Source organism: Capricornis sumatraensis, chromosome 12 (assembly GCF_032405125.1).
Source record: "Capricornis sumatraensis isolate serow.1 chromosome 12, serow.2, whole genome shotgun sequence".
NCBI classification, from domain to species: Eukaryota; Metazoa; Chordata; class Mammalia; order Artiodactyla; family Bovidae; genus Capricornis; species Capricornis sumatraensis.
Window position 1 is genome coordinate 18,641,415 of NC_091080.1, and position 72,089 is coordinate 18,713,503.

Genomic DNA, 72,089 nt, shown 5'->3' on the forward strand with positions numbered 1-72,089 from the left:
GCGTTTGGGGATTGGAGGATAGTCAGTTTTACCCAAGAGCGGATTCAAAGTTTCTGAACATCATGTTGTCCATGAAGATTTTTAAAATTTTGTGCCCATGGTAGTGATCAAATGGAAATTTAATTTACGCTTGTTAAAATTCAGAAAATCAAAGTGAGCCCTAAGCACTGAAACTCTGATAAAGCTGATGTTGTTAATGGGAATGTACTTTTAAATGATCTGCAAGTGTGTATTCTATCAAGTCTGTATTTTTATCATATTCCCCAATCACTTGAACCTTATGAAAACAAATCAGTTTTTCGTGTATCTCTGTCTCTTTTGAGAACTTCTCTATAGCCCTAATGCATTTCTTCTGCTTACCTCATTGGCCTTTTAATTGTGCCATGGGAGTAGAAGATAAGCAACAGCAAACTAAGGGAAAAAAAGAAGAGAGGGTTGATTTTCAAAAAAAGCCCTATTCCAAAAGGCAATATTAAGGCAAAGTGAAATTAGATGAAGTAAAACACGCAAATATTCTTGCACGCACTAAGAGAAAGGAGCATTTGGAGTACGCATTTCAAATTATTCTTTTCTTGTTCCTTTAGGAAATCTTGATAATGTTGATATGACATAACACTCTAAGTGTTTGGTGACGTTTTATCTTAGTCAAGAAATAACTTTATGTTAAAACTAACTTTCAACATAACTCAGTTAGGTTTACTCAGCATTTGGAAAATTGGAGTAAAACCACAAATCTATCAATCCTCATGTCAGTTTCTATTTTTCTTCTTCTAATGCCTCCAGCTACAATCACAGCAATAAGTTACAATGATCCCCATAGCCAGAACTGAAAATATTTCCAATTTTCCAAAAGAAAGCATTTTAAGTAATTAATTTTCATTTGTTTGGGGGATGATGTTCATACTTTATAACTAATAAAGAGAGACTCAAAAATGCTTCCTATGCCCCTATTGTGTGTTTTTCACTGGGAATCAAAAGCTGAACAAACTATCCATTCTCAAAAGAATTAGAATTCTATTCGCTATAAATCAAATAATGTGAATACAAATTAAATTTAGACAAACATTTATGTACATAATTTAAGTAGATGTTAATCATATGTTGCATGACTTATTGTAAAATGATGGGGTGAACAACTTTCTAAAAGGGGACGGCAGCAGGGAACAAGAAACACGATTCTGTTGGAGAGTTTAACCAAGGAAAACAACCTCGTCTGGAGAATTGAGAAGGTATCCAAAACAAATCAGACTTCAATTGCTATCTGAAGCAAAAGAAGGAGGTAAGTAATCACATGAGTGCAGTAGAATAAACTGACTCAAGGAAGGATCTGGCGTGTGCAAAATCTCCACGGTGATAAAAACAAGGGCATGTGCCAGAAGCTGTAGGAAAGCCAGTGGGTGAGAGAACAAGCATGCCTAGAAGATAAAGGAGAAGTCAGAGGATCATACCCTGTAGGGTCTTTGGAATTCAGTTTAAGGACTTTGTTCTTTATCTACAATCCAGGGAAAAGCTGAGGAATGTGTAAGAGTGTCAGAGAATGTAAACTGAATTTAAAGAAACATGCCTGGGTGTAAGAGAGACTCCTTGACGACATGAGTAGCAGTGGCCAGTGGAAATGAGTGCCAGACAGAGGTGAAGCTGTTGGAGATATTTGAGATCAGAGAAAAGTAGAGGTAAGAGTGTGTAAACCACATTGACATAATACTTTAAATAACAGAACGTAATTCTCAGTGAAGACTCTGCTAGAGCTTTTTTGGATAAGTTTCTGTGAAACTAGAAGTCTTATTATTATTATTAATATCAATATAGTACATTGAATTGTGAATGGGAGATAAAACAACTGTAGAAGTGTTATTAATATAAGAGAATCATAGACATTTAGGAAGAAGGCATATGTTAAAAGGAAAATTCAATGCTCCGTATTCTGACTCTTTTCTTTTAACTTTCTATTGGATTCAGTGTTCTCCTGTCAAATACCTACCATGTGACTATTTGTGTGCTTGTGTATTTGAAACATTTTTCTTACAGTTTCATTAAGATATATTCCAAGGAATTAAAGTAAAATAAAACATTTATGAAAAATGTTTTCCAAACAAAAAAATCAGAACTGGCACTGTATTACTTTTAAAAAGAAATGTTTCTAATGTCTCCTTTGATTGTACACAGCTGGGTTCCTATATCAGCTTCTGTATGTAATCTGTTGTGAAATGCCATTTCAGGTTTTGTAATTGAAGATAATCAGGGATCACACAGACATGTAAATCACAAAAAGGATTTCAGGGACCATATGAAGCGTCTTTAGGGGATGTCCATAAACACTTTGAGAAGCACTGAAATAAAACATCAAATAAACTTCACACATTAAATAGGACAGCATGTTGAACTTATAAAAGTTGTAGATATGGATTATGTCTGTGATAAGAAAAAAAACCCAGTCCAAAGTTCATTTTTTCTTCAATCTTCTAGGAGAAAATATTTCCCACAACATTTCCAGTAAAACATGAAATATTAGTTTGGTTTAACTGTCTGTCTTTCAGAAGTCATGCCTTCCTTTTATTGTTTTCCCAATAGCCAACCACAATGTGTTGCACATATTGTAATTTTGGTAGCTTTAAATAAACATTGACTATTGATATCTCTTACATTATATTTGACATCAAATTATTATTATCAGACTGTGGTTACATACTGCAAGCTATTTTATCATAGTAAAATTTTTGTAATTATTTTTTCCTCTTGAAAATAAAAAAGAAATAAGCATGAAGCATTTTAACAATCAGTTCAGTTCAGTTGCTCAGTCGGGTCCAACTCCTGCAACCCCATGTTCTGCAGCACGCCAGTTTTCCCTGTCCATCACCAGCTCCCTGAGTTTACTCAAACTCATGTCCAACGCGCTGGTGAAGCCATCAAACCATCTCATCCTCTGTCGTCTACTTCTTCTCCTGTCTTCAGTCTTTCCCAAAATCAAGGTCTTTTTCAGTGAGTTGGTTCTTCACATCATGTGGCCAAAGTATTGGAGTTTCAGCTACAACATCAGCCCTTCCAATGAATACTCAGGACTGATTTCCTTTAAGGTGGACTGGTTTGATCTCCTTGTAGTCCAAGGGGCTTTCAAGAGTCTTCTCCAACATCACAGTTCAAAGGCACCAATTCTTCCATGATCTGCTTTCTTTATAGTCCAACTCTTACATCCATACATGACTACTGGAAAAAACATAGCTTTGACTAGATGGATATTTGTTGGCAAAGTAATGTCTCTCTTTTTTAATATGCTGTCTAGGTTGGTCATAACTTTTCTTCCAAGGAGCAAGGGTCTTTTAATTTCATGGCTGCAGTCATCATCTGCAATGATTTTGGAGCCCCGCAAAATAATGTCTCTCACTGTTTCCATTGTTTCCATGAAGTGATGGAATGGATGCCATGATCTTTGTTTTCTGAATGTTAAGCTTTAAGGCACCCATTTCACTCTCCTTTCACTTTCATCAAGAGGCTCTTTAGTTCCTCTTTGCTTTCTGCCATAAGGGTGATGCCATGTGCTTATCTGAGGTTATTGATATTTCTCCCGGCAATCTTAATTCCAACTTGTGCTTCATCCAGACTGGCATTTCTCATGTACTCTGCATATAAGTTAAATAAGCAGGGTGACAATACACAGCCTTGACCTACTTCTTTCCCTATTTGGAACCAATCTGTTGTTCCATGTCTGGTTCTAACTGTTGCTTCTCGACCTGCATACAGATTTCTTAGGAAGCAGATCAAGTAGGCTGGTATTCCCATCTCTTTAAGAATTTTTCACAGTTTGTTGTGATCCACACAGTCACAGGCTTTGGCATAGTCAATAAAGCAAAAATAGATGTTTTTTTAGAACTTTCTTGCTTTTCAATGACCAAGCCGATGTTGGCAATTTGATCTCTAGTTCCTCTGGCTTTTCTAAATCCAGCTTGAACATCTGGAAGTTCATGGTTCACATACTGTTGAAGCTTTGCTTGAAGAATTTTGAGCATTACTTTGCTAGTGTGTGAGATGAGTGCAATTGTGTAGTAGTTTGAACATTCTTTGGCATTGCCTTTCTTTGGGATTGGAGTGAAAGCTGACCTTTTTCAGTCCTGTGGCCACTGCTGAGTTTTCCAGATTTGCTTATATATTGAGTGTAGCAGTTTCAAAGCATCATCTTTTACGATTTGAAGTCACTCAACTGTAATTCCTTCACCTTCACTTGCTTTGTTTTTTAGTGATGCTTCCTTAGGCCTATTTGACTTCCCATTCCAAGATGTCTGGCTCTAGGTGAGTGATCACACCATTATGTTTATTGGATCATGAATATCTTTTTTGTATAGTTCTTATAGTTCTTGCCACCTCTTCTTAATATCTTCATCTTCTGTTAGTCCATACCATTTCTGTCCTTTATTGTGCCCATCTTTACATGAAATATAGAGAAGACTCTACACATGGACATCACCAGATGGTCAATACCTAAATCAGACTGATTATATTCTTTGCAGCCAAAAGTGGAGAAGCTGTATACAGTCAGCAAACACAAGACTGGGAGCTGACTGTGGCTCAGATCATGAACTTCTTATTGCCAAATTCAGACTTAAATTGAAAAATGTAGGGAAAACCACTAGACCATTCTGCTGCTGCTGCTGCTGCTGCTAAGTCACTTCAGTCATGTCCGACTCTGTGCGACACCATAGACGGCAGCCCACCAGGCTTCTCCGTCCCTCAGATTTTCCAGGCAAGAGTACTGGAGTGGGGTGACTAGACCATTCAGGTATGACCTAAATCAAATCGCTTATGATCTAACAGTGGAAGTGACAAATAGATTCAAGGAATTAGATCTGGTAGACAGAATGCCTGAAGAACTATGGATGAAGGTTTGTGAAAGTGTTCAGGAGGCAGTGTTCAAGACCATTCCCAAGAAAAAGAAATGCAAAAAGGCAAAATGGTTGTCTGACAAGGGCTTAAAAACAGCTGAGAAAAGAAGAGAAACTAAAGGAAAGGAAAGATATATCCATTTGAATGCAGAGTTCCAAAGAATAGCAAGGAGAGATAAGATAGCCTTCCTCAGTGATCAATACAAAGAAATAGAGGAAAACAATAGAATGGCAAAGACTAGAAATCTCTTCAAGAAATTTAGAGATACCAATGGAACAATTTATTCAAAGTTTTTAACAATAACTGTATATAAAATGTGTGTTGATCCGTGATACATTATGCCTCTATTTCTAATAAGGCTTTATGTAAGCAATGATTTCTGAATTTATTGCTTAAATGTGTTGTAATTATCAGCCATTAATGATAACCTGATTTTCTTCATGTTAATTATATGTCACTGCTTTATGTACGTGACATTGCATGAATTGGTTTTATTGATATTTTCATTTAACTAAATAATTTAACACAAAACAGTGCCCTGAGTTAGTGCCTTTTGAAGACAATTCTGTCTTGGAAAAACTGTCCTTCCCTCCAGAGGTTCTATCACAGTTTGCTGAGATTATAAGTATTTATGGAAAGGATGATAATGCCCTTGTCAGTGCTGTCCACTAGAGCTAGAATGTGAACCACATATATCAGTGTAGATATTTTAGAAGCCACTGTATATAGAGGCCACTATACAGTCCATGGAGTTCATCCAGGCCAGAATACAGGAGTGGGTAGCATTTTCCATCTCCAGGGGATCTTCCCAACCCAGGGATCGAACCCAGGTCTCCCGCATTGCAGGCGGATTCTTTACCAGCTGAGCCACAAGAGAGGCCCATCCTAGGAGCCACATTACACAAATAAAGAAATCAGAGGAAATTAATTTTGATAATTCATTGTATTTAACACTATATATATATAATATCATTTTATTGTATAAGTAATATAAAAATCTATCAAATAACTTTTATCATTGCAAGTGTATATTTTACATTTGTAATATTCAATTTGGACAGGAACATTTTGTTAAAAATACTAGACCTAGACTTAGATTTAATAAAATGTACAATGGGAAAGGTGGATTCATTGCTGAAGCTTTTATGAGGTATGTACAAGTTTTCCATCAATCAAACTAAATGGAAAATCAATTTTAAAACTTAAGTAAAAATGTTTGGATGCAATCTGAGAAGTTAGTATCCAAATTGTATAGTGTACTCTTACAACAAACAAGTGGCAAAAAAAAAAAAAAAAGATAAAAAGAGACAAATACTGCATGGTGTCAGTTTATGTGGAATCTATAAAGCCAAACTCATAGAAAAGTTACTGAGCAAAAATTTAGTTTCACTAACCCACATTTATTTTCTTAGACTCCGAGATCACTGCAGACGGTGAATGTAGCCATGACATTATAAGACACATGTTCCTTGAAAAAAAAGCTATGACCAACCTAGACAGTATATTAAAAAGGAAAGACATTACTTTGCCAACAAAGTTCTGTCTAGTCAAAGCTATGGATTTTCCAGTAGTCAAGTATGGATTTGAGAGTTGGAAAATAAAGAAGGCTGAGTGTCGAAGAATTGATGCTTTTAACTGTAGTGTTGGAGAAGACTCTTGAGAGTCCCTTGGACTGGAAGGAGATCCAACCAGTCAATCCTAAAGGAAATCAATTCTGAATATTCATTGGAGGGACTGATGCTGAAGCTGAAACTCCAATACTTTGGCCGCTTGATGCGAAGAACTGATTCATTGGAGAAAGTCCTGATGCTGGGAAAGATTGAAGGCAGGAGGAGAAGGGGACAACAGAGGATGAGATGGTTGAATGTCATCATTGACTCAGTGAACATGCATTTGAGCAAGCTCCAGTAGATGGTGAAGGATAGGGAAGCCTGACATGCTGCAGTCCATGGGGCTGCAAAGAGTCAGACATGACTGAGCAACTGAACAATTGAACACTGAACAACTGAACAACAACCCACATACAGTAAAGCCAATCTACTGATACCAAGTTGCAGTGAGGGAGAGTGCAGAGTTTAGTGTAGGACCCCATACGAGGAATTTCAGATAGCTAATTCTCAAAAAGCTTGAAATCCCTATTGGATTTCAACAAAACATTTTTAAAGGCAACATGTGGGACAGGAATCCCCGGTTGTGTGAGCAGTCTGTGTGCAATTTTCTGATTAGTTGACGATGAGATAAAGGGGCCCTGTCATACAGTATCAGTCCTTAAACTCTTATGTCTGGGGGCAATGTGCTCATGGTCATCAAGTAGTTAATTTCTTTCATTTGGTGGAGATTTTAGTATCTGTAAATTAGCTCAGGAAATGGGCATCAGATACTATTATTTATGTACTTCAGAGAGGAGGTGAAGCAAAGGACATAGAGGAGGGGTCTGCCCCAAGAAGTCCCAGAGAAACCTCGATTACAGAAAGAAAGAGAGTAGAATGGACATCACCAGAAGTAGAAGGGGCTGGGAAAAATGGACAGGTACTGGTCAAAGGGTATAAGCTTCCAGTTATAAGATAAATAAGTTCTGAGAGCTTAGTGTACATCATGGTGACCACAGTTAAAAACATTGTATCACATGCTTGAAAGTTGTGCATACTGGAGATCTTACATGTTCTCACCACACACTCTAACACAGGCGCACACACACACACACAATGGTAATCATGCAATCATTTCTTAATATAGACAAGCATGAAATTATCAAATCATACAGCTAAACGGCCAAATACAAATTGATACGTCTAGGGAAAAGTTTCACATTCAAGTTACTTAAGATAAAATTTAAAAATCAGTTCTCATTCTCAGTTCTGTTCAGTTCAGTCGCTCAGTTGTGTCTGACTCTTTGGGACTCCATGGATGGCAGCACACCAGTCTACCTTGTCCATAATCAACTCCAGATCTTGCTCAAACTCATGTCCATTGAGTTGGTGATGCCATCCAACCATCTCGTCCTCTATTGTTTACTTCTCCCTCTTTCAATATTTCCCAGCATCAGGGGCTTTTCCAAGGAGTCAGTTCTTTGTATCAGGTGACCAAAGTATTGGAGTTTCAGCTTTAGCATCAATCCTTCCAATGAATATTCACTACTTATTTCCTTTAGGATGGACTGGTTTAATCTCCTTGCTATCCAAGGAACTCTCAGGAATCTTTTCCAACACCACAGTTCAAAAGCATCAATTATTGGGTGCTCGGCTTTCTTTATAGTCCAAATCTCACATCTATACATGACTACTGGAAAAACCATACCTTTCACTGTACGGACCTTTATTGGCAAAGCAATGTCTCTGCTTTTTAATATTTCCTAATCACTAATGCCAAAAAAGCTGAGGTTGAACAGTTCTATGAAGACTTACAAGACCTTTTCTAACACCAAAACCCAAAAAAAGTGGTGTAGTAAGGGTCTGCAATTATCAATCTGATTATCCTATAACCTTCATTATGTCCTATTATCTTAATATTTAACACATTAATGGGTTACCATTTGTTATTGTTTGTTAATCACTAAGTTTTCTCTGACTCTTTTGTGACCCCATTGACTGTCAGGCTCCTCTGTCCACAGGATTTCTCAGACAAGAACACTGGAGTGGGTTGCCATTTCCTTCTCCAGGGGATCTTCCTGACCTGGGGATCGGACCTGCATCTCCTGTATTGCAGGCAGATTCTTTACCACTGAGCCACCAGGGAAGCCCTAATAGAAAAAATACACTTGGAAAATTTAGAATTTGTAGTGTTATTTATAAATCTTCTTTCAGAAAATAGCTTCTTAATGTTACTTTTATTGCTTGCATTTTACATACCATAGTATAGATAGATAGTGGGTCAGGAAGATCCTCTGGAGGAGGGCATGGCAACCCACTCCAGTATTCTTGTCCAGAGAAGCCCACGGACAGGAGGCTGTAGGGCTGTGGTTCATAGGGTCACTAAGAATCACAGACAACTGAAGCTACTTAGCACATAGATAGATAGATGATAGGTACTTGGATAAACTGGTTGTTACTGCTACTCCATAATTATACACAGTAGAATTCTCTAGGGTTACATAATCCAATATGGTAGCTACTGCTCTCTGCTCTGCTAAGTCGCTTCAGTTGTGTCCGATTCTGTGGGACCCCATAGATGGCAGCCCACCAGGCTCCCTGATCCCTGGGATTCTCCAGGCAAGAACACTGGAGTGGGTTGCCATTTCTTTCTCCAATGCATGAAAGTGAAAAGTGAAAGTGAAGCTGCTCAGTCATGTCTGAATCTTATAGACCCCATGGACTACAGCCTACCAGGCTCCTCCCATGGGATTTTCCAGGCAAGAGTACTGGAGTGGGTTGCCATTGCCTTTTCCATGGTAGCTACTAGACACATTAATATCAAGCATTCTAGTGTGGCTTGCCTGAATTTTTATGTAGTGTAGGGATAAAGTATACACTGGAGTTCAATGAGTTAGTGTATAAAAAAAGAATATATCATATATCATTAATAATTTTAATTGAATGCACATTTCACTGATGTATTATTTCACCTAATTCTTTTGACTTTTGAAAATGAAGATAATAGAAAATTATTTACAGCTGCCATTATATTTCTATTGTATAGTCTTGCTCTAAAGTTTTAAAATATCCTTTAAAATTTATTGAGCACAACTTATTTTGAAAATAGTATAGCAGTACTTATTATGTACATGGGCTTAGCAGATGGCAAGTGATAAAGAATTCATCTGTCAGTGCAGAAGATACAGGAGACTTGGGTTTGTTCCTTGGGTCAAGAAAATCCCTTGGAGAGGGAAATGGCAACCCACTCATGTATTTTTGTCTGGAAAATTCCATAGACAGAGGAGCCTGGTGGGCTACTGTCCATGGGGTCACAAAGAGTTGTGCACAGTTGAGCAAGTAAGCACATATTACATACACAGATAGACATGTATGTAACATGCTGCTGCTACTGCTGCTAAGGTGCTTCAGTCATATCCGACTCTGTGCGACCCCACAGATGGCAGCCCACCAGGCTCCTCTGTCCCTGGGATTCTTCAGGCAAGAACACTGCAGTGGGTTGCCATTTCCTTCTCCAATGCATGCTAGGTCACTTCAGTCGTATCCAACTCTGTGCTGCCCCCTGGACAGCAGCCCACTAGTCTCCTCTGTCCACAGGATTCTCCAGGCAAGAATACTGGAGTGGGTTGCCATTCCTCCTTCTGTATGTAATATACTTAAATATTTTAAAGTATACATTGTTTAAAAAGCACAGTGATGTTATTTATATAATGCCTTTGAGAGAATACACTTCCTATTTTATCTGGAAGAATCTTCTATACACAATAAAATTTAAATACTTCATATCAGTCACAGACATGCCTCTAAGTTAAGATTTGTGTCTTTATGCCAAATGTAACACATGAAACATAAACATATCCAGTAAATAAGAAGCAAGCACTCACATTTTATAACAATTAGAGTAATTTCCCTAGTCTGTTTCTGAATACTGCAGGGCATTTTGTTTTCCTTTGATAATACAGAAAACAATGACATGTATATCATTCATATGTATGGAATTAGCTTCAGATATCAGCAATGTTTAGGTAATAAAATACATGTTATTTGAATCTGTGACAGAAATGAAGCTAAAAGTTTTTAATTGTGCCCCCTTCTTCTTAAATCTTTTTAGTGAGTTTTTTCATATTTTTCATTATAATTAGCCATGTTGCAAGAACGTGTATTTTAGCTATGATTACATTAAAAAAAAAGAAGAAAAGAAACCAAAAGAACATCTACGTTGATTCAAGAGATCATTATGACTATGACTAGCATCTTATTGCAATGTTAAAACTAAGGGAATTTGAAGTTCATGAAGTAATTTAATTCTGCTTTTACAGATGAGAAATGGAGCTGTCATTTTTAATACAAATATTGAGAATTAATTATGTGCTAGGTATGCCCTTCTGATGACAAAAATATTACCCTTGACTTCCCTTTACTGGCGATTACATTTTACTGGAGAGAAAACAACAACAAAATGTAAGTTCAGCAAGACAGTTCAGTCCAGTCACTCAGTTGTGTCCAAATCTTTGAGAAACCATGGACTGCAGCACGCAAGGCTTCCCTGTCCATTGCCAATTCCTGGAGCTTGCTCAAATTCACATCCATCGAGTCGGTGATGCCATCCAACCATCTCATCCACTGTCATCCCTTCTCCTCTCACCTTCAGTCTTTCCCAGCATCAGGGTCATTTCCAAGCAGTCAGTTCTTCACATGAAGTGACCAAAGTATTGGAGCTTCAGCTTCAGCATCATTCCTAGCAATGAATATTCAGGACTGATTTCCTTTAGGATTGACTTGTTTGATCTCCTTGCAGTCCAAGGGACTCTCAAGAGTCTTCTCCAATACCATAGTTCAAAAGCATCAATTCTTTGGTGCTCAGCTTTCTTTATAGTCCAACTCTCACATCCATATATGACCACTGGAAAAACCATAGCTTTGACTAGACTGACTTTTGTCGGCAAGATAATGTCTCTGCTTTTTAATATGCTGTCTAGGTTGGTCATAGCTTTTCTTCCAAGGAGCAAGTGCCTTTTAATTTCATGGCTGCAGTCACCATCTGCAGTAATTTTAGAGCCCCCCAAAATAAAGTATATCATCATTTCCATTGTTTCCCCATCTATTTGCCATGAAGTGATGGGGCTGATGCCATGATCTTAGTGTTTTGAATGTTGAATGTTAGCAATACAATGCATGGTAATAAGTGCTGTTATATATGGAAGACCAGGTTGCTGCAGTACATAATAAGCAATAAAGGGAGCTAAAAAATACAGCAAACTAGTGAATATAGCAAATAAAGAAGCAGACTCACAGATATAGAGAACAAACTAGTGGCTACACATGTGGAGGGGAGGGGTGATATAAGGATGGATTGTGAGAAGTACAAACAATTGGGTACAACGTAGGCTTAAGGATGAACTGTACAACATGGGGGATATAGCCAATATTTTGAATTAATGGTAAATGGAAAGTAACACTAAAGAACATATTTCAAATGTAAAAAAAAAAAGAAAGAAAGAAAAAGCAGCTGACTTAAGCTGGGAGGGAGAGAAAAGGACTAGTGAGACTTCCTCCTAAAGAGGTTTTCTTAAAAGGTAAAGTTAGTACAAGAGAACGCACTGGTCATAGCAGACAGCCTCTTCCAACAACACAAGAGATGACTCTACACATGGACATCACCAGATGGTCAATAGTGAAATCATACTGATTATATTCTTTGCAGCCAAAAGTGGAGAAGCTCTGTACAGTCAGAAAAAAAACAAGAATGGGGGCTGACTGTGGCTCAGATCATGAACTCCTTATTTCCAAGTTCAGACTTAAACTGAAGAAAGTAGGGAAACCACTAGGCTATTCAGGTATAGCTTATATCAAATCCCTTATGATTGCACGGTGGAAGTGACAAATAGATTCAAGGAAATAGATCTGATAGAGTGCCTGAAGAACTATGGACAGGGGTTCATAACATTGTACAAAAGACTGTGACCAAAACCATCCCCACGAAAAAGATATGCAACAAGGCAAAACGGTTTTCTGTGGAGGCCTTACAAATACTGAGAAAAGAAGAGAAGCAAAAGACAAAGGAGTAAAGGAAAGATATACCCATCTGAATACAGATTTCTAAAGAATAACAAGGAGACATATGAAAGCCTTCTTAAGGGAATGGTGCAAAGAAATAGAGGAAAACAATAAAATGAGAAAGAACAGAGATCTCTTCCAGTAGATTAGAGATACCAAGGAAAATTTCATTCATATACGGGCACAATCAAGAACAGAAATGGTATGGACCAAACAGAAGCAGAAGTTATTAAGAAGAGGTGGGAAGAATACATAGAAAACCCGTAAAAAAACACGCCTTTGTGACCCAGATAACCACGATGATGTGATCACTCACCTAGAGCTATGCTTCCTGGAGTGTGAAGTCAAGTGAGTCTTGTGGACAGTTACTACAAACAAAGCTAGTGAAGGTGATGGAATTCCAGCTGAGCTATTTCAAATCCTAAAAGATGATGCTGTTGAAGTCCTGCACACAATATGCCAGCAAATTTGAAAATCTCAGCAGTGGCCCCAGGACAGGAAAATGTCAGTTTTATTTCCAGTCCCCCCAAAAGGCAATGCTAGCTAGGTAATGTTCAAAATCCTTTAAATGCGGTTTCAAAAGTATGTGAACCAAGAATTCCCAGCTCTATCAACTAGATTTAGAATTGGCAGAAACCAAAGATCAAATTGTCAATATCTGTGGGATCATAGAGAAAGCAAGGGCATTCCAGAAAAACATCTACTTCCGCTTCATTGACTATGTTAAAGCTTTTGACTGTGTGGATCACAACAAACTGTGGAAAATTAACTTGTATGCAGGTCAAGAAGCAAGTTATAACTAGACATGGAACAAGAGACTGGTTCCAATTTGGGAAAGGAGTATGTCAAGGGTGTATATTGTCACTCTGCTTATTTAACTTATATGCAGACTATATCAGGTGAAATACCAGGCTGGATGAAGAACAAGCTGGAATCAAGATTGCTGGGAGAAATATCAATAACCTCAGATATGCAGATGACACCACCTTCATGGCAGAAAGTGAAGAGAAACTAAAGGGGTTAAAGAGGAGCATGAAAGTGCTGGCTTAAATCTCAACATTAAAAAAAAATTAAGATTATGACATCCAGTTCCATCACTTCACGGCAAATAGGGAAACAATGAAAATAGTGGCAAACTTTATTTTCCTGAGGTCCAAAATCACTGCAGATGGTGACTGCAGCAATGAAATTAAAAGATGCTAGCTCCCTGAAAGAAAAGTTATAACAAACCTAGAGAGCTTATTATAAACCAGAGACAACACTTTGCCAACAGAGGTCCAATAGTCAAAGCTATGGTTTTTCCAGTAGTCATCTGCTGATGTGAGAGTTGGACCTAAAGAAAGCTGAGAGCCAAACAATTAAAGCTTTTTAATTGTGCTGCTAGAGAAGACTTCCGAGAGTCCCATGGATAGCAAGAATATCAAACTAATCAATCCTAAAGAAAATCAACCATGAATTTTCACTGGAAGGACTGAATCTAAAGCTGAATCTGGCCACCTGATGCTAAAATCCAGCACACTGGGAAAGACCCTCATGTTCGGAAAGACTGAGGGCAGAAAGAGAAGGGGACAACAGAGGATGAGATGGTTGGATGACATCATCATCAACACAATGGACATGAGTTTCAGCAAACTCTGTGAGATAGTGACAGCCAGGGAAGCCTAGCAAGCTACAGTCCCTGGGATCTCAAAAAGTCAGACGACCTAGTGACCGAATAACCAGGGCCTGTATCATATGGCTTAGATATTCATAAGCATGATGGTATACATAATTTCTTCTTGAACTTTTCTTATTTTCCTTTTCATTCTCATCACACACACTGTCTTATTCTCTAGGATTTATGAGTCAAAATCTGAGTATGTAGCCTCCATGAAACTTCCCAGGGCTAATCTAAGTAAACTCCTGTTATCTTTTAACGCTTTTCCCTCTCTTCTCAAATGTAGACTGTGTATAATAATTATAAATTGGCAAGTGAGTGTTGTTACTTTCAGACACTATACTGGATGTACCATATCCTATTTTATGTATTCCACCCCATCATTCTATGAAATTGATAGTGACAGAATCCCCATTTTACAGAGGGAAAAAATTAGGAATAGATTGATGGTCACATGTTCATTCAGCCTGAAAGTAGTGGAATTAGTACTCTGAAATAGTCTTTACTAATACAAGCATACTTTGGAGATATTGTGGATTTGGTTCCAGACCACTGTGATAAAGTGAATAGTGCAATAAAGCTAGTCATATGAATTTTTTTGCCTTCCCAGTGCATATAAAAGTTACAGAGGATGAGATGGCTGGATGTCATCACCGACTCAATGGACGTGAGTTTGAGTGAACTCCGGGAGTTGGTGATGGACAGGGAAGCCTGGCGTGCTGCAGTTCATGAAGTTGCAAAGGGTCGAACACAAGTGAGCGACTGAACTGACTGACTGACTGTCTATTAAGTGTGAAATAGCATTATGTCTAAAAATGTACATACCTTAATTAGAAAATACCTTATAGTTAAAAAAATGCTAACCATCATATGAGCCTCAGGGAGTCATAATCATCTTGCAATAGTTACAATGAAGACCATTGCTCACAGATCACTGTAACAAATTTAATCATAATAAAAAAGTGAAATATTATAAGAATTACCAAAATATGATACAGAGACCTGTAGTGAGCAAATGTTTTTGGAAAAACAGGCCCCAGAAGATTTGCTCAATTCAGGATTACCCCAAAACTTCAATTTGTAAGAAATGCTATATCTCTGAAGGGCAATAAAACAATAAAATGAGGTATCCCTGTGTACATTTTGTCCAGTATATTTGTGATATTATTATATCACAGATTGAATATTATTATATCACATATTGTACTTTTAGGGAGAGAACTAAAATATATAAACAATTTACTCACAAACAAACATTACTAAAATAGTTGACTTTCACCTATAGAGGTAAAATCCTGCACTAAACCTCAAACCTCACATGACTTTTGTCACCAAGATCTTACCCACACCCACCACTTATTTTAAGTCTGCTGGCTAAGACTTATGCTTAAGAATATTTATTTAATTTCTAGTGTCTGTTCTATGAGTAAAGTCTCCATGTTCTTAATTGAGATTATGTTTAAAATGTAAAAAAAAGGCTGTGAATAGATGAGGAGACCTACTGTCCAGGGGTTGTGAAGATCCTCTGGAGAAGGAAATGGCAACCCACTCCAGTATTCTTGCCTGGAGAAGTCTATGGACAGAAGAGCCTGGCAGGCTACAGTCCACGGGGTCACAAAGACTTGGACACCGCTGAGCAACTAACACTTTGACTTTCACCATCCACTTGTGTACTGTTGGAGAAAGAATGAATATGTAAGTCCCTTTAACTGAATCAAAGAGCTTGTTGCTTCATAGAGTCAGGGAAGAAATTGAGGATGTTGACATTTCTGTCATTGAAATATACAACGGATACAAATGATTTTCAGTTGCCTATGGCATTTAGCCTGTATTGTTAGAATGCTGCTGGTTAATAACAAGAATACAGACAAGTAGAAATCATTTGAAGACAAATAGAATGAATGTTGATGACTGTTCCTACTGACAGCTCAAGAAAAACCTGAGGTTGATGATTTTGGCTTAGCTGTTGCTCATCTATAGTGACTGGTACATTTCCATTTTAAATCCCTAGACATTATGCTAGAAACTGTGTTCAAGTACAAGAGAAGCTCTGCCTAGTAATTTCTGATGGCTGGTGTGGAAAACGACTCAGTAATGCCTCCTGACCCGCAGAGTCACTTCAGTTTGTTTTTCAACCTCCTCCTCTCAGGTCAAAATGTGTGTCATTTATGACACTGGCATCTTCCCAGCTGAGTGCTTAAAATGTGCAGCCTTGAACTATATCATTATATATGATAGTCATACTAAGCCTATCAAAACATGTTCCTGGAATGGACATCCCATTCTGGCTGTGTATACAAGATTCGGCTGCTTGTACTGAATAACTTATATTTTCCAGTGTGGACACAGGCAGGAACTAAATCCTTATCTAAATTCACTCTACCAGAAATGAACTTTTAGAGAGGAAATGGGCCTTAGTTATAATCTAGTGTGACACATTCAGCCTGCAGAAGAGGAAAGCAATGCCTAGAGGTAATAAGTAACCTTAAAGTTCGATCATGAGATAATGACAGAGAAAGTACTAGAACGCTATCTCCCATTTTCCAGCATGAAGTTCTTCTGATTAATCAGCATTGTTATATAGACCACAGCAGTTGTCAAGGCATTCCCGTGTTGTCACAAGTTACTGAAGGCTCAGCTGATTTACACTTTCTAGGCCTCCAAAGGTCTTGCTTCTTTGCACTGACCTGTAACTCCTACATCCAGGCCACATGACATATTCGATAGTTGCTGTGGGATTGAATAATGTCTCCTTGGCCATATCTGTAGCAACAATCAGTGCTCCAGATACAAGCTCAGCTAGTCAGTTTATTGCATTTGAGACCCTGGGATTCTAGAAAAAGCTCCTGCAAAGCTTGACATCACAGTTACCACTTCCCACTTAGCCTCTGTCACCAAAGAGTTTAGAATAACCTTAACTAGCACCAATGCATAGAATCAGCTTTGAATCTGTGAACACATGGGCTGTCAGAAATACACTGCGGTATCAGACAAGTCTGTGGCCAATAACTGTTCCACTTCCCTTCTGGTGCCTCGATATCTTCTTTTAGCAAATGAGAATGGCTCCCACCCCCAGCCAGGCCCAGCCTTTGTGTTCCAAGCATATGTTTGAGGAGCTCAAAGTCTTCTTCCCCTGCTGCATATCTGAGATCCCTCACCCAGCACATCATTGCCTGGAAATGCAGTGCAGAGTCATTTCTATATAAATATCTGTGAATCATTACATTAGTGAAGGCAGAGGAAGTCAACCCAAGGAATGATAACAGTAATTGTAATAGTAATGGCCAAAATCGGCACAATAATCACCAAACATTTGACAGAAAGTATGTATGCTAAATTAAATTCCTTATAAAAAGCTAAGAATTGGCAGAAGGCAAACTGATGTGGCAACCCAGGGTACCAGTGTGGATTAGGTTCAACTACATGCTAACACAGGTTAGCAGTGGCCTAAACACACAAGATTTTATTATCTCCTTTTATATGGTCAGATGTAAGCAATCCAGGACTTCTCTGAGTTTCACAAAGCTATAAGAAATCCAGTTAATTGCTACTTTCACCATTCCTGCCATGATTATTTTCCAGAAAGTACAATATAGCTGCTGGGGCTCTAGCCACTGCATCTACATTCTAGATAGGAGGGAGAATGAAGGACAGAGAATGTTGCACAATATTTGCCCTTTACTGGTGATTAGTTTTGTCACTAAATGCTCTGTGAGAGCACAGAGGACGAGAAGTGGGAGAAAGAACAGAAATCAGAGGAGGGGCAAAGATGTGATTCCCATTACATACCCTATTATGCAATTACAGAATAGGAGGCCTAATAGTAACCCTCACCCTAATCTTCAGGATCCAGGGAGGCTGAGGAGGGACAGGGAGTTCTATTCCCAGCTCGACCCAAGAGCTGGGCCCTGAGCAGCCTGGAAGCTGGGCCCTGTCCCTTTACGTGCAGATGTCCATGGACCTGCCACTCAGGGAGCTCTCTGCTCTCTGTTTGCAGAGATGCTTTGCTGTTCCTTTGTATTGGTCTTTTTAGTTTTTTCCTTCCTAATTTCTGTGATTTCCAACCCACAGGAAATGACCATGATGGTTTCCTTTAATTACACACACACAAAATCAGTCTGCTGAGAATTCAAACTGCCATATAGTTTACTAATAGCTGAAGGTTCTAATGAGATTATAGCAGCAGAATCTGCCCTACCATCTAAAACTTCTCTGATGGCAAGCATGGACAGGAAGAATCACAAGGCCAGGCTATGGTAGTTTCAGCAGAGAGAGGTATGAACTCCTTTCTGAGGGGGGAAAAAATCTATAGTAAACACAGAGACCTGCCAACATAAAAGCTGCCCAGTCTATTGTTTTATTGAAAGAGTTTGTCCAGAAATCATGCAGGTGAGAAGCGGTTCAATTTCGGTGGGTAACTATAGCAATTTAGTAAGTTTTATTTTCAAAAATAAAATAAATAGCAGATGTATATTCATGGTTGAATATACACAAAGCTCCTAGAGGGTATAATCTCTAAACATGAAATACACTTCCTCATACACTTATATTGTTTCCCGCACAGGCAGAAAGTTCTCAGTTGTAAATACTCCATCATTACAGACATTAGCTGGCCCGACATAGTATGCAAGGCTGGAGACAAAGGTAAGAGGCATGCAGAAGTGAGCAATAGCTTAATTTTGACTTAACAAGGAAACCAAGATCAAATCTCACTTACTTGGTGGGGAAAGCTTCCAGAATTTTGCTGTAGGCCCTTTTGTACTACAGTAAGTCCTCTACATATGACCAAGTTCCATTCTGAGAGTGGGTTCCTAAGTTTGATTTGTTTGTAAGTCCAACAAAGTTAACCTAGGAACCCAAATATTACATTTGGTGATATAGAACTGTACTGCAATAAGTTTGTAATACTTTTCACACAAATAATTCATACAAAATAAACAAGCACAAAAATAAAGAAAACATCTTTAATTCTACAGTACAGAACTTTGACAAGTACAGTAGTACAAGCAATATCATTGCTGTTCTTTTGCTTGCTCCCAAATACTCTCACCTGGAAAATCCCATGGATGGAGGAGCTTGGTAGGCTGCAGTCCATGGGGTCGCTGAGAGTCAGATACAACTGAGCGACTTCACCTTCACTTTTCACTTTCATGCATTGGAGAAAGAAATGGCAACTCATTCCAGTGTTCTTGCCTGGAGAATCCCAGGGGTGTGGGAGCCTGGTGAGCTGCCATTTATGGGGTCGCACAGAGTCAGACACGACTGAAGCGACTTAGCAGGAACATCCTGGACTTGAAATAAAGACACTGTACTCTATACAGCATAGAATTCCACACTGTATTCCACACAATACTGTACAGTAAAGTATGCAAAAGCGCAACCACTTGTAGAAGAGGTATACACATGATATCGGCATGCACATGAATGTGACTGGACATCTGAATGTAGGTTAGCAACTCTGAGAGTTACCAACTCGAAGGTTTGTCTGTAGGAGACTCATCGTACTTACTCATCAGAGTATGACCTTAGGCAGTGTTTCCAAACACTTATTTCCAGCCAGGCTTCATCAGGCTTGCTGGTGGTGTTTTTGAAAAGATCCCTAAATACCTACTAAATACAAATAGGTGGTAGGGAGATCAAGGACCAGGTGATTCTATTTTTAAATCTGGAAATATCAGGAGGAAAATGTAACTTAAAGAACAAAAGAATGTAGACAGCAAATATCTAGAGAGAGCCAATATTCACAATATCGCTAAACACAAATAGCCATCTGAGTGATGTGGCATGATTTGCTCGACATTGGAGCAGTGAATAGAGAGACTGGAATAATAGGTCAGGATATTTTCTTACTTTTTTTAATGACAATTTCATCGAATATCTGTCCTCTCCTTTATTTTGTCACAGTGCTGATATATCATGCCCTTAAAGACTATTTTTATTTGTCAACCAACATATTTATACAATTCCTCATTGATTAATAATCTAATATTTTATGGTATAAACTATGATACAACATGATAATATGTTTATATTTGAGCTGGAAACATCTTTAATAAATAAGGATATATATTTTTGATAACTGTATAAATTATGGAAATTTTCTCTATACCAGAAATAAAAACAAAATATGAAAATAGGGCAAACATTTTAACAAGAAAATCTCACTGAGAAATTATAACTTTTGAGATAAAAGGGGCATATTCAACTTCTCTTTACCAATAATGAATATAATAAATTAAAACTTAAAGGAGTCTTTGAAGTACATACCAATATCTAGTCTGTTTCCCTTTCTAAAGCTAAATCTTTGTGCTTTTGATTGCAGAGGAGAGCTACAGTGCTTTGGATGTATTATTCAGTCACACAAGTTTTACTGAATTCCTTTAATGAGTTAGACATTGTACTATATACTGAATGCCCAATATAGTTGGACAGAGTTTATTTGAATAAAAGAAAAAATAAATATATTAGCATATTAGGGTTACAGTGAAGTAGCGAGTAAAGTGCTGTATCAGTTCAGTTCAGTTCAGTTCAGTCGCTCAGTCAGGTCCGACTCTTTGCGACCCCAGGAATCGCAGCACGCCAGGCCTCACTGTCCATCACCAACTCCCAGAGTTCACTCAAACTCATGTCCATCAAGTCAGTGATGCCATCCAGCCATCTCATCCTCTGTCGTCCCTTCTCTTCCTGCCCCCAATCCCTACCAGCATCAGAGTCTTTTCCAATGAGTCAACTCTTCGCATCAGGTGGCCAAAGTACTGGAGCTTCAGCTTTAGCATCATTCCTTCCAAAGAACACCCAGGACTGATCTCCTTAATAATGGACTGGTTGGATCTCCTTGCAGTCCAAGGGACTCTCAAGAGTCTACTCCAACACCACAGTTCAAAAGCATCAATTCTTCGGCACTCAGCTTTCTTCACAGTCCAACTCTCACATCCATGCATGACTACTGGAAAAACTATAGCCTTAACTAGACAGACCTTTGTTGGCAAAGTAATGTCTCTGCTTTGAACATGCTATCTAGGTTGATCATAACTTTCCTTCCAAGGAGTAAACGTCTTTTAATTGCATGGCTGCAATCACATTCTACAGGGATTTTGGAGCCCCCCAAAAAAAGTCTGCCACTGTTTCCACTGTTTCCCCATCTATTTCCCATGAAGTGATGGGACCAGATGCCATGGTCTTTGTTTTCTGAATGTTGAGCTTTAAGCCAACTTTTTCACCCTCCACTTTTACTTTCATCAATAGGCTTTTTAGTTCCTTTTCACTTTCTGTCATAAGGGTAGTGTCATGTGCATATCTGAGGTTATTGATATTTTTCCTGGCAATCTTGATTCCAACTTGTGCTTCTTTCAGCCCAGCATTTCTCATGATGTGCTCTGCATATAATTTAAATAATCAGGGTGACAATATACAGCCTTGATGTACTCCTTTTCCTATTTGGAACCAGTTTGTTGTTCCATGTCCAGTTCTAACTGTTGCTTCTTGACCTGCATATAGGTTTCTCAAGACGCAGGTCAGGTGTTCTGGTATTCCCATCTCTTTCAGAATCTTCCAGAGTTTATTGTGATCCATACAGTCAAAGGATTGGCATAGTCAATCAAGCAGAAATAGATGTTTTTCTGGAACTCTCTTTCTTTTTCGACAATCCAGCGGATGTTGGCAAGTTGATCTCTGGTTCCTCTGCCTTTTCTAAAACCAGCTTGAACATCTCGAAGTTCACGGTTCATGTATTGCTGAAGCCTGGCTTGGAGAATTTTGAGCATTACTTTACTAGCATGTGAGATGAGTGCAAGTGCTGTATAGGCAGGGGAGGAAAAAAAAAAAGGAAATAGAAAAACAACAACTTTGCCTGAGTACAATTAGAAAAAGCAATCAAAGAATTGGAATGTTGTTTGAAAATTCAGTAGATGTTGATCAGATAAAGAAGACAGCAAGGGTATATAAAAAGGTATGCGCTGATGAAGGTATAGGATATATGTAGGTATATGTGAACATGGGCTACCCTGGTGGCTCAGTGCTAAAGAATCTGCCTGCAATGCAGAAGATCTGGGTTCAATCCCTGGACTGGGACTATCCCCTGGAGGAAGGCATGACAACCCACTCCAGTATTCTTGCCTGGAGAATCCCCATGGACAGAGGAGCCTGGTGGGCTGCAGTCCATGGGGTCACAAAGAATAGGATGCGACTGAGTGATTAAGCACTGCACAGCATATGTGAACAAATATATACATCATATGTTTATGAAGCAGAGGACAAGGAAGCCTGGCATGTTGCAGTCCTTGGGTTGCAAAGAGTCTGACATGACTTGGCAACTGAATAACAACCACAACATGCATGAACATGGCATACTTAAGAAATGGACTATGAGTTTGTTTTGACAGGATTATAAACTATAAGGGATACCTGTACTTTTGGATGAATTTACAAGGATAGAAATTATCCTCCAGACTGAAAAATATATAAATGAAATAAATGAAGAAAAAATAGTTCTTAAGGCAATAAATATAAAAGGAACAAAGTAACACTGATGCCTGAGAGACATAAAACATGTTTTGAGACCCATGATTGCCCCAGTTTGCAATATGTAATCCCAGATCCCCATGAAGGAAACATCAACCCAAGCAGAGCCTCTCTGGCTTCATGAATAGAAAGATGGGGCTGAGTGTCTGGTGAGACCAAAGAGGCTGGGGTAATCAGATCAGAACACTATAGAAAAGAGAGCTTCATACATAGAGAAACCTGAAGTCTTCAGAGTTCTCTTTGAGGAGCCAGCACAGCCCTGATCACTGCATACATGTGAAGAAACTGTCTGAGACTGAGGGGAAAAAAAACAAACCTTCAATGTCACAATTTCTAGCACTGACACAAAATTGAGGAAGAGCTATTCCTTTAATTAGAGTGAAGAATCTCATAATTCTCAGGGCAGTGTATAATCAAAATGATATTACTTACATAACAGGAAAAATTAGCCCTAGTTGAAAACTAATAAAAATGAAAAGCAAGACTTAGAAAGATCAAACTGTTTCCAAGTAATCTGACTGAATCTCAAGACAAAGGAATATATATATATATTCCTGAATATTAGCCATACAAAAATATCCAGTGCACAATTACATAAAATCAAAGCTAGTAGCATCCAATCAAAAATCAGAAGGCATGCAAAGAAGTAAACTGTCATTTATAATGAAGAGAAAATCAAGTCTATTGATACAGACCAAAATTTACATAGATAATAGGATTATTAGACAAATACATTAGCTCTGTTATTGTAACTCTTTCACCTGTTTTAGAAGTTAGAGGAAAGACTAGATATGCTAAGTTGCAACATAAAAGATATAAAATTTTCTATATCTGGGCTGAAAAATATATTGGATAAAATTTACAGTCAAATAGACATGACAGAAGGAATGATTAGTGATCTTGAAAACATATCAGTAGAGCCTTTCCAAAACAAAATACACAGAGGGTTAAACAAAATACTAAATGGATAGAGCTTTTAGTGATCTGTGAAATGACTTCAAGCAGCACACATGAAAGGAGGAAGGGGATATAGAAGATATATTTGAATGAATAATAGCTGAAATGTTTCCAGAGTTTTTTAAAAAAATAACACTTTAAAAACACTGATTCAATAAGCACCATGAATCTAAATCACAAGATACATGAAGAAAATGATATAGTTTCATAATATTCAGATAGTCTTAAATCGGCATTTTTTTTTAATCACTAAAGTAGCCAGAAAAAAACAAAAGACACATTAAATACAAATGGAAAAGATGAGGATGAGGACAATTTTCGTATTTATCATTCAAAACAACATGAGCTTGAAAGTGGTACAGCAAGATCTTTTAAGTATAGAAAAGTTAAAAACAAACAAACAAATTTTTTTTTAAAATTATCAATATAATCGCATTTTTTCTGCCCAGGAGGAAAAAAAATAGACTTTTTAAAGATATCCAAAAGCTAAAAGAATTCATCTGCAGCATACTTGCACAACAAGAAACGTAAAATGAAAACCTTCAAACAGGAAAAATATCATAGCAAATGTAGTTCTCAGTTCAGTTAAGTTACTCAGTCGTGTCCAGCTCTTTGCAACACCATGGCCTGCAGCATGCCAGGCCTCCCTGTCCATTGCCAACTCCTGGAGCTTGCTCAAACTCATGTCCCTTGATTCAGTGATGCCATCCAACCATCTAATTCCCTGTCATCCCCTTCTCCTCCTGCCTTCAATCTTTCCCAGCATCAGGGTCTTTTCAAATGAGTCAGCTCTTCGCATCAGGTGGCCAAATTATTCGAGTTTTAGCATCAGCATCAGTCCTTCCAATGAATATTCAGGACTGATTTCCTTTAGGATGGACTGGTTGGATCTCTTTGCAGTCCAAGAGACTCTCAAGAATCTTCTGTAACACCACAGTTCAAAAGCATCAGTTTTCGGCTCTCAGCTTTCTTTATAGTCCAACTCTCACATTCATACATGACTCCTGGAAAAATCATAGCTTTGACTAGATGAGCCTTTGTTTGCAAAGTAATGTCTCTGCTTTTTAATATGCTGTCTAAGTTGGTCATAACTTTTCTTCCAAGGAGCAAGCATCTTTTAATTTCATGGCTGCAGCCACTATCTGCAGTGATTTTGGAGCCCAAAACAATAAAGTTTGTCACTGTTTCCACATCTATTTGCTACGAAGTGATGGTACCAGATGCCATGATCTTAGTGTTTGCTTTTTTTTTTTTTCTTCTGTTTTCCTAATTTATTTATTTTTAAAATTGAATGATAGTTGCTTTATAGAATTTTGTTTTCTATCAAACATCAACATGAATCAATGTTGAGTTTTAAGCCAGCTTTTTCACTCTCCTCTTTCACTTTAATCAAGAGGTTCTCTAGTTCCTCTTCCCTTTCTGCCATAAAGTTGGTATCATCTGTTTATCTGAGGTTATTAATATTTCTCCCAGCAATCTTGATTCCAGCTTGTGCTTCATCCAGCCTGTCATTTCACATGATGTACTCTGCATCATGTTAAATAAGCAAGGTAACAATATACAGCCTTGACATATTCCTTTTTCACTTTGGAACCAGTCTGATACCTCATGTCCAGCTCTAAGTGTTGCTTCTTGACCTGCATACAGATTTCTCAGGAGTCAGTTAAGGTGGTCTGGTATTCCCACCACTTTAAGAATTTTCCACTGTTTGTTGTGATCCACACAGTCAAAAGCTTTAGAATAGTCAATGAAGCAGAAGTAGATGCCTTTCTGGAATTCTCTTGATTGGTTTTACAGGTTTCTACTTAAATAAAAAAATTAATTGATATTCTTAAAATGTGTATAGTTCATTGCATTTCATTTATACCTAAATACAGATGCTTTTCAAAAGCAGTATAAAGAAGTGAGTGGAGGTAAACCTAAATGTATAGATTGGAGAATGATTGTGACTGGGCCTTGAATACTGTGGAATTGTAACTTTGTTCTTTGTGCCATGTTTTTTCAAACCAAACAGGTGAGTGAGTATGGCTATAGTCATATTACTTGTTTTACTTGGACCAGCATTGCCTTATACATGTAGTGACGAGATTGTTTTCAATAAGAACTTCTTCAGTTAAAAAAACAGTTTCGGAAATCATTACCTTGTTAATAGAGGAAAGCATAGCCAGCATTGCCTGAATGTGAGAATAGTGGTATCTATTCATTTCTCCATTTCTCTTTTTCTTCTTATACTTGCTCTATAACCATTCAGTAAAACAGCCAGGAAAAATAAATTCCATGTTCTCTATGCCCCTAAAACACTTTTTACTATTCTTCTAAATGGAATAGATGTTAATTTATGTTTTTGATTGTTGTTATTCCTAAGATTTGTGAGGGTTCCCGAATTCCTGATGTTAAGATGCTAACTCAATTTTGAAATATTTTTCATTTTATTAACTGTAGAGACTATATTTGTACTGTAATTGTATGCAATTCTTATTATATAGGGGTTTCCCTGGGAGCTCAGTTGGTAAAGGATCTGCTTGCAGTGTAGGATACCAGGGCTCAATGCCTGGGTCAGGAAGATCCCCTGGAGAAGGAAATGGCAACCCACTCCAGTATTCTTGCCTGGAAAATCCTAGGGATGGGGGAGCCTGGAGGGATACAGTCCACGGGGGTCACAAGAGTCTATATATCTCATTTTATAAACAAATTCAGCCTGCCCAACTGTATTTTAATATAATCCTTATTATCTTTCCTTCAAAGAAACTAACTTGAAATTTTAAACAGTTAAATGTATTTTCCAAAGATTATGAAGCCAGAAGAATAAACTATATTAGAATACAAATCTACATGTATGCAATTTCTTCTGTCTTCTAAACAGTGTTTGCAAAACTTGGTTGCCTGAGTCATTACTAAGTATATAATTACAATGAGTTTCACACAATAAGGGTTACACTTTCAAACTAGGAAAAGAAAAAGTTGAATAGTAAGTTGAGTGTTAGTGTGTTAAAGACAAAGTTCACTCCCAAAGAAAAGGAAACCTGCTTCTACATTTTTAGCTCGGCATTCCATAAACTGATTTGATGAGTCCTTTATAAAATATCATTTAATATAGCACGACTTGTTAGTTTTCTGCAACACACAGTTTGAGGAACATTGATGCTAGAGCATTTCAGCATATGCTATTTACAAATCACCTATATATAAACAGTAGGACACAATGTTCCAACTGACAAAGTAATTAGTATTAATTACTTGTAGATGACGCCCAGAATATTAATTTGAATAAAGACAGTGAAGGACAGGGAGGCCTGGCACAAAGATTTGAACATGACTGAGCGACTGAACAACAACTTTTCAAACTTTTGACAAACGCTCCCTAGTCATTACTTCTTAAACCAGGAGCCAAAAGACTCCAAACCACAAATAAGGAAATATTTCAGGTAGAAACAAGTGATTAAGAGAGTAAACTGTTATGAAGAAATCAAAACAAGAATGAAAGTATTCCAGAGCATTTAAGGTATTTCATGCCCTAGCAATGACTTGAATTGAGATTTTACAGAAGAGAGGAATTAGAGACAGTAAGTTAAAAAGATACATGTTCCATGTTTGAAAAAGGAAAGTTGGATTAGCCGTAACAGGGTTCTGTTTTTAAGATGATAAGATTTAAGGATAGCTATTGAGAGAGAAAAGGTGTTTAGGAGAGACACAGCAATTAAAGTTGTTAAAGACATATACACACAAAAAAAGCAACCTCTAGCAAGGGTCAAGAATGACTTGAATGTAAACTGCAGGTGAAGTTATATGTGGCTGGGAGATTACACATCAATACACTATTTTAAGAGAACTATTTAGCTATATTGGAGAAGGCAATGACATCTCACTCTTGTACTCTTGCCTGGAAAATTCCATGGATGGAGGACCCTGGTAAGCTGCAGTCTATGGGGTCACTAAGGGTCGGACACGACTGAGCGACTTGACTTTCACTTTTCTGCATTGGAGAAGGAAATGGCAACCCACTCCAGTGTTCTTGCCTAGAGAATCCCAGGGACGGGGGAGCCTGGTGGGCTGCTGTCTATGGCGTCGCACAGAGTCGGACATGACTGAAGTGACTTAGCAGCAGCAGCATTTAGCTATATAAAATAAGAAACTCAATTGTTAGCCAGGCCTTTGGTCCTCAACACAATTTGATAATTTATGCTAAGTAAATAATTCAAAGGACAGAAATTTTTACACTGATAATTTTGCTACATTGTTATTTATAATAGTGAAACACATCTTCTTTGGTTTCCATGTATCTTTTAGATAAGGAGTAGAATACTCAATTCCTCTTTGTACTTTGCTAATGTACAACTTCTTAATATTGAGTAATACTAAATAATCAATACTTTGATACTTTAAATAATCATTTGTACTCTAGATAAAAATATAATTATATTCAATTTAAAACTGATTTTTGTTTTTATATCAAAACTAATTTTTGAAGGTGCCAATAACCTCAGATATGCAGATGACACCACCCTTATGGCAGAAAGTGGAGAGGAGCTAAAAAGCCTCTTGATGAAAGTGAAAGAGGAGAGTGAAAAAGTTGGCTTAAGGCTCAACATTCAGAAAACGAAGATCATGGCATCTGGTCCCATCACTTCATGGGAAATAGAAGGGGAAACAGTAGAAACAGTGTCAGACTTTATTTTTGGGGGGGCTCCAAAATCACTGCAGATGGCGACTGCCACCATGAAATTAAAAGACGCTTACTCCTTGGAAGGAAAGTTATGACCAACCTAGATAGCATATTCAAAAGCAGAGACATTACTTTGCTGACTAGGGTCCGTCTAGTCAAGGCTATGGTTTTTCCAGTGGTCTTGTATGGATGTGAGAGTTGGACTGTGAAGAAAGCTGAGCACCAAAGAATTGATGATTTTGAACTGTGGTGCTGGAAAAGACTCTTGAGAGTCCCTTGGACTGCAAGGAGATCCAACCAGTCCATTCAGAAGGAGATCAACCCTGGGATTTCTTTGGAAGGAATGATGCTAAAGCTGAAGCTCCAGTACTTTGGCCACCTCATGTGAAGAGTTGACTCATTGGAAAAGACTCTGATGCTGGGAGGGATTGGGGGCAGGAGGAGAAGGGGACTACAGAGGGTGAGATGGCTGGATGGCATCATGGATTCAATGGATGGACGTGAATCTGAGTGAACTCCGGGAGATGGTGATGGACAGGGAGGCCTGGCGTGCTGCGATTCATGGGGTTACAAAGAGTCGGACACGATTGAGCGACTGAACTGAACTGAACTGAATGCCCTGCATTTAAATGAGATACTTTAACATTTTATTATTATTCTAATTCTAATTATTATTCTAATGCTGATTCTGACATAAGTCTTTAGAGATTTCCTTCCTTGGGGATCTTTCCAATCTGGGGATCAAACCCAGATGCTTTGCCCTCTGAGTCATCAGGGAAGCCCTTCCTAACAATACAACACTAATTTTACTGATTTACCCTCATTCTAGGATTCACTTAAAAACACAGCTCTCTGATGTCAGTCCAGATTGTATGATATAGGTATCAGTGTATTCTATATCAGAAAATATGGCATTCTAGCTGCATCTATTCATGTACTACTCTGGCTGAATTCCTTGGCCTTAAGGTCAATAGCTTTACTTCTTACATAAGAGCTGTTGCCTTGTATATTAAGTTCATTCTCATATTTTGAAAGGTGGTGTCTTATATCAATATATTTGGTTTTTACCTGGCCAAAATTACCTATTTTTCCTGACCAAAAATACCTGTCTGTGGTTTTATCAATATGGCATATGGTCCTACTTGTTGCTGTAATTGGTGATCTATCTATGTCTTATCAGTATGTCATAATTAGCAAGGTTGTGTGGAGGTTTTGTACATAGAGATGAAGGGTACATTTTGCATTGTTAGTGCTTTTCTTTAGATCACTTGGCTTATTCATCATTTTGAAACATGCAGTTAACCATTCTCACCCACCGGGATTACTGAGTGTCAATATCAATGGTATCTCATCCTCTAGCCCCTTCCCCAACACTAAAAGTCATTACACCTTCACCATGATTTCCAACCTAGGAAACATTTATAAATAATCTGTTAAACTTATTTTAATGCCAATATTATTGTGGATCCTAACCAGTTGCTGTTTTATGTATTTTATATAATAAATTTCATTTGAAATAATGTTTAATCTCAAACAATGATACTATGGGCAAAAATTTTAAGTAGAAGGAATCTTTGGGTTATTTTACATCTTAAATCACACTATAATAATCACCTACTTTATGTAAATATAATCAAAATAATAATCATTATTTATGGGGAAAAAGTAAAACTGAAAAATATTGCATTGCAATTGTAGACTTACACTCTCTTTCATTTCAAATAAAGTGTTATGTCAGGAAATTGATTGACTAGGTGTGCCTTTGTTTCTGTTTTAACTGAGAAATACTGTGATTAGTTTTATGACCATGAATTTGTAATTTTGCCAAATGCAAGCTTATGCAAATTCTCCAGAAATGTTTAATTTTTTTTTTTCCTAATGATAATTGTAGTTTCTATGTCTTAAGTACATGTCATGTGCCTGGCACTGTGGATATATTCTCTAATTAATTTTTCAGACCACCCCATGAGAAACTGTATTGCCATCCCCACATGTAGATAAGGCAATCAAAGAGAAGTTAAGTAATTTTTGATAAAGATCATTCAGCTAATAAGAGTGAAAGTCAATATTTGAAGGGAGACATGGTTGAGTCCAAAGTTGGTGTGTCCTTCCATTACAGTATTCTTCCTCTGTCTGGTGGTTTAAGAGAGAGAGAGAAAGAGGGTATGAAGAAGAGTGTTTTAGCTTTGGGGGATACTTAGAGGCTAGAGTAAAACATACACATATACACACACACACATCACACACTCACACATTATCACAAATATTCTTTAAATGTTGAATTAAAATACATACATATATTTTCTAAGTATATATGTGACTATGTTTTCATATATATGTATATATTCATTAAATGTTAAGTTTTTAAGCATATAAACTTAAGTTTTAAGTTTATAAGATTAAATATCTTGAAACAAAAATTAAATTATTTGTAGCTGACTTATTTACTCAATGATACAGTTTTGCTTGGAAAAAAAAAAACAACAACAGATTTTTCTCAGTGCTTCTAGAGTGCTTCATGCTTCACTGTTCTCAAAGAAACTTATCCTTTTGAAGACAGTCTTGCAAAATTTGAATACACATTATGATCATAGATCTGTCTGATATTCAGGAAGCTTTTTCAGTTTTCTCACTTCTTTGGCATAACAAGATTCCATAAAAAGCACATGGTTACAAACTATTGATTAGATCAAGTTGGGTGGAATGGGTAACACCTTGGAAGACAAACCACATTAGAAATCAAAATAACTTCAGAAATTTTGGAAAGTAGCCATAAACAAACAGGATAAACTGGTATCTCCTGATAAAGAAGTAAAACTAAGAAAGCAAACTGAAAATTGCATATGATTAGTTACTTGTGTCTTCCAAGCAGAAAAAAGGAAAGCCCAAGGTGCTGCTAATACAATCTATCTGCTTTAATGCACAGACTTTTGCATATTCACCAGTCCTTTGGGATGGAGGGTGAATGTAGTGTGCTTGCAATCTCAGTGACTTTGTCAGTGCTGACCTCCTCTCAGCTCCTGGCAGTCACCATACTGGCACCAACACAGCACTGCTCACTATGCAAAATCCTGTGAGAATATGATGCAGTGGAATATCATAGCTTCTTTCCATATTAGCAAGCAGAATTTGAAATTCTTCTTTCATAATTCTAAACTTGGTGGTTAAAAAGCAGAATCAGAAAGCTCTCTTTTGCCATCATGTGAGTGATAGTAACAATTATTAGCATTTATTAACAAGTTTAATAGTGGCTAAATATTACAGAGTGCTTTCTAGGCCTTGTTGTCTTTTCTGCATGAGTACTTCATGGTGTCAGCACTATTTTACAAAGGTAGAATGACCACCTCAGGGAAACTTACCTGAGGTTTTTAAAGCAATTAAATATTAATGTCACGATGATCTGGTAGGGGTTGGAGTCAGGATTCAACACAGGTGTGCACTGGCTACAGACTCTACATTTTAAACGTCTCCTCCTGCAATTGGCTTCTCTGCATCTCCTCAAATACATACTTTCTGTGACAGAGAGATTCATGTCATCTCCCCTTCAGTTGGTATCTTCTGGATCTTAGGGTTTCTAGGGTGCCCAAGGGATTCCTCTCCAGCACCTTGTACCTGCCAACCCAGTTCTTCCTCCAGTACAATCTGCCTTCCACTAATGACTTTTTCTGATTAGGACACCTGAGGAAAATTTTGCCTACCCTCCTTTGACTGAACATTTTTACCCTCCACTCAGGTCTGAGGAGAGAAGTTATTATTTCCACCTTTGAGTTCTCCCTCCTTACTTGTTCTCCTGATGCTGTTTCACCTAATATAAAAATATTGTGCATGTGTGCTTATGTAGTAAATTGCTTCAATCGTGTCCCTCTCTTTGTGACCCCGTGGACTGTAAGCCACCAGACTCCTCGCCCATGGAATTCTCCAGGCAAGACTATGGAGTGGGTTGCATGCCCTCCTCCAGGGTATAAAAATGCTACGAAATATTTAATCTTTTTCCTAGGGTGATTTGTACTAAACGAGAAAAATTATAGGCCTCGGAAGTGAATTAATCCAAAGATTACGTGGGAAAACAAATTCTCAAATTTGGGGGAAGTCAAGCCCTGGATAAAAACTAAATATTCAAAGGGAAAAACGATACAAGGGCAAGTGAATATTTTAAGACACATGATAGCAATGGGCTACCAGATTCTATTTTCATTAATGACACATAATGTGGGGGAAGAGCAAATTAGCCAAGGTGGCCTGTACAGGCTCTCTCGCCCCACATTTTGTAAAGGATGACTACGTAACCCCTGAGCGCGTTTTTAGCACCGCGCATGCGTGTCAGGAGCTATTCGCTGCGTCACGAGCTACTTTTGTGCGGAATGCCTGTAGGAGCTTCACCGTGAAGGCCCTGGCTGCTGCTGCTGCACCGGAGCTGCATTGGAGTATGACTTTCTGTTTTGTCTATGTTATGGTTGTGTGATGGCTGTTGCTACAGATGCAGCATCAGCCAGGAGAGAGGCTGTGTTTCGGCTGCCATGCCAGCCAGGAGAGAATAACCGTGTCTGCAGTTCTGTGGCTACGCCTGTCTTCTTCTCTCTTAGCTCACACTTTGCCTACGCAGGGTTCAACGAACAGTGCAGGCAGTGTGAACAGCAACACAATTGGTGCTGTGAACAGGAATACACAGAAGAAATCACAAGCTAAAATTAATCCGTGTAATAAGTGCTTACAATGTATCAGCCATTTGGCTAGATGGTAGAGGTGGTGGTGGTGGAGGTGGTGAACCAAAGCCCCTGCCCTCAGGGAGCCTAGGAGGATCCAACATCAGTGAGGTGTAATTAGAATAAATGTAACAAATACTATGGTAGTGGCCAGCAGGGAACAATAGTAGTGACTATGGGAGGTGATACCTATTTAACCCCAGGAATTACAGAGGAGAATTTCTTTGGTAAATGATGTTTGAGTCAAATCTTTTGAGGAATAACTTCAATAACCATGTTTCTGATCCACCTAACACACTGATCTCTTAGTTATTTGATATCTTTATGTCTGAAAATAAAAAGGCAATATGCCCCGAAACACTTGATTTATGATATGTAGAAGTTAGATAAGAAATTATTATAGGGATTATCAATAATGATAAACACAAAAGGTTCTGAAAACTTTAGCCCAGTATTATCTTTCTGCATGACTCAATAAATACAATCAACTGTAGAGTTCAATCTGTATAAAATGAAGAAGTCGCATGCAACCTCTAAGGTGGCTTATTCTTTCATTATCAAAAGAGGGTCTGAAAAACTGGAAGAATTTATCTTTCCATGTTATGCATGACACTTCTTGCCAAACTCTTAATCTCATTATTACTGGAAACTTCTTTCCCCCATAGAATAAGCCTACAATTTCCAAATTTATTGCAGTAGGTCAGGTATTTTTCAGAGTTATATGTCTGTAATTCAACTTGTTTTTTCAACATCTAGACTACATCTGTCACACAAACTAAGATGTTTGGAAGTGAGATAACTATTTATCTGTCCTCAAATTTACTTCACTAGGTCACCTGATGCAAGGAACTGACTTATTGGAAAAAACCCTGTTGCTGGGAAAGATTGAAGACAGGAGGAGAAGGGGACATCAGAGGATGAGATGATTGGATGGCATCACTAACTTGATGGACATGAGTTTTAGTAAGCTCCAGTGGTTGGTGATGGATAGGGAGCCCTGGCGTGCTGCAGTCCGTGGGGTCGCAGAGTCGGATACGACTGAGCAACTGAACTTACTTCACTTGTCCCTCCTTTCAGTCCCAACAAGGAATTACAGACAGCTGTTATCTGTTCCTTTTAAATAGCTTTGAAATTTGAAATAAAATAGAGTCATTTTGATCTTATGTGGCCTCTGCCTGCAAGGGCTTGAAGCAGGGCTTGGGTTCCCAGCCAGAGACTGGGCTGGGTCGTGAAAACACCAGTTCCTAGAAACTAGACTAGTGATCATGCCCTAGTGGCAGTTTGAATTATTTTTATGGTGTATTCTTGGTTTCCTTTGGCCAATCTTTTGATTTGCCTGGTTCATAGTCCATATTTGATATATCTCAGGATCCTCTTATGTGCGTGCACACATCTCTTAGCCAAGATGTATTTTAGCAAAAAGGGGTCTGGGTAGAATACCCCTTGGCATAACTCCCCTTTGGCCTCCAGGGGACCTTTTCTACGCATATGTGCTCAGGGCGATCTCCTGATGTCTAGAATTAGAAATGTATGGTCTGGCCAGGGCTCAGCCTCCTCACTTAATTGCCCTGCTATTGGCTTGGAGTTTCAGTCAATAGAAAATGAATTTCCAATTGCTTTACCCTTGAGGGGGGTGTTCCCATCTGCCTCCTGACTCAATTTATGTCAAGGGGTTTTAAAATGGAGCTGGGAAGAGATTAATAAAGTGGACAATCCACACATCCTCCCTGGGTGGAACCACAAACTTTTGAAAAGGACCAGATCACAAATATTCCAAGGATTCAGCAAGAACACCTACAGCTTGTCGCAAAAATGGTCTTCTATCTCCCTTTAGCACTCCGGTTGTGTTTAGCCAAGACTAGCTTCTGGTCCAGCGCCAGTTAAGTATCTTTGCAATGCAACATTCCTTCCTTTGCCTTTAAAAGATCTAGTTTTTACACCCTAGTGGAGCACTATTTCAGTTGTTATCCAAAACTGTGTGCCTCAAATTACAATTCATTATCCTCAAATAAAAGACTTTTGCTTGATGTTTGCCTCCTAGGTTTATTTAGATTGACACGCATGGTGTAGAGGTGGGATCTAAAGCAATCTCACCATCTCGGATGTCTGCTGGAATCAGTGTGCTGTTTACAGGGGCTGTCGTGCTCACTGTTCCCTGGAACTGTCATTTCCTTTGAGTGTGAGTCCTCTGAGGCTCCAGTCTCCCTTCTTTCATTTGAGGTTATGGTCATAGCCTTTGGGGTCAGGCGGGTGCTTCCCCTGGGAGGTGGTCATTTCACAGGTACTGGGGCTTGAGATTAAGTTACTGAAGTGGATTCCCCATGGAGGAATACCCTGACTTCTGTATATGCATCTTTAATCATGACTGTACTCTTCTAAATTCCGCTGACAGGATTATTCTCCCTCAGAGACCTGAACTGGTCTTATGATTTAAAACTGTGGTCCTTCACCCTTCACCTTTTCTGTCTTGACCAACCAATAGCCCCAAAGATGACTTTCCATTTCAGTGGCCACAATGTGGTTCTTTAGAAGTCTCCAAAATTAAGAGCTGTGCACCAGCCCTTTTCCTCTGTGTGTGCAAAAAGAGGGGAATGCCGAGTGCTTATTCCAAGTCATGGAGATCAACACTAACGCCTTACCTATTAATATTACAGTGAAAATCAGATTTTTAGCCAGATATATTCTCGATGTAGGAGGACCATTTAAGTAGCATCAACCCTTACAAAATCAACTGAGGAAATGGTTATGGGCTCTCCATTTATCATCTTTTTCCCATACAGTAGAATCCTGCTCAATTCTCATTATACTCAAAACCTTTCAGTAACCCAACTTGCCTCATGTGAAATAGTGTTACAAAGTTTCCCTCATATTACTGTCTTCCACTGCAATAACATCAACCTTGCAAGTTTCATCTCTTTCAGTTCACTTCAGTCCCTCAGTCTTGCCTGACTCTTTGTGACCCCATGGACTGCAGCATGCCAGGCCTCCCTGTCCATCACCAATTCCTGGAGTTTATTCAAACTCATGGCCATTGAATAATGCCATCCAACCATCTTATCCTCTGTCGTCCCCTTTTCCTCCCACCTTCATCTTTCCCATCATCAGGGTCTTTTCAAATGAGTCAGCTCTTCGCATGAGGTGGCCAGATTATTGGAGTTTCAGCTTCAACATCAGTCCTTCCAATGAACACCCAGGACTGATCTACTTTAGGATGGACTGGTTGGATCTCCTTGCTGTCCAAGGGACTCTCAAGAGTCTTCTCCAATACCACAGTTCAAAAGCATCAATTTTTCAGTGCTCAGCTTTCTTTGTAATCCAACTCTCACATCCATATATGACTACTGAAAATACCATGGCCTTGACTAGACGGACCTTTGTTGCCAAAGTAATGTCTCATCACTTTACCTACTGACAAAACTCCTTATGACTGACTGGCTCTGACTGATCAGTTATTAATCACTAGAGCTAATTTATAAGAAATTCCTATTGCTAATGCTGTAATTTCATGGCTTATTGATGATGGCTCTTACTTGGAAAATGGTGAAGGATAAAATTGTGCTAGTCATGCTATCACCTCTTCATTTGTGGTAATAGAAGCAGCTTCACTGCTTACCTCTACTTCAGCATAACAGGCAGAGAACTCCATTCTTTGAGAGTGCACCCTAGCAGAAAGCAAAACTATGAATTTCCATACGGATAATCACAGTGCGTTGGGAGCAGTTCATGACTTTGTCATACTTTAGAAGCAAAGGTAATTGACCTTGGGAGAAAACCAGATTAGGAATGGAAATCGGGTAAACAAATTGTTGGGATCAAACCAACATTTATCCAACCTAGTTATCGTTAAGGTGCCTGGGCATGAAAAATTAAATTTAGATGAAATCAAAGCAAATAATTTGGCTGATGAGGCTGCAAGGACAACTGCCTTATAAGCCATCCAACCTAAAACTGAAAAGTTATGGTAAATTTTTAATACCTTTCTAAAGAGGAGTCATTGAAAATGACAAAAGATGCCAATCTAAAGCATCACATTAAAAATACTTTATTGGACTGATAACAGTTGTATTTTTAGCCTGCTAATTAATTTATGGGCTTCCCTGGTGGATCAGATGGTAAAGCCTCTGCCTGCAATGTGAGAGACCTGGGTTCAGTCCCTGGGTTGGGAAGATCCCCTGGAGAAGGAAATGGCAACCCACTCCAGTACTCTTGCCTGGAAAATTTCATGGATGGAGGAGCTTGGTAGGCTACAGTCCATGGGGTCACAAAGCAAAGAGTCGGACACGACTGAGCGACTTCACTTTCACCTTCAATTAATTTATAGTATAGCCCAAATAGAAGATTTGCCTTGCCAGAGTCCTTGAAAAGAGTCTTGATGAAATGACTTGTCAAATGATCCAATGGGTGGCAGATAAACTTGGAATTTTCATGAAATATACTGGCGGGGAAATATTTCTAAGGCAACCAAGAAGGCACAATTAACTAGTGCTGTCTGTCCTGTATACATCCCAGGGAAAACTATCCAAACTGCCCTTGGACATTCTGACTTACCTAAAGGGAATTTTTAGGTATTTCAAATGGATTTTATCCAGTAGTTTCCTTCCCAAAGCTATAAACGTGGTTTTGTTACAGTTTACATACTTTCTCTTTCAATTGGAGAATTCCCTTGCCAAAGGGCTACCAATTGGCTGTTGTAAAAATATTCCTAGAAAAGATGATACCTACCTCGATGTGTCCTTGGAACTGCATCATGACTGGGAAACATGTTTTACTGGCCATGTTATGAGATAGATCTGTGAGATTTGGTACATTCTACAACATTTGTATTGTGCTTTTCATCCTCAGTCTTCTGGAGTAATGGAAAGAAACAAATGGCATTACTATGACTCAACTGGCAAAATTTACAGAGACCTTGAAATTGGCTTGGCATAAGGCATTTCCCCTGGTCTTTTTAAAAATGAAAGTTATCTCCTTTGGGAAACACAAGCTATCAGCATTTGAAATTATTGCTGGCTGACATGCATTTGGCTCTCTCTGTCCTTCAACTAATTAAAAACGACATGCTTTAATATTGCAAAGCACTAATCATAGTTTTATGTAAAAATCCTACCCATATAGAACTATTTCCACAGTGTGGTCCTGGGAGATGAAGATAAACATCACAATCTACAACCAGATTATTTTGTTTTTTAAATGATTTTTTACAAGTTAGATGGAAAGGACCATATCAGGTACTTATAATTAATCCTTGTGCTGCAAAGCCTAAAGGTGTTGATTCTTGGATTTATATTTCTCATTTAAAGAAGGCTCCAAAACCTAACTGGGATTCTGAAACAATTGGAAAAAAAACTAATCAGGAAGTGAGACAGATGATATATTGATTTGACAGCTTTCCCAAGATTCAGGACAGACACATTGTTTTAACCTTATTGCTGATTCATTTCATGATAGATATGCTCTATGACATTGATAGATTTACTGAGTTTGATAATACTAATTCAACATTCTTGTTAAGAAAGACCCACTCAGTTGGCTGGTGGTTTCAGAATATCACTTAAATGGCATCCTTCATTGCATCCAAGATGGTGACTAGTCAGCATTTTGATGGAATCTGTTTAATATTAGTTGAAGTTTTTACCTTTCATGAAGGTTCTACTTTTGGTAAATGGGAGATAATACTCTAGAGAATGATTCCTAAACTATAGCAAATGGGGGAAATCTCTCATTGCTGGGTATGCCTCCAAAAACCATAATCATCCATATCTAAGGACCTCCTAATTATACACACCACTAATTTCTCCTTGGTTCTCAAAGGTATGGTAGACTTTATACATCATCCCTTAAAACCTGCTTAAAGAGTAAAATTATTTGATCTGGTATTTCCACTTTTTTTTTGGTTGTCAATGCCACAGAATCTTTCTCCAAAGCCCTACTCATTTAACATTACAGCCACCTGAGCTCTCCCACTTTTCCTTTGCTTCTAGCATCAAGCAAATGGCTGGCCAAAATTTGTAAGAATAGTGATGTCATTTGCCTTTGTCAAGCCTTTTGTCACACTAGTGCAAGACAGTTGTAAGCTGGCCCTTAATGGGCTGCAATGGCCACACTGATCTTTGGCTTGATAGCATTCTGAAGTTTATACCTGTCAATGAAAACATGAAAAACCACACCCTTTACCATGTAGTATGGGTCCTTTGATTTCAAGTTCTTGTTAAGAAAAAAAAAAAAGATCCAGCCACAATATTACAGCCCTAGCTGAGACTTGGCAGACACCTTTTTATACCTTATCTATTCTCCACTGATTATCATTACCAAAGTATTTATTTCCTGGATTGGTTAAGTCCATAAACCCTGTTGATATATTATTTAATGCTAAACATAATTAAATAAGCAAATTCTACCACTTGTCTTGGCTCAATGAAAAATACATCTGGATTCCCTAGCAAAGGTTGTATTAGATAGTCTAATAATATCTGGATTATCACTTTGTAGAATAGAGTGGCAGCTACAGCCAAAACATCTTATTGTACATGGATCCACACTTTTGACAAAGCTGAGTTAGAGTTCACAAAAATTAGAACAATACAATAACATAAGACCTTTCTGCTCCAGTGTCTTTTATTGGCTCTTTCCTTATCGATATTTTCCATTGGCTTTCTTCAATGTGGGTACTTGGATTAATAATAGCAGGTCTTCAAAGTGACTTCTCATTGCTTTTAGGTTTAAAGTAAATGTATACATAAAATGAATCACAGCTTTGGTGAGATCTGATGCATTTCTACATCATCTTTGGTTTTATCTACTCTCACCATCCATTCTGCTCCCTCTCTCCCCAGTCCCACAGATGTCATTGGTCTTCTTTCAAGTTAATTACACATATTTTTTAAAGCTTCCTTATGACCAAACTAGATAGCATAGTAAAAAGCAGAGATATTACTTTTCCAAAAAAGTCCATCTAGTCAAGGCTATGGTTTTTCCAGTGGTCATGTATGGACATGAGAGTTGGACTGTGAAGAAAGCTGAGTGCCGAAGAATTGATGCTTTTGAACTGTGGTTCTGGAGAAGACTCTTGTGAGTCCCTTGGACTACAAGAAGATCCAACCAGTCCATCCTAAAGGAGATTGGTCCTGGGTGTTCATTGGAAGGACTGATGTTGAAGCTGAAACTCCAATACTTTGGCCACCTCGTGCAAAGAGTTGACTCATTGGAAAAGACCCTGATTCTCAGAGGGATTGGGGGCAGGAGGAAAAGGGGATGACAGAGGATAAGATGGCTGGATGGCATTACCAACTCGATGCACATGAGTTTGATAAACCCCAGGAGTTGATGATGGACAAGGAGGCCTGGCGTGCTGTGATTCATGGGGTCTCAAAGAGTCGAACACAACTGAGCGATTGAACTGAACTGAACTGAACTGAAACACTCTTTTCCTCTGAAACATTTTAATTCCCTCTCACTCCTTTCACTTTTGAATATTCAGGTCTCAATTTAAATGCAATTTTCCTGAAAAAATTCTCCACTGATATCCAAAGTTTGTATTGTCATTGTATTTCTATCTCTTCATTTACAAATATTTATTAACTGTCACATATGTTCTAGGTGTTGTTGATTTTTGTAATAACTGTCATAAGGGCAGCAACAAAATGAGGAAAGGTCGCAGAAACTAGAAGAATACCTTATCCATAACATGTGCCAAAAATTATTTGCAAGAATTTAGATAAGCTAAGAAGAGAAATGAGAGAGTTTTAGGTAGAGATTATAGTGTTAGTGAATTATAAAAATATACTTAATTAAGGATGAAGAAGTGACTATGTGGTTAAATATGAAAATAGTATGATGTCCTTAGTATAACAGATAAAGAAATACATATAGAAAATATTCAGTTTAGTTCAGTTCAGTTGCTCAGTTTTGTCTGACTCTGCGACCCCATGAACCACAGGATGCCAGGCCTCCCTATCGATCACCAACTCACAGAGTTTACTCAAACTCATGTCCATTGAGTCAGTGATGCCATCCAACTCTCTCATCCTCTGTCATCCCCTTCTCCTCCTTCCTTCAATCTTTCCCAGCATCAGGGTCTTTTCCAATAAGTCAATTCTTCACATCAGGTGGCCAAAGTATTGGAGTTTCAGCTTCAGCATCAGTTCTTCCAATGAATACCCAGGACTGATCTACTTTAGGATGGACTGGTTGGATCTCTTTGCAGTCCGAGGGACTCTCAAGAGTCTTCTCCAGCACCACAGCTCAAAAGCATCAATTCTTTGGCACTCAGCTTTCTTCACAGTCCAACTCTCATGTCCATACATGACCACTGGAAAAACCAGACCTTGACTACTGGAAAAACCAGAGCCTTGACTAGACGGACCTTTGTTGGCAAAGTAATATCTCTGCTTCTTAACGTGCTATCTAGGATGGTCATAACTTTCCTTCCAAGGAGTAAGCATCTTTTAATTTCATGGCTGCAATTACCATCTGCAGTGATTTTGGAGCCCCCCCCAAATAAAGTCTGACACTGTTTCCACTGTTTCCCCATCTATTTCCCATGAAGTGATGGGACCAGATGCCATGATCTTCGTTTTATGAATGTTGAGCTTTAAGCCAACTTTTTCACTCTCCTCTTTCACTTTCATCAAGAGGCTTTTTAGTTCCTCTTCACTTTCTGCCATACGGGTGGTATCATCTGCATATCTGAGTTTATTGATATTTCTCCCGGCAATCTTGATTCCAGCTTGTGCTTCATCCAGCCCAGTGTTTCTCATGATGTACTCTGCATAGAAGTTAAATAAGCAGGGTGACAGTATACAGCCTTGATGTACTCTTTTTCCTATTTGGAACCAGTATGTTGTTCTATGTCCAGTTCTAACTGTTGCTTCCTGACATGCATATGGGTTTCTCATGAGGCAGGTCAGGTGGTCTGGTATTCCCATCTCTTTCAGAATTTTCCACAGTTTATTGTGATCCACACAGTCAAAGGCTTTAGCATAGTCAATAAAGCAGAAATTGATGTTTTTCTGGAACTCTCTTGCTTTTTCAATGATCCAGCGGATGTTGACAATTTGATCTCTGGTTCCTCTGCCTTTTCTAAAACCAGCTTGACCATCTGGAAGTTCGTGGTTCACATATTGCTGAAGCCTGGCTTGGAGAGTTTTGAGCATTACTTTACTAGCATGTGAGATGAGTGCAATTGTGTGGTAGTTTGAGCATTCTTTGGCATTGCCTTTCTTTGGTATTGGAATGAAAACTGATCTTTTCCAGTCTTGTGGCCACTGCTGAGTTGTCCAAATTTGCTGGCATATTGAGTGCAACACTTTCACAGCATCATCTTTTAGGATTTGAAGTAACTCAACTGGAATGCCATCACCTCCGCTAGCTTAGTTTGTAGTGATGCTTCCCAAGGCCCATTTGACTTCACATTCCAGGATGTCTAGCTCAAGGTGAGTGATATATATAGCAAATATAGCACATACTTATTAAGTGCATCAGTTAAAACTAGGAAATTGGGCAGTAGATAAAATTTATCTGAAAATGAGGGATACATTTGTTTAGTTTTTCTTTAAAATTGAGATATATTTAATTTGATGATAAATATCAGGCAGAGTGCTATAAATTAAACACAGGAAGATAAAGTTTTACTTCATGGGGAAAAATTCGAGTTGTTGGAGGAAAGAGTGGAACATAGAGCCCAAATAGCAGGACTCCTGGGTTAGAAACAATAGAAGGAAATCTTTGTGCAACTGGAGGAAAATTAAGAACTTTGTTATTTCTATTGATTTGTTGGAAATAAGGAAACAGAAAATATGTTTTTGAGAAAATGAAGTATCTTACGAAGAAAACAGTATTGTCTGCTGCATGTAAAGAGGGAAAGCCAGGAGAACGGTAAAGGTTTGAAAAAGCCATGAAAAGAAATAGAAGAGGAAACTAACAAGAAACACAAGAAAAGTAACAGTGGAGCAGTACTGAATACTGGGTTGAGGCTGGCAATTAAATTAAAGTGTTAGAGAGAACTAATAAAAGAGACATTATGAACAATTCTCCTATTATCATTTTTGTTATCAGCAGGTTTTTTACAATCCTCCATGATCTATTTTAGTCATCTGTGCAAATGGAACTATACAAATGCTTTCATAAAGGTGTGAGCTAAATTAAAATTAACAAGTACATGATTGAAAGGGAGAGATAACATGTTCATCTATTTTCATTTCTACAAATAGCAGAAAATACTATATGCTAATGTATCTATAATCATAACACTATTAGTCCATTAAATATGAGTCATAGTTTTCTTTCAGGGTATCTTGATTTTTAACATAAATATTTTCTGAAAGCTGCATGTGTGTTTTAAAGAAAATGAAGTTTGTCTTATTTATGGTTGGGAGATTTGCATGTATTATATGATTGACATAGAAAGAAATATTATGGTGAACAATTTTATGGCAGATATGCCCAAGGCAATTCAGATGAGAGAATTACTAACAAAGCAAGCAAAGGAAATTCCATATTAAAACTTTGTTAAATGGAAGCATAATTCATTAATGATTATATCATTATAAAAATCCATCATGCAAATGGAACTTCTATGGCCTTGCTAAGTAAATTTTACATGACTTTTATGGTCTGAAATTGTGTAAAGTTAAACTTATTTGTGCCCTCAAATGTCAGATATCTTATGGGGCACCAAATAACTGGGACAAAGTCTATAAACCATATTGAATTCCTCAGGCATTTAAAAAATTTATAGAAAAAAAAATCACATTCAAATTCTTTACAAAGCGTTTTGATGATGATAAAACTAATTAATTCACATTAGGAAATTTGGAAAATAAGCACAACACCATGATTTTAATAGCAGTTTCTCCTGTATCTCACCATGTTTTCTTTCCCGCAGTTGGCATCTTGCTACATATAGAAAACATGAATTTTACATTACAAACTCATATGAAATACCTCTGTATGTCTTTATTTATTTTTAATAGACTTTCACTTCTGACTCTAGCCTCTATTTTGCCTGATGATAGTAAATTTGATATAGCTATTTCAGGTTTATACTTGTTCCTTTTTAAATTTTTGCTTTCCCAAATTTATTCAGACTTTGGTGGGAATATATGAGCATGTCCATAACCTCCCTTGAAAACTGTTAAGACATAACCCATTCTATCTCAAGGCTAGTTGCACAAGAGAAGAGAAAGCCTTCTAACTTTGCAATATCTCAATAACATCCATGCCATTTTAAGCTGAATGGGAAAAACAACTCATTGCTTTTCAGTCCTAATTTAAGCAGCCTTGCATGAGATTGTCCAAGATACACACAAGATGGTACTCATGTAAGCCCTGTCTACTGTATTTTGTCTACTGTAATATGGGGATGTTGCTAGTAATCCATGCCCCTTTTAAAAAAAATAAAATATATTTTCTTATTTTATTCAAATACCACTCTGCTTACACATGGTCCAAAAACACCTGAATCATAACACAAATATAATCACATGTTGGGGCTTCCCAGGTGGTTCAGTGGTAAAGAATCTGCCTACCAATGCAGGAGACACAGGAGATGGAGGTTCGATCCCTGGGTTGGGAAGATCCCCTGGAGGAGGAAATGGCAACTTACTCTGGTATTCTTGCCTGGAGAATCCCATGGACAGAGGAGTCTGGTGACCCACAGTTCATGGAGTTGCAAAGTGTGGGACCTGACTTATGGACTGAGCATGCATGCAATCACATATTAAAGACTGGTCTCAAATATCACAGCCAATGATGCTATACTTGCCTGTGATCTCTTCACTCCAGTTGATTTCCAAGTGAAACCATACAATATCACAGGTATTCAAGTCTATGCCCCAACCACTAATGCCAAAGAAGCTGAAATTGAACAGCTTTATGAAGACCTACAAGACCCTCTAGAACTAACACCAAAAAAAATATGTCCATTTCATCATAGGGGACTGGACTGCAAATGGAAGAAGTCAAGAGATATCTGGAGTAACACACAAGTTTGGCCTTGGAGTACAAAATGAAGCATGGCAAAGGCTAAAAGAGTTTTGCCAAGAAAATGCATTGGTCATAGCAAACACCCTCTTCCTACAACACAAGCAATGACTCTATACATGGACATCACCAGATGGTCAATACTGAAATCAGACTGATTATATTATTTGCAGCCAAAGATGGAGAAACTTTATACAATCAACAAAAACAAGACTGGGAGCTGACAGTGACTCAGATCATGAACTCCTTATTGCCAAATTCAGACTTAAACTGAAGAAAGTAGGAAAAACCACTAGACCATTCAGGTATGACCTATATCAAATCCCTTATACAGTGAAAGTGACAAATATATTCAAGGTACTAGATCTGATAGAGTGCCTGAAGAACTATGGACAGAGGTTCCTGACATTGTACAGGAGGCAGTGATCAAGATCATCCACAAGAAAAAAGAAATGAAAAAAGGCAAAATGGTTGTCTGAGGAAGCCTTATAAATAGCTGAGAAAAGAAGAGAAGCTAAAGGCAAAGAAGAAAAAATAAGATATACCCATCTGAATGCAGAGTTCCAAAGAGCAGCAAGGAGAGATAAAGCCTTCTTCAGTGAACAATGCGAAGGAATATAAGAGCACAATAGAATGGGAAAGACTAGAGATCTCTTCAAGAAATTAGAGATACCAAGGGAACATTTAATGCAAAGATGGACACAATAAAAGACAGAAATGGTATGCATCTAATAGAAGCAGAAAATTTTAAGAAGAGGTGCAGTCCATGGGGTCGCAGAGTTGGACACAACTGAGCAACTGAACTAAACTGAACTGAACCCACTCCATTGCTCCTTTTCGCAAGCTCAGAAAATGTTGGTCATCTCTGAAATGAAGAACTTGAGATTTTTCAAGTTACTGTCTGTTGCATAAAATTTACATTTAGCTTCTTCTGAATTTTGGCTCTTTTCTGTTTCAAAATGTTCATGATAACAGTTAGAAAACTTCAGTTTTCAAAAATTGTGACCTGGATATGTCCTTATGGGTCATTTTGCCTATCTTTTGAGGTATTGAATGCTTTGAATTCAATGAAATAATAAATCTCCAGTGTCTGAGTCAGGGATTTAACAGGAAAAAACAAATCCCTGAGAGTGAGGATCGAAGCTTTTGAAAGGTGAGCCTGAGAGTCAGGAGCTCCTCCAGTCATCTGAGTCTTCCAGACCAGCAGAAACAGTCCTCCTTACCTTGAGAGGAGTAGCCACCCTTCTCCAAAGACATGACTGCATGGGAGTTTTTGTCCTCAGATTCTGTCTCTATTCCTTGGCCTGTAACCAGAGTAAGGTGTTTGCAGAACCAGAGCTCTGAGAGAAATTAGCTTCTGTGTTGGAGTTCCAGGATCTTCCCTGAATTCCAATGAGTCTCCAGTTATTTCCTTACTCCTTAACTATATAATTAGGCTAGACTGGAAGAATATTCATATTGTTTCCCTGCCTTAAAGAACAAGACTGTGATCATAGGAAGGGCCAAGTGCTTGCCCTTGAAATTGCAAAATATTATCAAAATGTCCACTTACAATAAACAGCAAATGTTTGGAGAAATTATGTGGATTAATGCCATGCTTAATGATTTAAGGTGTTGTGCTAAGTATATTCCTGTCCATTTTCCAATTTTACATCTGTAAAAATTAGTTGAATATTAGTGGAAGGTGATGAACTACAGTGAGCTGAATTAGGTGGAAACACCAACAATAGCTGTCCTATGTTTTAAGTATATTTACTGGTAAATAACATACTGAAATATAACTCTTAATCTGGTAAAATGTTCTCTTCAATCCTTAACAGTGTGAGGATTAAAGAAGAAAAGTTTACCTTCCCAAAGCAGAAACAGCAATATGCCTTAAATATTTCATCCCAGAACTATGTCATCTATTTCATCAGATAAAATCTAGTCAACTGAGACCTTGACTGTCTTGACATTTCTGCAATTATGAAGCTGTTCTATCATACTAATTTCAACATGCTAATTTAACCTAGTAAGCATGAAATGTCAAATACACTAGTTTCCCTGGTAGGACACAAGCCTGCCAGAAAGCTTGAAACAAGCCGCTTGATTTGGTGATCTGCCACTGAGATGAAGGTTCTCTTCTGACAAATAGTCTGAGACATACTGTGACAATCCATCTGAAGGAAATGAAAAGCCATTACATGTTGCACCTCCCAACATTAAAGAGGAGTCTCAACATTTGGGAGGATATAAAATACTTGAAGATAATGCCCCTAACCATTGATCAGTGGCTTAAAAGACTAGTTATTTCAAATTACAGCAAATTAGACTTTTAAAAGTTCAGAATGCAACACCAACTCCTATCACAAAGGTCTTATGATTCAACTTATGATCTTCTAACATCCATAGATGTTTAAGGTATCAATACTGAATAAATGTGCTACATACAGTTTCTTCATCCAATTCTCAACAAAGGAGATATATTGTAGACCCATCTAGAGTTCCACAATAAGTTTGTGCTTTCTTTGGAACACACTTCTTTTTTTTTTTCCACTTGAAAAGTTACTCAACTAATTTCAACCTCTGCTCAGCCCATCTACTGAATTTTTCATTTCAGTAACTGTACATGTAAACTACAGAATTTCTGTATTTTTTGTGTTTGCTTTACTTCCCATTTTCTATGGAGATGATCTATTTCCTGACTCATCATTTATTCTTTAATTCCTTGAACAGAGTTTAATTTGGAACAGGGTATTTGTAAAGATGATTTGAAACTTTAGTTTGCTAAGTCCAATATCTGGACCTACTTAGAATCAATTCCTATTATCTGGTTTCTCCCCACCCCCTTTAATGAATAGTGATGACATATTTCTGTTTCTTTGGGTATTTTTTGATATCTCGTAAAAAATGTAATATAGCAATTATGGATTCTGAATTTTCTCTTTAGAGATCTGTAGCTGTTATTTCCAGAGAAGGCAATGGCACCCCACTCTAGTACTCTTGCCTGGAAACTCCCATGGATGGAGGAGCCTGGTAGGCTGCAGTCCATGGGGTCACTAAGAGTCGGACATGACTGAGAGACTTTACTTTCACTTTTCATTTTCATGCATTGGAGAAGGAAATGGTAACCCACTCCAGTGTTTTTGCCTGGAGAATCCCAGGGATGGGGGAGCCTGGTGGTCTCTCATCTATGGGGTCTATACGACTGAAGCAACTTAGCAGCAGCAGCAGCAGCTGTTATTTCATCCTTTATATTTGTTTACATTTTAATTGTAAAATTTTTCTCCCCTATGGTGTACAACTGGTGTTAATTTTGCTTGGAATTTTAAGTCATTTGAAAAATATAATTAAAGATTAAAAAAATCTAGGTTGGCATCTTGCGGGTTGTCTCAGTTTCTGCATGACTTAGTCATCAGCCAATGAACTGGGCCTTGAGGGTTTGAATATGCTCAAAAACTTTGTCTTCAACACTCTGCTGACTGGGCAAAAGGGCTGTAGATGCCAGCTACTCTTATCTGAATATTTGTTTATGCATAAACATTTCACAATTTGATGTTTATCAGATGTCAGTCTCCAGAACCTCAAAATGGTTGCTTCAGACAATTTTGTCTAGTTTTATTCTTGATTTTGGGGGAGAAGATTTACTATCTGGATTCTGCTATAGCTAGAAATCTTCACTGACTTTTACTTTTCACCATATTCAAGAATCAAGAGCTCTTAACCATTAAATGGAAAGGAATGAATTTATTTCTTGATTAAAATATGAAATTTTGAAATTCTTAAGCATAATGTGAATAGAAAAGATACAAGCAGACAAATATCATTTCAACTCACTGACAGCTTGATTTCATCTGCTTTACTGGAATTTTACTTGATCCCAATACAAGGCTTTTTATCAAGTTTCCGCTAAAACAGTTTGGTAATCTTGAAATGACTAAGTGCTCAGCAATAAGATTGTTAGGACAACAGTACTCTGGAGTACTAATGGCTTCAATTCAAAGAAGAAATAGGGTGAAAACAAAAATGTAGAGTGAGGCCTATGGAATGAGATTAATTCTGGTGATTGCTATAATGGTGAATGAAGCAGTCAACTGAAATGCAAAATGACAGAAGTCATGTATAAAACAGAAAAAGATCAAGAAAGACATAGTGATAAAAATGCCTGGAGAAGTGATTTGTTGAGATCCGTGTTTGTGGAACCTTGCTTCTATATGCTATTTACTTAGGTGAGGTAAATTAAGCTCACACAGTTTAACTGTCCTTAGAGTCAGACTCTTGTTGGATATTTGCAACCATAATAGTAGAGTAGATTAGGTGCAAGTGTGACACATTAGAAAGTGTGCATTTTTTTAGAAAATCTAATTAAAAGTCCAAAACAAACAAACAAAAAACAACCAAATTTATCTTTCAAACTTTCCTTGAAAGAAGTGAAAGTGAAAGTCGCTCATTCATCTCCAACTCTTTGCAACTCCATTGACTCTAGCTTGCCAGGTTCCTCTGTCCATGCAATTCTCCAGGCAAGAATACTGGTATGGGTTGACATTTCCCTCTCCAGGAGAATTTCCCAACTCAGGGATCAAACTCAGGTCTCTGGCATTGCAGGTGGGTTCTTAAACTTCTGAACCACCAGGGAAGCCTTGATACTTGGTAAAATATTTGTGTTTAATGCATATGTACAACTATTATCCTTGCCTTACCACTTCAAAATGTTGGTATTTCATGTAAAATACTAAAATATAGAAGCCACAATTACCCATTAATTTAAGCTCATAAGAAGTATCTGAAGATTAATCCACTTGTGTAAAAATTGCTTAATTTAATACAGCAAAATGCATCACATTGAAATGTTATTATATTCTACAGTTTCAGAGCTTCAGAAAAAGCACAAACATCAAGCACATTTTGTTGCAAACAGGGCATAAAACATTTCATATTCTACTAGGCAAATTCAGGTAGAATCTACTAAGAAAATTTCAAATGTAAAGTGTTATAATAATTATGGGAGATGCTCCTTTAATTGTTAATGAAGATTACCTATATAAAATGTATAGCTATCATTATCTTGGTTTCCAGGGACACAGCATAGAACTTGATAGAGATTCTCTGCTGTTTTTATCAGTCTGAGTGCATTTATGCTTTTATGCCCTCCTACCTTTTTTTTTTTTTTTTTTGGTTGATTAGCTTCCTGTGAGTCAGACTCCAAGGGGCTAAAGTACAGTTAATCCCCTTTATATTGTCAATCAGCTACAGATTTGATGTGTTCATAAGTGTTAAATGGTTAAGGAAATCACTTAAAGGTCAAAAGCAATGCCATTCTGAAATGCAATTGAAAGTGTGTCTTTCCGATTCCGTTGTTTAAAATGGCCTCTCTGTGAGACTTGTTTTCCACTGGGACTACAAAATCACTCAATTTGAAAGATGACCTTAAATTTCTGCAATATCCCTTTTCTTTTGACAGCAACATCTAGAAAGTTTTCTTTTTTAGGAATGAACAAGCACACATTTGGTAAAGGTAGCATCAGATTCACTCACATGGCAGTGAAGAAGCAGCAGGTCATAAGAAATCAATTCATGGTTGGCCTCCATCTTTATGTTCCTCACTCCTTGCTGTTTGTTTTTTTTTTTTTTTTTATAGAGGCTAAGTAAATAAATAAGTGAATATAGTAATCACTCAGAGTCACTTATGACAAGGGCTCTAGAAACACAGAGAAAAACATACACATTCAATTGATTTTTTTCTGTTTATGTCAGTTTTTGTGCCAGTGTTTTGATAGTCCTTTCACTTTTTTGACTAAGATGCCTCTACAAAGTAAGAAGAAAAAAGAAAAAAAAAAGTATTCTTTCCCCAAATAGCAGGATTTTCCTGTATTTTAAAATGTTAACGCTTGCAAATACAAAATTCACTCTATATAAATTGCCTATATAGAAATCACTTGACCTCTGAGATTATCTCAACGTGTAGTATTTCCTCAGGGGAAACATTGCTCTGCTAAGTATTAGTGGCTAAAATGGGGAGTTTCTGGTGTGAAGCAATTATATTTACTGTGAGTACTATAAGCATCTATCATGGTAGTTTGCCTGTAGTAACTGCCCAGTGAATAAATAATTGATGATTTCCCATATGGTTAATAATTCAATTATTATGAATTATTTTCCCTAACAAAATGCCACAAAGTAAATGAAAAATGATTTAAAAGATTTCAAACCTTCAAGAACTATAAGAATGAGAAATAACATGATTTAAAGGAATCTACAAAATACTGAAAACTAAGGAAAGCAGACGGTTAAGTGATAACTAACTAGTTTGAGCCCTAAAATTGTGAAAATTTAAAACTGATCAAGCTGTTTCATACCACAGAATACTGGAGAAGTGAGATGACAGTATGGGCCCAAAAGGGGAAAAATGAATGTTTGTAAAAAAAAAAAAAAAAAGAAAGAAAGAAAACACGCAATTATGTATATGTTTATAATCTTGCTATGATTTGGCCAGTAAGATTTATAAGCAAAGTGTCATTTGTGTTTACTGGGTTATGTCTCTAAAGAGAAGATGAATTCATGAAAAGATGTTCAACACTGCTAATTACTAGAAAAGAAGAGGGTTTTAAATAAGAAAGCTTAGAGGATTTTGAAAGTATAGACTTGAATAGTGATACATTCATTCCAATGGATATTACTGCAAATCAACTATATGCTAGACATTAATTTTAACACTCCTGGAATTAAACTGACCTTTAGAAGGAAAGTTAACACAGACGGGATATGATCATTATTGTTTATATATTTATATATATATATTTAAGGTGAATGTAGAAATAAAATATTCATATAATGTAAAAAGTTGAAAAAATGAAACTGAATCTCAGCTAAGAGCAAATGTCAGAGATGTTAAAAGTTGTCAATAATTTCATGGCAGCAGCAATCTGACAAAAGTTGATAGGGACTGAGAAAGTGAAAGTCACTCAGTTGTATGACCCCACGGACTACAGAAGTCCATGGAGTTCTCCAGGCCAGAATACTGGAGTGGGTAGCCTTTCCCCTCTTCAGGGGATCTTCCCAACCTAGGGATCAAGCCCAGGTCTCCTGAATTGCAAGCAGATTCTTTACCAGCTGAGCCACAAGGGAAGCCCAGGGATTACAAGCAATTTTTTTTTTTTTTCTTCTTCCTGATAGAATGGAGAGGAATGAACTTTTTACAAGCTCCCCTGTCTTTTGATCCTTATCTTTTGACACTGCATCACAAAAAGAAATTAAAGGCATCAAATGACCTTTCTAAGAGCATCCAAATTATATCTTAGCATACCTATGTCCTGAGATTTTTTGCATCTGAAGAAGACAGATGGCAACATTTAGCAGAGTTCTTAACACCAACATGGCTGTTATCTTTATTGGCTCACCATTGCGTCCAAATTCATCAACAGAGATTCTGTCAGCATGGGAAATTTTTAAGAATGTCTCTATTTTGTAAATGACTTCATAGAGAAAGGTTTAGATTTGGTGCATTAAGAAAAACAAGAAGGATCCAGTGTAAAGCAATGTAGTTTATGGTACAAGTTCCTATATGACCACTAAACAGTAATGTTACCTTAAGTATCATTTTATTTAAGTGAATGAATATTCACTTCAATTCACTGTAAAGAAGAAAGTGGTTTTGATTTCATTGTTCTTTTAAGTAGCAAGAATTTTGCACACATTATTTATCTACAAAAAAACCCAATATATATAATAGAAACATCATCTATATGGAATGCATATTGATATATACTATTATATGTCCAGTGTTATAAATATGGATTAAATATTCTCAATATTTTGCATATCATCTAAACTCAAAACCTGAGGATACTAAGATTTGCTTTAGATTCACATTAGCAATTTTATGGTAACTATGATAGGTAAAGAAGGGTTTCAAAGACATTTATAGTAACTTCAGTCAACCAATCATGTCTGACTCTCTGAGACTCCATGGACTACAGCACACCAGGCTTCCCTGTCCATCACCAACTCCCAGAGCTTGCTCAAATTCATATTCATCGAGTCTGTGATGCAATCCAACCTTCTCATCCTCTGTCGTCCCCTTCTCCCCCTGCCTTCAATCTTCCACAGCATCAGGGTCTTTTCCAATGAGTCCGTTCTTTACATCAAGAGGCCAGAGTATTGGAGTTTCAGCTTCAGCACCAGTCTTTCCAATGAATATTCGGAACTGATTTCCTTTAGGATGGACTGGTTGAATCCCCTTGTAGTCCAACGGACTCTCAGGAGTCTTCTACAGCACCACAATTCAAAAACATCAATTCTTCCATGATCAGCTTTCTTTATAGTCCAACTCTCACATCCATACATAACTACTGGAAAAAACATAGCTTTTTTGATGGAAGTTGGACATGGTAGAATGGAAATCAGAGTCATTAGTTCTCCTTGCATCTTATTAAGTTCTAAATGCATAGTCAGTTACCCAACTGTATCTTGGTTCATTAAGGCTGCTATTACAAACTAGTGCAGATTGACCAACTTAACAAAAACAGACATTTATTTCTCACAGTTCTGGAGACTGGAAGTCAGAGATCAAGAAGCCAGCACAGTAAAATGAGGGTTCTCTTCCATGTGAAGAGAAAAGAAAGCCTTCTTCAGTGATCAATGCAAAGAAATAGAGGAAAATAACAGAATGGGAAAGATTAGAGTTCACTTCAAGAAAATTAGAGATACCAAGGCAACATTTCATGCAAAGATGGGCTCGATAAAGGACAGAAATGGTGTGGACCTAACAGAAGCAGAAGATATTAAGAAGAGATGGCAAGAATACACAGAAGTACTGTACAAAAAGGATCTTCATGACACAGATAATCACGATGGTGTGATCACTCATCTAGAGCTAGACATCCTGGAATGTGAAGTCAAGTAGGCCTTAAAAATCATCACTATGAACAAAGCTAGTGGAGGTGATGGAATTTCAGTAGAGCCATTTCAAATCCTGAAAGATGATGCTGTGAAAGTGCTGCACTCAATATGCCAGGAAATTTGGAAAACTCAGCAGTGGCCACAGGACTGGAAAAAGTCAGTTTTCATTCCAATCCCAAAGAAAGGCAATGCCAAAGAATGCTCAAACTACTGCACAATTGCACTCATCTCACATGCTAGTAAAGTAATGCTCAAAATTCTCCAAGCCAGGCTTTAGCAATACATGAACTGTGAACTTCCTGATGTTCAAGCTGGTTTTAGAAAAGGCAGAGGAACCAGAGATCAAATTGCCAACATCTGCTGGATCATGGAAAAAGCAAGGGAGTTCCAGGCTTTCTTATCTCTTCTTGCTATTCTTTGAAACTCTGCATTCAGATGCTTATATCTTTCCTTTTCTCCTTGGCTTTTCACTTCTCTTCTTTTCACAGCTATTTGTAAGGCTTCCCCAGACAGCCATTTTGCTTTTCTACATTTCTTTTCCATGGGGATGGTCTTGATCCCTGTCTCCTGTACAATGTCATGAACCTCATTCCATAATTCATCAGGCACTCTATCTATCAGATCTAGGCCCTTAAATCTATTTCTCAATTCCACTGTATGATCATAAGGGAGATCTTAAGAGTCCCTTGGACTGCAAGGAGATCCAACCAGTCCTTTCCGAAGATCAACCCTGGGATTTCTTTGGAAGGAATGATGCTAAAGCTGAAACTCCAGTACTTTGGCCACCTCATGCAAAGAGTTGACTCATATGAGAAGACTTTGATGCTGGGAGGGATTAGGGGCAGGAGAAGAAGGGAACGACCAAAGGTGAGATGGCTGGATGGCATCACTGACTCAATGGACGCGACTCTGAGTGAATTACAGGAGTTGGTGATGGACACGGAGGCCTGGCGTGCTGCAATTCATGGGGTTGCAAAGAGTTGGACACGACTGAGTGACTGAACTGAACTGAACTTCCATGTGACAGACTTTTCCTTCTGTTTTCACATAGCAGAAGGGGGCAAGGAACCTATCTTAGGCCTGTGCTATAAGGGCACTACTCTCATTCATGAGAGCTCCATCCTCATGACCCAATCACCTCCAAGAAGCCTAACTCCCCATGCCATGAAATTAGGTGTTAGGTTTAATGTTTACATTAATATGATGAAGATTAATGCTTAATGTTAATATAAATTTGTGGTGATACAAACATTCAGGCCATAGCAAATTAGAAATTTTAAAATGATAAGACTAAGCTATGGGGAATACTATAACTGATTAGTAAAAATGGAGCAAATTACTGAAAAAAAAAAAAAAAAAGAAGAAAATGTCAAGATTAATTAGGAGCAAAGAGGCAGAGAGAGTTGTCCCTAAACCAACTGCATTTTTCTCAGAAAATATTATCAGTGAAACTTTGACCTGAAAGTCCCAGAAGATTCACTGAACACTTTGCTTAGTTCTAAGTATGGAGAACAAAGAGCTTCAAAGCATTTCAAATTTGTACTCTGCTTGTAAGTGAAAATTATACTCACCTCTAAGTGTACCAAATGCCCAACATAGCTTCCCCAAAGACATGGAACATAATATAAATGGAGAAACCAGATTATAAGGTTATGAACCAAGCTCTATACAAACCAAGGCTCCAAGAAATTGAGTAATTCCTGTTGGTCCTAGAGAAATGCTGAGAAATTGTTAGAGATGTTTGAAGTATATTTAGTATTAGTATAGAAATCCTGTGTGAATTTTCAAAGTCAACATCCTCAAATAATTGTAGAGGTGAATGAAAGATTGATATAAATAATATACAGATTTAAATTTAAAATGAAATATTAAAAGTTGTAATCCACATTTGTAAAATATGGATAATTGCAGTAGCATTTTAAAAATCAAATAATAAAAATCAACCAAAAATATTCTCTAATATCCTCCTGAAATATTAATAGAAAATTTTCACAGAAATGTAAATTCATATGCTTCCATTCTATCAGTAAATATGTAATTAAAATTGATTTCAACATATTCAATTCATACACCAGCATATATAGCAAAGAAATGAAAAAGAGACATGCTAGAATAATTGATAGAATTAAGCTAAAGGATATTTTGAACTCTAAAACTGTAAGTAGTTTCAAGTCAGAGAGCTCTATAGTAAGAATATGTTGGTAATGACCACTTGTATATGTGTTTTGTTGGTTTATATGAGGTGTTTTTCTTGAATTTAAAATTGCTACCTTATTTATTATTCATAACTTTTCCAGGTGAATTCCAGCCTTTTACAAAATGTGGTGTCCTATGAAGTTTGCTGTTTTTAAGCTCAGACAGATTAAAAATGTTAACTGAGTCCATCACTGACTGTAATAGGGAATCAAACTGAGTACACAATGTCTTAAGGTCAAAAGTCAGATGATCCCATGAGAAATTTCAGAGAGAAAAGAAACGTTTTCTGTTTATGTTAACACTCTGGCTTATCACTGTGGGTTTTCTCGAAGTTTTAATAAAGCCGGTGTGTGAGTTACCTGTGTGAGTTACTGAAGCAAACAGTTTTTTTTTTTTTTTTTTATGATATGACATGATGATCTTTCTTGCAGTGTATCTGTGTTTACCATTTTTATGCCATTGTGACTCTATATATCCTTTATTTCATCACTCCCTTGGTGCTGCAGCTTATTGTTCAAGTTAAATAAAAACACTAGCAAAGAAACAAAGAAAGTGCTGTAATCTTCTGACCCTCAGGCTGACAGTTCCATATATTTTGAAGTAAATAAAGATACAGAATCAGGATTATGAAACAAGCATGCACTTCAAAGAGATGTTTCATAAATTTATTGCTTGACTGTGTCACGCAGCTGCCAAAGTTTTTGATGGACAAGGACATATATCGGGAGAATGAAACAAAGATAGTGGCTCACTGTAATTCAGAGATAATAACTACCAGAAGATACAATTGTTCTGAAAATGTGAGATTATTGGTTTCCTAGGGATTTATTAATTTGACGTATTCTTAATCCTTGCCTTCTGTCAAAGAAGAATATTGTCACTCAGATGATGGGGGTCTCACTCATTTTGTAAAGTGTTCAGATCATCTTTCTCATTTATATCTGAAATTCATCCAGCAGTTGAAAAAAGGTCCCTGCTGCACAGCAGTCAGTCACCTACAATGAATGTGAGAGCTCATGTCCAGGCTTCAAATGTCACCACATTGCCATCTTACTGTGAATGACTGAAATTTACTTCCCGTTGTTAGTGGTGCTGAAAATTGCCATGGATTTCTACAGTTTATAATGTATTGTCTAAACTGAAAACATTTCCCAGATTGAATTGACCTTTTAGAAAACAGCGCTTTCATCCTCAAAATGCAGGACTGTTGCAATATTTTATTCAAAAAGGTTATTTAGTTATAAAACTTGGGGAAAAGAGTAAGGAATTAGAACTGAGTCTATCTCTCCATATAATGCATTGCTGTCAAAAAGTACAAAACAATGACCACTGAAGATGATTCAAATGCTTCTGAGAATAGTGTACTGTGAAAACCACATCTTTCCTGTCTGGATAGAAAGAAGCAACCCTAGAAGTGAATGCCTGTTTTATCCTGTACTTTTAATTAGCCTGTCATTTTGTTCAAAGAGGGAGGGGAACATTGTCAAGTCTGTTAAATTCCTCTGAAGAAAATATAAGAATTAGAGAAAATGTATCCGTAGAACACTGTATTTCTTCTTCACCGTAATGTTTGTATTTTGGGGGATGGATAAAAGGCATAATACAAAAACAGAGGGAGAAATATTAAGGATGTATCAAATCCAATGGTTTCATTAGGTCAACAAATAAGTAAAGGGAAAAAAATGAAAATTGATCAGCCCAAGTAATTCTAATGAATTTGATTTTACATGGTTCTACCACAAATATGGTTCACGAGGCTAGAAGGAAAAAAAAAAAATCATCCCAAAACACAGAGAAACAACTTGATAAAATATAACCAAATTGAAAAGCTACTCCTATTCTCTGTTTTTCCCTATCTTTTCTCCAAACACTTGGATGTTGTCCATGATGAGAGAATAAATAGAATATCTCCTGAGTCAAATATTTGGAATAGCAAACTTTCAAGAAACATTGCAAAGTATTTTAAATGCACTAAATACTAAAATGAAGTTATATTTTCTTTAAAAAAATGCCTTTTGATATTCAAAAGACACTTGAGAACTTCTTAGTATTTTAGTATCATTCTTATAAACACAATTATCTTTGAATCATCATAATGCTAAAGTCCACTGCATTTTATTAGTTTCCATTTCATTCTTTCTGAAAGAAAGAAAATATTCCTTTTCCTGAGCCTTTGGATTGTTTTTCCTTCAATGCTATGCCCTGCAATTTCATGGATGCATCTGTGTCTATTGGAACTCTGGCTGTTAACCCCATAGAGGCAGGGACATATTTTCCTATTAGATTTGGTTTCAAAAGCACAGAGCAAGTGGACTCAGATAAAAACTGACAATGGTGAAGTTGATGACAATGACTGTGCTTGTAATTTCAATAAAAATTTCATAAAAGAGCATCTTGAAAAAGTGAAAGTTTAGTCACTCAGTCGTGTCCAACTCTTTGCGGCCCCATGGACTGTAGACTACCAGGATCCTCCATCCATGGGATTTTCCAGCAAGAGTATTGGAGTGGGTGGCCATTTCCTTCTCCAGAGGATCTTCCCGACCCAGGGATCGAACCCATGTCTCCCACATTGTAGGCAGACGCTTTACCCTCTGAGGGAAGTCCTTAAGATTAATATAATAGTGATACTTTACATAAATGAGATAATATCCTTTGGATTGTAGCCCGCCAAGTTCCTCTGTCAACGATATTTTCCAGGCAAGAATACTGAAGTGGGTTGCCATGCCCTCCTCCAGGGGATCTTCCTTGACCCAGGGATAGAAGCTGTGTCTCTTATGTCTCCTGCATTGGCAGGTGGGTTCTTTACCACTAGAACCACCTGAGAAGCCCAATTAATAAATAACTACTATTATAACTGTTGCTCCCTGAGTCCCACTCGACAAGCAGATTCTATAATGGCAAAGAATATGCCTGCCAATGTAGGAGATGCAAGAGAGGTAGAATCCTTGGGTCAGGAAGATCCCCTGGAGTAGGCAATGGCAACCTGCTCCAGCATTCCTGCCTGGAAAACCCCACGGACAGAAGAGCCTGGGAGGCTACAGTCCATGGGGCCACAGAGAGTTGCGCAATGGAGCAACTAAGCACTAACACACACACACACACACACACACACACACACTATTATAATTTCATATATGATATAGAACAGTATCAACTAAGGTTAAACTAATCTAACAAGCAATCATTTAAAGTTTTTTGGAACTACTTTTCAACCACATAAAAACCTAGCAGACTTATATGACTGATAATTTTTAGAGAACTCAGAGGCTACAGAGATCAGTTTCTATAGAAATCTCTGTATATTGGTCAGTGACTTCCATAAAATTACTAGAGATAGGAAAACAATACATGATTGAAAAGGATTTTTTTAACATGATTAAATATCTCTTACTCATAAATAAATAAATAAAATGTTTTTAAATACCCACTTTCTGCCTAAACACTATATTAAGTGTTTTAATACAAACTTTCATTGTATTCACATTAAACATTTTCAAAACATGATGAATATAGTAAAAAAATCTCATTTTAAGATCTTGCTTGTATACTATATTAATTTTATTTCAAGGGGTCATATCTTTTAATAGTTCTATGTGTTACTTATTTTTCACTTTGTTTACTCTCTTATGTTAAATATCTGAAGGTGTTAGAACTGTACACTTAAAGAAATTTGGCAAGAGAGATGTGTTAAAGAATAACATTTCATTGAAGTAAATGAACCAAAATATTAAAATTCGTAAATAAAAATATGATTTATAGTGATTTAATATCAACATAATGGGTATAATTAAGATAATTTTAGCGATCTAAAATGTAAAATTAATATACCAAGCAGTACATGATGCAAAGAGTTAAAATAATGGAAGTTATATTTAAGAAACATAAAACAAAAAACAGAGGATGTAAATTTCAGAAATAACTAATGACAATTAAATTATAGAAGAAATTTTCCTAGATCTGACATGGTGTATGAGATTTCACTACGGAAAGGCTATCCTGATCATTAAGTGTGAGTTGTTCAGGCATATCCCATTCTTTGCGACTCCAAGGACTGTAGCCCACCAGGCTCTTCCATCCATGAGATTTTCCAGACAAGAAAACTGGAATGGGTTGCCATTTTCTTATCCATGGATCTTCCTGGCCCAGGGTTCAGACCCAGGTCTCCTGCATTGCAGGCAGATTCTTTACCCCCTGGGCCAGACCAAACTCTAAGTAAAAGAATGTAAAAGGCATATCCAGATTGCAATATGCATCAAGAATGAAGCTCATTTTTTTTTTTTTTGAGAGGAAAAGAAGTGAAAAGAATCTGATAAATGAGAATATTCCCTCATGCAATGCTCGATTCTAGAAAGCAGAGCTGAAGTATCATTGAAGGTATAAAATAAGAAAATTAAACATAATTTTCTATATTCAGCCAAACTGGGATCAGTGTTTAAATAAAACCAAAATTGATGTAATTAATTTCCCTATAAGACTAATTTTCCTTACAACAAAAAAAATTTTAAGAAAAATTCAAGATAAAAATGTGAACTGTAATAAGCTTGCCAAGAGATATTAAGATACATTGAGTTAATTCTAAATTAAATTGATTCATAATTCAAATAACAAGGCTGTGGTGATTTAATCACTCAATCCTGTCCAACTCTTTGTGACCCCATGGACTGTAGCCCACCAGGCTCCTCTTTCCATGACATTTCCCAGGCAAGAATACTGGAGTGGGTAACCATACCCTTCTCCAGGGGAATCTTCCCCATCCAGTGATTGAAACTGCATCTCCTGCAATGCAGGTGCAAAGTAGTTGATGACGATCTAAATATAAAAGTCAAAGTGTTTGCAACAAGGGAAATGATTATTGAAAAACAGAACACTTTTGTCCTTTTGAGGGGAGGATACTCTCCTTGACTAATAACTAATAGCTAGGAAAAAATGAAGTTTTCAAATGTGTTTGGATAAATAAGGTTAAATATCAGTTACACAGTATGGGAGTATTAACACACAAAGTAAAATTAAAAAAAAAAGTTTGAAAACAAATATCTTGAGTATTTCTTAAAATACTCATAAAGTATTAAAATTTCTTAGGTTTGTTATTTTATTTCCATCTAAGAAATAAAGTTTATTAGATTATCTTTAATGAAAATTTGTTGGTGATAATCTCAGTCAGTGGTGAAGGAATTTTTGGTTATCTAAAAGCACCTACGTTTTACCTTTTTTTTTTTTTTTTAATATGAATCAGCAGCAATGTTTATTCAAGACAGAAATGTGAAGGAATTTGGCCTTGTTCCCTTCCCCCCTGGGAGGGATCCTACTGATGAGTGATCCAATAGAAATTTTTAAAAAGCCAGTAGGTGCATAAAAGGGCTTCCCAGCTGGCTCAGTAGTAAAGAATCCACCTGCCAATGAAGGAAGTACAAGAGATGTGGATTCAATGCTTGGGTAAGAAGGATCCCTTGGAGTAGAAAATGGCAACCTGTTCCAGTATTCTTGCCTGGAAAATTCCATGGACAGAGCAGCCTGGTGGACTACAGTCCATGGAGTCACAAAGAGCAGGATACAACTGAGCGACTGATCACATGCACACACAGACGTTCATAAAGATCACTCCCTTCACCTGGTCACAGCCAGGCCTGCAATGTGAAGCCTGCTGGCCTGGGGAATTCTCTGCAGGCAGCATGGACAATTAGGCTGAAGCCAGAGCAGAGCTTGCAGACCCTGGGGACCTGGGACTACTCAGGCCACTTGGCTTTCTGCTGTGGGTAGGTGTCTCTTGGCAGAAAGTCTAACCCTTAGATGGGTCAACCAGTTAATCCCCAGGAATGTTCAGTCCCTGCTCTGCAGATGACCCATTTTGCCAGGTTTCTATGTTCTGCCAGAATCTGAGAGATAGATTTGAAAAGAGACTTGATGAGTAATAGGATGCTCTGTTTCTTGCTGTTTGGTGCAAGGAGTGGCCTCAGATGCAAGAAGTAAAGCAGCCCCTGAACCTAGGACATGACCTCCAGGGACCAGGCGGCCTGTAATAGAGATGGGCTGGCTGGTGTTGGCAGGGAACTCGCTCTCTACTGAGTGCCCAAGTAGTGTGGGGCTGGAGACAATGCAAGATTACACAGGGGCATCTTGTTCACCATTTCATTTTCTGCCACTGTTTTCAGGGGATCCAGAAGAAAGTATCCTCTCACTTTGGGAGTGACAGTAACAGGTTATTGATGCAGCTCTCCTTTGCAACTGGGCCTGAAAGAATGATGTCCTTGGCTCAGTTGGGCTAGAACCTGTTGGTGAAGAGAAGTTCAGGTAGCTCAGTGGAAGTAGAAGTCCAGCAGCTCAGGGATGGCAATGACTTTCATCTCTTTCATTTCTACGGACACATCCTAGTTATTGTCATCAAAGACCATCATCAGTGATGAAGGTGGATGAACATTCTGGACATGGAGTAGACATCCACATTCTTCGTGCTCTCCAGCTCAATCTCCACCATACACTGAATCATGATTTGGGGCACCTGGGGCCTCTCCCTCAGTGACCACAGTGACCACGGCAGTGTTGACTTTGAACACTCATTTTTGTTTCGTAAACCATTTTTCTTTGAGTTCAACTCCTTCCTGTTGAACTTGTGAGAACTTCAGTCCCACTCATGGTTATGATCAGCTGCCACTCTTTGTCCTAGAAGGTTTGGGAATCCAGTTAGGGCTGACACTTTCCCATGACTCTTGTCTGTGCTGTTAGTGTCCTACTTTGTGATTTTTGTTTTGTTGTGACCCTTTTTCGAGCACAATATTGCCAGGGTCTGGGAGCATTCCAGTTCGATCTCAAGCATCTGGATCCAGATTGTTTAAGCTATGTCATGGTAGAGAACCTGGGTCTCCCGCATTGCAGGCAGACGCTTTGCCATCTGAGCCACCAGGGAATCCCCCTATAGAGACACATTTATGCTTTATTCATAGCATATTCAAAAGATATATTTGTAGAGATATAGAGATACAGATGTATTTCTCTTCGGCTCAGTGGTGAAAAATCCACCTGCGTTGCAGAAGCAACAGGACAGTTTGATCTTAAATTTGAGAAGATCCCCTGGAGGAGGGCATGGCAACCCACTCCAGTATATTTGCTTGGAGAATCCCACGGACAGAGGAACCAGGTGGGCTAAAATCCATGGGGTTGCAAAGAATCAGACATGACTGAAGCCACTTCACATGCACACATTGACACAGATATGGATATGGATATAGATATAGATAAATGATAGATAATTTAAATTAATATTTCTCTCAAAAGTTTGCAGATACTATTCTTTTGTGTTTAATTATTAATACTGTTATGAAGTATTGTTTGTTTTTATTACTATGTGGTAGTTTGTTTTCATTATTCTTTAGATGGCCAAACTTTTTTTCTCTCTTAAGATACATATATATTTGACCTTTTAATCTCAATTATTACCTACTCCATTTCTTTCTTTAGCTCTCTTTGACCTTGAGAAGACAGACATTTGTCTTTTTATTTTATTGTTTATACTTTTCAACTACTATTCCGTATCTTCTGTCTTTTTTTTTTTTTTTGCCCCTGTTCTGCATTCTGGCTACCTTCTCCAGATCTAGCTTTCATTTTATGAATTTCCTATAGAGTTTCCTAAATATTTACTGAGTTTTAAGTTCAATAATTGTATTTTAAAATGCAGACATCCTTGTTTGTTCTTATTCAGATGAAAGTGAAAGTGAAAGTTGCTCAGTTGTGTCCCACTCTTTGCGACCCCATGGATTATACAGTCCATGGAATTCTCCAGGCCAGAATACTGGAATGAGTAGCTTTTCCCTTTTCCAGGGGATCTTCCCAACCCAGGGATTGAACCCAGGTCTCCTGCATTGCAGGTGGATTCTTTACCAGCTAAGCCACAAGGGAAGCTTATTCAGATATTTCTGGTTAATTTTATTTTAATATATAAATCATTCAATGTGAAATATTTCAAATGTACATGCAACTAATGATTTTTAATACCTTACATTGCATACTAAAATAAATTCCAGCTGCATTTCAGATTAAAATTATGAAAAATAAAAAGAATAAACCTTTTAGAAGAAAGCAAGAGAATATCTAGTAACCTTGTAGTGTGTAAAGAATCTTAAACAGGTCACACATTCTACCACTAAATGTCAAATTACTGGACGATGTTAAAATTAGAGCATTATTCATAAAGTGGTAGGGTGAAAAAAGATCCTGTAACAAACTACTACAGATGAATGAAAAGATGCAGCACAATATAAAAGAGACAAGCATGTGTCTAAAGTGCATACCCAAATGATCTACAAACATGTGCTCAACTCTGTAAATCCTCAGGAAGATACTTCTGCTTATCTCTCTCTTTATCTGTCTGTCATCTCCTATCTCTATTTTTAAAGAAGCATTTTATTTCTAACTGTGATAGAGTAGTGCATTGCAAGCCAATGATCTCACAGAAAATAGCTAGAAATGTCACATAATCACAGAAATCATATTTTTGTAGATATAGAAAACTGGAAAAAATAGAAGACAAGGAATTAAAATTTCAATGAGGGCAAAATATTTTAGAATTGAACTTAAAATTTCCAGAGGCCTTTTAATAAGGGAATTTACCAATTCTATGTGTAGCTAGAAATCCCATGGACAGACGAGCCTGGTGGGCTACTGTCCACAGAGTCACAAAAGAATTAGACATGACTGAGTGACTAAGCAACAACAATAATGAGGCTGAATATCTAGGTGGGGCCTAGGCAGAATGAAAACCTGGATCAGAAAAAGTCAGCAGTTCTTCCAGTAGCTACACAAACATATAGCTGGTATTATTTTCAAGACATTTGGCAAATATCATACCTGCTCTGGGAAGAAGGCTGAAGGTAAGCTAACAAACAACCTGCTCAAAGGAGTGTAAAAATATTTAGAGGGCATGAGTGCTTGCAAAGTTAGCAATTGTAAGCTATGAAAGTCTGAGCCCTAGAAGCAGGAGACTTGCAGAAGTCAACTCAGTTCAGTTCAGTTCAGTCGCTCAGTCATGTCTGACTCTGTGACCCCATGCATCACAGCACGCCCGGCCTCCTGGTCCATCACCAACTCCCAGAGTTCACTCAAACTCATGTTCATCAAGTCAGTGATGCCATCCAGCCATCTCATCCTCTGTCGTCCCCTTCTCCTCCTGCCCTCAATCCCTCCAAGCATCAGGGTCTTTTCCGATGAGTCAACTCTTCACATGAGGTGGCCAAAGCATTGGAGTTTCAGCTTCAGCATCAGTCCCTCCAATGAACACCCAGGACTGATCTCCTATAGGATGGACTGGTTGGATCTCCTTGCAGTCCAAGGGACTCTCAAGAGTCTTCTCCAATACCACAGTTTAAAAGCATCAATTCTTTGGTACTCAGCTTTCTTTATAGTCCAAATCTAACATCCATACATGACCATTGGAAAAACCATAGCCTTGACTAGATGGACCTTTGATGGCAAAGTAATATCTCTGCTTTTCAATATACTATCCAGGTTGGTCATCACTTTCCTTCCAAGGAGTAAGCGTCTTTTAATTTCATGGCTGCAATCACCATCTGCAGGGGAAACACTTAATCTTCATAAACAAGTATAATTACATATGTTTATATGTATATCCATGTAAATATAGTGCAACAACCCCTCCAACATATTGCTAAAAGTGAAGAATACATATTTCATATTTATAGAATAAGGAATTACATTAGTGTTAGTCACTCAGTTGTGCCCGACTCTTTGTGATCTCATGGACTGCAGTCCACCAGGCTCCTCTGTCCATGAGATTTTCCAGGCAAGGATACTGGAGTGGGTTGCCATTTCCTTATCCAGGGGGTCTTCCTCCTGCACTACAGGCAGATTCTTTACCAACTGAGCTACAAGGGAAGCCCCAAGGAATTACATTATTTGGAGACTATTCAAATGACCAGAATAAGTCTCCTTGAAGGCTGAGGGGCAATACAAATTTTATGTCAAGTTAATTCATGTTATTGAGAAATGCTTTTTATAAAATTTCAATAATGGTAAAATTTGATTAAAGCTTATTATGTCTCTGTATCATCATAAATTCTCTTTTTTGACATATCTTTCTATCTCTCACACACATTCACATACATTTCATATTCATACAAAAAAAGTGAGGTAGTTTTTTTAATTTTTATTGTCTCCATTTTTCCTCACAAAAATGAGTCACAAGTATGTAGGAAAATGACCCAAGTTCACAGAACATAGTATAATGGGAATTTAAATCCAGATAGTCTGGGTCCAAAATAAAGCAAGTCCTTAACTTTAATATAATACTATTTTTGCCTTCTGAATAAATATTTAAAATGTTAAAGAATTTGAAAGTTAACTATGCTTCTACACATTTTAAAAGGTAGACAATCAGGGTGAGTAAAATTATTTTAGTGTAAAATTAAATGTAACTCTAAAAAGACTGATTTTTTTATTCCCTTCTCAATTCAGCTAAATGCAAAAGATAATTTCTATTCCTTCCCAGTGTTGTCTTTTTTTAGATATAGGGAACACAGAATTAAAGATTTGACTGCAAGGAGAAAATTACAGAGAACGGTTATATTGTTGGCATAACACTTGATCTATAACTAATTTTATTGGTGAAGTAAAATTTTAAAACATTTCTCAATGTCCCTCAAAATTTTGTTTCTCCAAAGAGTAGCCGTCTTGGTAAATGCTTTTCAAGAGAATTTAGTGTCCACTGAAATAAAGCATTAAAACCAGCCACATCTTCTACAATAAAATGTTTTTCTCTTAGCCTTTTCCTATATTGGGAATTCATTTGAAACTGAACAACATAAAATATAATATTAAATGTTGTAGTGCTGAATGCAGAAAGAAAAAGAGATTAAAATGTTCTCTTATAAGATCATTTAAAAGATCTCATATGACCATAAACAAAAGATCATTTTGTCTCTTGTCATGGAAGAGACGAGATACCTAAAATTGTTCTCCAATTCTCCCTCATTCTATTTTATTCCTGTGCTCATCTTCTGAAGTCCGTCCCTATTTCTGGATACAGTAAGGAAATTCAGGACACAATTTTCAGAGGATATGATAGGTTTTTCAAAAGGTAGTTTTCTTGATTGTGTTCATTATTTCTTCTCTGCTTAATCATGGCCTTTCTTATATCCCTTTCATACATGCCTGCCTAAATAGATTTTCACTATGAACCCTTTCAAACTATTTCCTAAATGAGTAAAATCACATAGTGAGACATAATTGAATCCAAAACAACACTTCAGAAATAGAAAAGCACATCAGAGAACACCATTAATTAACTCTTTCATGCCATTAGTTACCCTGTCAGTGCTGAAGTGTGCCAAATATCATAATCATCTACTCATTTTTCCTTTAGGGATTTGAAAACCAGACAAGTGCTAGTAAATTGAAAGGAAAACAAATTGATGATGATGAAGTACAGCACTAAAAAATGATGGAGAGTGTTAAACATCTAAAAGACAGCTTTTACTTTATTCCACACACACACAAAAAAAAAAAGAATTTAAAGTGAAAATTCTAGTGTTAGAATTACACGTGACATCCCTTTTATTTCAGAAGATGGTACCACATGCTATATGCGTTCACTGTTTATATTCAAAAAATCTTTTTTCTATATGTCTTTAAAAAACATCTTTGCTATGCATACTGTTTTGGATTTAAATGCTTTTTGAGTATCTTTGCTCTGAACAATTTTAAAGCTTTCTGAGAGCAGGGAAAATGGTCTGTGCATTTGTGATTGTCCTCAGAACTCTGGACAATGCTTTGCTATCAAGATGCTCAGTCACTGAGTGTGGGTCTGTTCATCTGCTTGTTTGAACAGACGCACTGCATCTATTTTGCCTTTCATAGCCTCAAAGTCTTGTAACTGACCTAGATCCTTTATGGTTCGCGGGATTTAAATTCCTAATACATTGTTTCATAAACAGAGGATGAAAAAGCTTTCATATATTCTAGAACAATGTGTGTACATGTTAAACGGCCCACTCCATATTCTTTTAGAGAAACATTTCTAAACTAATCTTTTTCAGCCAAGGTAAGGACTTGAATCCAGCACTAGGGATACAAATGAATCTAGACTGTAATGCTCTGTAGTTGCCATGAATTTCATTCCAGGCCAGATAATTGTTACTGCTATAGATAAAAGAGACACATCTGACCTGATTAAAAGTTTGTTATTGCAGAGAACATGTTTATAATACTGGCAAAAAGCAATTTGCATTATGTTGCCACATTTTAATATTTAAAAAATATCTTGTTGCAAAATTAAAAATAAGGAGATAACCACTATTGAATAATAATTGTGCCATCATCTTACAACCAGATCCAAATTTCTAAACCACAGTATTAAAAAGAAGGCTATTTTATAAAAAGCTTCTGTTGCGCATATCAAAGTAATACTTGATAAATGTGACAAATTTGCATTTCATAAAAGAGAGAAGAAAATGAAGAACCTTCAGTTGCTTTTCATTCATTCCATGTTGTTCTGAGAAAAACTGGCTCTTTATTTAGTTAGCATTATAGTTTACTCAGAAAAGAAAGATAGTACAAATAAAAATTACAAGAAAAAATTAGCAGTCAATAAATTTTATTATAAAGAAGAATTATTTCTGTTGTCTAGCTCTTTCATAATAAGACAGTCATTTTTTGATATCCACTGAAGATTGATTTTAAGACCCTGACCCCTGCCAGGGATATCAAAATCCATGGATGCTCAAGTCTCTTAAATAAAATGAGGTAATTTCATATAATCTATTGATAGCTTCCCATATATTTATCATCTTTAGATTACTTGTAATACCAAATTCAATGCAAATGTAACATAAATAGTTGCCAGCATACAGCAAATTCAAATTTTGCCTTTTGAAACTTTCTGGAATTTTTTTTAAAAATATTTTTGATTCACGGTTGATTAAATCCATGAACGTAGAACCTGAGGATATGGAGGGTCCACTGTATTTATGAGGCAGTAGTTTAATGAATAAAGGATGACAACATGCTTTCAAACTGAATGAAGAAGACTTTATCAGATCAAGAGGAACAAGTTCAAGATGTAACCTCAGCATAGATCAGATATAAAACCCTAAGGTTTACCGACCTTTCTTCATTCCTTTAAAACAAAAATACAGCAATTAATTCCTGGACTGAGTCCCAGCCAATCTCTTCCCTTGCGTAACTCTAACAAAATTACTCCTTGATGATTTTACTTCCATCAAATTAAATACTTTCTATCCTTTCCTGTTTCAAAGATCATTACAGCATCTCCATTAGACTTAAAAAAAACTAAGTTAAACTGATCAAATGTTTGTCAAACTCTTATTTTTCCCTTATTAAAATTGTAAACCCAGTGATTCTAAGGAGAAAAAAAATGCTATTCATATTTTGACAGACCAACATTAATAGGGCATATTAGTATAATTCATATTAGTATAATTTTACTACTTGGACCAAATAGTTTGTCAATCTCATATCATCTATGTTGCTTTGAATAAGCTTTCCTGTCTAATTTCTTTTCTTGTATCTGTGGTTAGACTGAAATTTTGAATTCATCATTCTTTGCTAAATTTGTGTCTGTCTTCTCTCCTTCCTTTTAACTCCCTCCATGGTGTAGGAATTCTGACCATGAATTATTTAGTGTCCATTATGCTGAATCTCAAAGCTTCAAGTGTCAGGTAGAGGTGTATAGCAATAGACAGTCAAATAATAAGATTATAATAATGTACAATTTAAATACTAAGACAATATTTGAACACAAAATGATATGATTTTGATCTACATAAACCATGATTCTACATTTTCCAAATCATTTACCTGTGTTTATTTGCAAATTAGCAAAAACTTTGTTATTGGGTTATTGTTTTTTTTCCTTAATTACTCAATATACAGTTTTATGCAAATATTATTTTAAAATTTATATATAACTTAGTTGATGTACTATATTAATTTATATAAGTGAAGTGACTTTATAAAAATATCACATTTAAAAATAAATTTGTATGTCATAATTAACAGATTTCTCCTGCAGTTTACCTACATCTTTACAATTAAATAATTGAGATATTATACCTTCATATAATATTTTAAAATTGAATAAATGGAGGTTGTACTTCACCTCCCTCTCTTACTTCAACATGCTCTCTACCAGCCTGTTTTCTGACCTGTGGAATAAGCAAGATAAAATGACAGTTCCCTCTGGAGTGTATCAAAACACGCCAGAGCAATAAAAACTATGATAGCAGAGATTAAGGTTTCTGACCCCAATTGTGGCATTTCAGCTTTTTAGAGAGCCTGGCCTCTCTATCTCTGCTCAGTGCACAGGGTGTTTCACAAACATTTTGAAACTAAGAAATCTCTCTTTCAGAATGGAGCTCTTGGGATGATTTAAATCTCTTAACCCCCTGGCAAATTTATCCATCCTGGAGGATTAATTGACCATTCAGCCGATAAACTTTTGAAGACTTGAAGGGAAATTTACAGATGTCCACAAAGGACACAAGGGGGGGAGGGGCATGTTAAAAGGACAAACACGAGTTTTTATTTAAAAGAGGTTACAACTGAATCATGGAAATAAATGACACATGTAATTAGAATTGATGTGACCCTTAAAAGAACAAACTGACTGTTGACATAGACATTTATTTCCTAGTCGGTTTATGTCATTATGTTAGGTTCAAAAGTGGATTAGCCTTCCTTCATGGATCCTTGCATATTAAAGATAAGAAACAATATAGAGGAAACAATACAGTGTAGGATAGAACCATGTATAGGATAGAATATAGTCAATGTTTATAAAAAAGTGCAAATCAACGTCATGGAAAATTACAAGGGAAAGCGGCTACCTTCAAGAAAAACAATCAAGTAAGACTTCCTAGGGAGAGTAAGACTCAGGTAAACTTTGAAGAACTGACAAAACCTAATTGTGGCAAGTGTGTAAAGAATAGAAGATCCACAGAAAGAAAAGCTGAATTTGATGGCGATATTGATGCCATGAATATCTAAAGGTTTTAAATTAATTCTACAGAACAAGGTTTCCAAAATTACTGGGTAGAACATCAATGTCCATTGAGATATATAAAGATACTGTGTTAGAAAGAAATAAAAGGTTTTCTGGAGGAATTACATTAAAAAAAATCATAACTCTAGAGATCTAGAGATCTACAGTACTGGTGGTTATGGAGTAGAGACTATTATGATCACTGCCACCCCTGCCTCCACTGCTGCTATTATCAATAAGTAGAAGTGAGACCAATGAGATGTGAGAACGAGGTGCTCTGGGTTTATACAGTCAATAAGGAGATTGATTGGTGCTATATCTCGAAAAGGTAACCAGCAGTGTTTTAGATGAAAAGAGAATAGATAGGTGTTTCTAAAATAGAAGACTGATCACGTCACTTCTCTAATTATCAATATTTTGCAATGGCTTCTCAACTCACTTAGAGGAAAACCCAAAACCCTTATTTTGAGCTTTGAGACCTTTGGTCTAATCTCTACTTTCTCTTTATTTTTAATCCCCTTGTCTCCCCCCGCAACCCTCCATCACATTGTCTTCTCTCTCAAATTCTGTTCCACACGCATCATTCTTTTCCCACACAGGGAATCTTTACCCTCTGCCTTCCTATTCCAGTTTCAGGGGACACTGTTTCCCAGATTTATATACAGTTTTCTCCCCCAGGTTCCCTGTTCCTTCAAGTATCTGCTCTAATTCGCTTTCACTCTCTTGAACAATACCATTCTTACTTTCTTCTCATTACATGAGGCTGTCCAGGTTTCCCAGCCCCACTTATTGAAGAGACTATTTTCTCCATTGTGTATGCTGGCCTCCTTTGTTAGAGATTACTTGACCATAGGTGCATGGGGTTACTTTTGAAATGAAGTTCATTTATATCTAGTATGTATCACATATTTGAAAGCAGACTCAGAATAGTAAAATGATCACAAAACATATAAATAAAAATTGACCTCGAATTAATTTTTTTTTAGAATTTGAATACGTTTCACTCTTTTTT